At 48.1% G+C, this 69,666-nt stretch overlaps 4 protein-coding genes and 1 long non-coding RNA gene across 10 annotated transcripts in view; 2 read left to right on the top strand and 3 right to left on the bottom strand.

Annotated features, from left to right (window-relative positions):
• LOC112981187 (lethal(3)malignant brain tumor-like protein 4) overlaps positions 1-26,869 on the bottom strand; it is a 49,806-nt gene extending 22,937 nt beyond the window's left edge. The window contains exons 1-12 of one of the 5 annotated variants that reach the window (XM_064524947.1): positions 26,740-26,833; positions 14,769-14,922; positions 11,825-11,933; positions 11,090-11,261; positions 9,739-9,796; positions 8,492-8,580; positions 7,156-7,260; positions 6,364-6,499; positions 5,779-5,870; positions 4,651-4,802; positions 3,183-3,259; positions 1,634-1,719 (exon numbers count right to left, since the gene is read on the bottom strand). In XM_064524947.1, the coding sequence (XP_064381017.1) occupies positions 1,634-1,719; positions 3,183-3,259; positions 4,651-4,802; positions 5,779-5,870; positions 6,364-6,499; positions 7,156-7,260; positions 8,492-8,580; positions 9,739-9,796; positions 11,090-11,261; positions 11,825-11,933; positions 14,769-14,901 (1,209 nt within the window). In that variant the 5' untranslated portion in view covers positions 14,902-14,922; positions 26,740-26,833. Of the gene's footprint in view, positions 1-1,633; positions 1,720-3,182; positions 3,260-4,650; positions 4,803-5,778; positions 5,871-6,363; positions 6,500-7,155; positions 7,261-8,491; positions 8,581-9,738; positions 9,797-11,089; positions 11,262-11,824; positions 11,934-14,768; positions 14,923-25,404; positions 26,529-26,555; positions 26,640-26,739 lie in introns of those variants that run through there. The other 4 variants (XM_026096654.2, XM_026096650.2, XM_026096653.2 and 1 more) reach the window with 4 other exon arrangements.
• Positions 26,663-28,836, top strand: LOC135330678 (uncharacterized). The gene is made up of 2 exons (XR_010392661.1): positions 26,663-27,018; positions 28,403-28,836. It is a non-coding gene; the product is annotated as an uncharacterized LOC135330678 (long non-coding RNA).
• Positions 28,837-36,224: 7,388 nt separating this feature from the next.
• SRSF4 (serine and arginine rich splicing factor 4) lies at positions 36,225-49,817 on the bottom strand. The gene is made up of 6 exons (XM_064524945.1): positions 49,614-49,817; positions 42,262-42,404; positions 41,281-41,393; positions 39,292-39,506; positions 37,856-37,939; positions 36,225-37,682 (listed from the first exon to the last, which is right to left on the bottom strand). Exons 1-6 carry the CDS (start codon positions 49,718-49,720, stop codon positions 36,881-36,883), a joined length of 1,464 nt encoding a protein of 487 aa, XP_064381015.1. The 5' UTR covers positions 49,721-49,817; the 3' UTR covers positions 36,225-36,880.
• A 3,241-nt stretch (positions 49,818-53,058) lies between these two features.
• Positions 53,059-55,887, top strand: LOC112981200 (putative transmembrane protein 244). The gene is made up of 6 exons (XM_026096676.2): positions 53,059-53,094; positions 54,049-54,134; positions 54,644-54,717; positions 54,880-55,005; positions 55,566-55,610; positions 55,796-55,887. Exons 1-6 carry the CDS (start codon positions 53,059-53,061, stop codon positions 55,885-55,887), a joined length of 459 nt encoding a protein of 152 aa, XP_025952461.2.
• On the bottom strand, positions 55,230-69,445 carry MECR (mitochondrial trans-2-enoyl-CoA reductase). Of its 2 annotated transcripts, XM_064524943.1 has the most exons (10): positions 69,225-69,443; positions 63,999-64,096; positions 63,626-63,757; positions 61,146-61,289; positions 60,848-60,950; positions 60,172-60,274; positions 59,224-59,297; positions 58,617-58,677; positions 57,844-57,916; positions 55,230-57,132 (listed from the first exon to the last, which is right to left on the bottom strand). In XM_064524943.1, exons 1-10 carry the CDS (start codon positions 69,347-69,349, stop codon positions 56,969-56,971), a joined length of 1,077 nt encoding a protein of 358 aa, XP_064381013.1. In that variant the 5' UTR covers positions 69,350-69,443; the 3' UTR covers positions 55,230-56,968. The 2 variants fall into 2 exon arrangements, with proteins under 2 accessions (XP_064381013.1, XP_064381014.1); XM_064524944.1 differs by lacking the exon at positions 59,224-59,297 and having other exon boundaries at positions 69,225-69,445.
• Between the last annotated feature and the right edge of the window lie 221 nt (positions 69,446-69,666).

The raw sequence follows: 69,666 nt of genomic DNA, 5'->3' as shown, positions 1-69,666 counted from the left end.
AAGGATGGTCTTGCACCATCTAGGAGTTTGGCAGAAACACTCTAGCATCTGGTAGTATGCTTATTGCTGTGGAGGGCACAATGGGCTTCTTCTTAGAAGAATTTCAATCTATATAAGCCCTTGATAGGAAATTTTCACTCTATGTATTCCAGCCTCACCAACCAGAGGAAGAGGGATCTGCACAATTTGCAAGGTGAAAGTATTTTAGAAGAGTTTCTTGAAGAGAGAATTTCCGGCAGTAACACACATCAGTTCCTGATCGACCCCAGGCAGAAGTGGACCAGATCACCCTACCCATGATACCAGAAGAGAAACAGGTGGGCACAGATCCTTTCTTAAGCTCCTCAAGGAAACCACAGCTGGTTTTGACTTCCTTTGGGATCACCAGAAGGCAGACAGACACTGACAAGGTCCATCTCTCAAAGAGGAGGATCTGAGTGTCAGCTACTAAATGCGAGGCCGGGAAAGACCATACAGAACCAGTGGGTACCATGGAGACAGTGGGACCCAGCAGCTACAGCATAGCAGATATGCAGGATGTGAGAAAGAAAAGATGTTTTGTTGTCTCCCCATTTATTTCAGTGCAGACTTTGCCTATAGCTTATCTGGCAACTAGAGTTACATCCCCCAAGTTACAATAGGGAGATTTTCCCTTCCCCAGAGTTAGGCAGCTCCAGTGACGTGTTCTCCCTTGCTCAGCAAACTGCAGAAAGAAGGTATTGCATCAAGACCCCATCCCTTTCCATTTCTCTGAAGCGCCTCCAGTCCCCACTCCTGTTGCCCACATTCCCCTGTGCTGCCCCATGCCTGCAAACTACTTGCTGAGCAAGACGCAGCACATGTGTCACCTAGCCAAGCTCAGCTGATACCTCCCCACTTGCAGTGCTGCCTTTCCCTCTCTACCATCTCTCGCTCATGCATCGATATTCAGAAGATCTATAAGGAAACATTATCTTTGAGCTCTCTAATTCCCACCAATTACAGACATATTTGACGAGCAGGTTATCTAGGGGAGAGGGGAGACATCTGATGGAGGAATTAAAAATATCCTGTTCTCCCCCAAATACCCCCCCACACACCTCCTCTTCCCAGTCCCTGCAAAATGTCCCCAGTTCCAGGCCAGTGACATCCTCTTCTGATCCCAGTGAAGAGAGACTCTGGAAAGTCTGCTCAACCAGCATGAGCCCCGCTCAGCTGTCACCTGGGAGGTCCCCTTCACCCACCCAGTTGGACCACGAGCAGAAGACCAGCTCTTTCTCCTCTCCATGCCTTCTCTGAAGTGCGGCACTGCCTTTCATGCATTCCTCCAAAAGCTACGATTATCTGTATGTATTGGAGGTTTTTCCCTTAACTCTGTTAATGGAGGAACTGAAGTCATTTAGTCAAAGATACTTTTAAAGACAGCTTTTCACCACATTTTTTTTTTAAAGTCTCATAGTCTGCTCTTGTGTTTTCTTTTAGCAGCAGAGGGGGATGATCTTTAACTCAGGCTCAAAGCAAAAAAACCACAATTTTACCCATTTGGCACAGACATGGTGAACCACCGTCACATAACAGATCTAGCAAGAAAGGGTAAATAGCAGCACGGTTTTCTCTCCTTTCCTGACTTAAGAAAAATCAGAGATTCACCAACCAGTTTGAATGCTCTTGCTGGGGCTGCCTGAGAATTAGTTTCTTCTAAATACTTCTCCCATGAGAAGGCTTTGGAATCCTTGTATCCTGGAGGAGGGTGGGAAAAAAAAAGGAAGATTAACATTTAAAAAAAATCTGCAGTTATTTGTTACAAACAACAGAGATGAAGCTATGTAGCACATGGCTATTACGTTAATTTAGCCCTTATAAAGGATGACACTGGAAAGTGGTCTGTTTATTCATACACACCACTTAGAGCACACACAACAGCACTGCAGATTTCCACAGCTTCCACACAGGGCTTTAACCCTGACAGAAAAAACTTGAACAGTTTATTTCTGTACAACTTAATCAATTCTTATTCTCTAGAGAAAGCTGCCAATTAAAAGCTAGTCAGAGGATTCTGTGATGTGGAATGGCACCACCAAATTAATTTCTTTTTTTATTAACTTTTCTGTGTGAGTGGCTGTCAGATTGTAGAAACTTCTCATCACCTCCTACCTACTCACCCATAGCTGGGTAAAATTAGCAGCTTGGAGATAAAAGATTCCATCACCATTACCATAATTTCAGGGATCTACATAGGTTTGCTACTGTAACAACCACGCAACGTTTCTCTCTAGCAGTAACTTCTAAGCTACGTTTAAGAAACATTTCTACTTCATTTTCCTTGTTATTTCAGTATTTTTGTAGCTTCAGTGTTCTCTTTTGGCAGGAGGGGCCACCACAAAATGCACAGGACAGTTTGCAAATTGCTCTGCATATGAATCTCTCAGCGGAGAAACCAGAATTGGCCGTAGATCCTGCTAGGGGCACAGGCAATTCTGGTGTTAGCAGAGGAGCTGCTCACCACAGCCTTGTTGCATGCTGCAGGAGAGGGAACAGATGGGGTGCTGCTGAGGAGTAAGAGTTTATAACCCCTTTAGCATCTGCAGCAAAGCCACAAAGGCTAATCTTTCCTTCTTGACGGAGCCTGTACTGCCACCCACTCTACTAAGTTTGATAATCGGTAATTACAGAACTTCTTGCTCCAGAGCTGTCAATCTAGCAAACAGCAGACTTTTTTTTATTTTTTTTAAGGTGAATGAGAGCTCTCAAGGCCTGAAAACAACATTGATTTTCCTGTAGGCTCTGTACTTTCTCATTTGCCACTATTCCTTTTCATTTACTGAATGCCAGTGCAGCAGCAAAACGATGTGGCTTCAGTTAATCCTTCATTTCCAAAAATTCCATCTTACCATCGACAAAATTGTGATACCAATTCCTTTTTCTTCCAGCTCACCTTAGAGGAAACATTGCAAATACTTCAAAACTCTCTTTCCCTTCTGAAATCAAATTCAATTGCAAGTTACCAAACCTCATTCCACTGCTTGAAAGAGCTATAAAACAAAATAAGCTACTGCAGCAACAAGTACGAACAATAACATTGTTCAGTCAGCAGAGAAAAAGAGAACTGAATGGAACCTGTAACTTGCAAATACATAATTATGGAAGATGGAGCTTGCAGGTTTTTTGACTGAGGCAAGAAATAAGTCTCACTTTCAACATACCAGGTGGTGTTGTCAGTGGGGTTCCAGTTTCTTGGCAATAACCAACAGGACGAATACATGGGCTGCTAGCTTCGCACCTGAATCAAAGAGAAAAAATTGGCACCAGCCGATTTCAAAGCAAGAAGAAACACAGAAATTCAAATGCTGCCTGATATGCCTTTGCTGGGGTAACAGATGCTTTCAGTGGGTGTGATCACAGTGTAAGAGACAAGCATTACCTTCTTAGAACTGATAAAGTTAAATTTTCAAGGCATTCAAGCTGCCCTGAGAGATAGGCAAATACAAAGAAGCCTTAGAATATGTTTGGTGCTTAAAAAAGTGAAAGCTGCATGTTTTTTAATAAAACATGGACCATACAGACCACCATTCAGCCTGGACACAGACTGTCAAAGTTGAAACAAAAAATGAACAAAAACACTCGCCCCTAACAGAAACACTATTAATTTGGCATAAGGGGCTATGACTTTTAAGGCCTTAGCTTAGAAATGCACGTTAGCCATTAATTATAGTTGAAAACTAGTGGTGTGTGCCTTGGCTCCTAACTTTATTGCATGTTTTGATCTTCTGAGTCCCTGAAGAAGATGGGCCAATGTGAAATAGCTCCTTTAGTCACATCTGCTCCGAGGAAGGGACCAGAGCAGTCTTTCAGACCTTGGAAAAGCCTGCGTGGTGTCAGCCAAACTATACTTTGAAGCTTTGTCTGCTTGTATTTTGTATTGCAGTTTTAAAATTCAAAGCAAAACATGGCACGGAAACAAAGCTTCACAGACTAAAACAGTAAAGGAAGAAGATCTAAAGTCCTGTAAATTCACACACTGGTATTACAAAGCTCTGGGTGACACATCTAAGGCAAAAAAAGAAAAGACCATTCTGAAGAAAAGAGCAATACAGGGCACCCCCTTTTGGTTTTTATAGACAACATCAAAGAAAGTGTCTCATTTCATGTGGGTTGGAAAACATGGACCGTAGATAGAAAACATTTCCTTTATTAATACTCCACCTGGCCCCAGAATGAGGGCAGGAGACCAAGATTCTCAGGTGTGAAACACAACTGAAGAGCAGGTCAGGACTTAAAAGCCTAAATGTTGGCAACCACTTTTACTTCAAAGGCACCTTTTCTAAACTTCACTGTAATAAATGGAAAGATTTTTACTGACTCCAGTACTGCCTGCTTCCAAATACAAGTCTGCAGAGAGACATGCCACCACCTGCTGCTACTTCTGGAGGAGAGGACGATACCACTTCCAGGTGTCTGTCACTACCGAGCGGAGCCTACCCTTCCTTCAGCTCTGCCAGAGCAACGGATAATGTGAACACTCCTTAATCTTTTATCTATCTACATTTGAGAGCTGATTCAAGATCCCAACTTTAGTGACTACGTTTAAAATATTAGCTAATACCATTAGTGAAAAGGTGAAATAAACCACAGTCTATTTGCAGATACATTTTAAAAACACATTTCCTTTACCAGTAGTCATAATTCTCGTCCCAGTTATCAAAATGAATCAGCAGGCGGTTATCCCACATGTCAGTGATGGTTGCGACGCACATCAGCAACGGATTCTTCTTGTCCACTGCCTCTAGTTTCATTCCCAGACGAAAACCAGATGGCATGACAGGCTAAGGAACAGGACACCAGGAAAGGGAACATCAGCCGCACTGTAGATCAGGCCATTTAAATTACTGTTATAAATGCATTTGTTGCAGGTTTTAACTCTGACATGCACAGACCAAAACACACTCTAGTTAGCAGCCTGACAGTGCATCTGGCAAGAGAGCTGCAGACAAGATCTCTGTGTTCTGACAATAATTGTGACCATTTCTAAAAAAAGCCTGAACAACAGGATCTCCAGGTACACAACAACACTACAGACTCCAAGGCTGAGATGCACACAGTCTTCTGGTGATGAGGATAAGCGTGAGCATTTCAGATCCTGCCTTATTAGTGCAAAAGTTAAAGATCCTTCACGGTAAAAAGGTAAATCAGTCGGAAGCAGAGCTACATGATCAGACCATGATCCTACCCGAAGTCAATGCTCTGTCTACCTGCAGCGTCAATGCACTATGTTGTGGATTTTGTGTCATGCGAGTGACATAAAATGGGAATGAGTGCTATACAAGAACTGAGGCCAACAGCTGAAGAAAAACAGTGCTGGGTGAAGGATGAAAACTGTTCAAGCTCTGTAACCTGATGATGGATCCCATGGTGCACATGAGCATGCTGCTGGAAAGCAGAAATTATTCTGAAAATTATTAAAATAGAGGAAAGTAACACAAATATTTTGACTGTGGGGACAGAGCAAAACAGATTGTTGTAATATATTTAACAAATGGCAGTGTAAATCTTTTCCTCCAGTATTAAAGAGAAGGGGAAACAAATTCTCTGTCTGGAAAGCCAGTGACTGGAGGAAGGAAGAAAAATAGCAGTAGTTTCCCATCTTACAAATAAATCACAGCAGGAAATAGCTTGCATCTGATTGCACACTGTGGTTGTACCTCTGGCATAAATGTATTAGAAAACCATGTAAATATTCTGGTCAAAACTAGCTTCGCATCAGACCTATTTGAAAACATTGTATTCAATACCACCACTTACTGTGCTGAGGGTCTTGAAAAGGCTTTTTGGAGCTGCTTGAGCTTTGCAATTCTTCAAATAGGAAGTCCAATTAAATTCTCCTTCCTTGAAACCTAGAAAGAGAGGTAAAAGATTGTTTTACGCAGGCCTGTTACAATCAGATTGGTTTCTCAGAAATGGAAATTACCTGGGAAGAATCTGAACTTTGCATGATAATCGCCCTTGTCTCCAAGGGTTATGCACTTCCATTAAAACATTTCTTTCTTTTTCACTGCAATGCCTAATCATTAATCTAAAACTGCACAAGCTTCTAGGAAATGGAAAGCAGGAAAGAAGGAAAAGTTGTGGACCCCAAAGAGATTTCCTGCTTTATACACTTGTCCAATAAACAGCTTCTAATTCAATTAACAACATCAATCTTTAGGAATATCCAGAGGAAGGTGTTCTGCTCTTCTGTGATTCACCATCTTAATCACACCTCTCCCCTCTAAAAGACTTGGATTGAGTTCGACAACAAAATCAAATCAAAAATGAAACATGGATAGCCAGGACAAATAGTTCTTAGCAGAATTTACCTTTTCTTGTATATCACTATTGTTTGCATACCTTTAGGAGGGAGCAGCTTATGACTCGTTTTTTCACACCAGCCGACAGGATGGATGTCTGAGGAATCAGCATTGACCCAGAAGTCATAGCACTCCTGATAGCCATCGAAATGCAATCTCATTCTATACCCTTGTACCTATAAGCAGGGGAGCTCTTATTATCATAGAGATTCATAAAGAAGTTAAATAAAAATATTAATGAAACCCTCCTTCCACATCTGGATTTATAAATAGAAGTAAATTTAAGATCTGATTTATTTTTTAAAAGCCTAATTCTATTTTTCCTCATTTACATCTCCTAGTTTCCATGCTCCTCTTTCCTCTTTTCAAACAGTAGAAAAGAAAATTGGCCAGTGTAACTTCCTTGGCCTCATATTCCACATTCCTGCGCTGAAACATGTGGAGTACAAACACAGCGGAGAACATTTATGTCTATACCAAATCAATGCAGATTTCACGGAACTGAATAAGCTTAACAGCATTTCAACTTGCTTTATATTTACTAAGTCTTAGAGCCTAATTTCATCATTCTTCTTCATATTCATTCACTGCATGGAATAAATAGATGCATTTTTTCTGAATTACAATTGCAAAAAATTTGACAGTAGGTTTTCAGGTATAGATGCTTACCTACATAACTATTCCTTTAATGTCACCTTGAACTTCTCCTAATCGTTTAATTTATTAGAATGTTATTCTCTTCGTGTTTCTAACTTTTTATTGGACAAAAAAAACCCCAACAAGCATGAATCTAAATGAGATCTTTGGAATCAGAGACAGGAAGAACAACTACCTCTGCCACAGTAAGGACACAAAATTGAGATGGGTGTTCAGGATCCAGCCCTTCTAATTTCATTCCGACTTTAAATCCATTTCGGCCTTGTGGGAACGATTGATACTGTGAGACAAGGGGAAAAAAGGGGGGAAGATGGGAGGAAAAATTTGTTTTTAATTCCTGAAGACAGTCTTTTGCAGAGCAGCCATCAAGTATTCTTAAGGCTTTAGATTTTCAGTTCACAAAAGAAAAACCTATCACTAAATGACCACTACTTCAATAGACAAACACAGGTAGAGATCAATAAAGGCACAATCACCATATTTCAGATTTACTTGATATAACTTTCTAAACACTCTACAAAAAAAGGCTAACATGAGTCTGTTGCAATTAACTATGAACAAATCTTTTAGCAGATGTAGCAATGAGTTCAATCTGAACACAAAAAAAGTCCCCTTCACAGCCCAGCACAGGAGGGCTGGCAAAAACAGTCAGGAAAGATAAAATCATTTTGCCTGTATCAGCATGAGGTCAACAGTCCGGACCTTCCCAAAGGGCACGTTCCCTGTAAGGTCTCATCCTCAACCGGGAAAAAGGCCAAGGCCTGTTTACTCGGGAGTAAAAGTCCATTCACAGAATGCAATTCCTGAATGCAATTTTTTTTTCTCCATTTATTCACAATCTTAATCCACATTAAACATTTGAAGCATAAGACAGGCTTAAGGAGAAACGGCTTATGGTGGTACACTGTAATTACTCATTTTTGATTGTCATCTCCATCTGTAACGTGTCAAGAGCCCTTGGCTTCAAAAAATTCACTGGGAGATGAACTTTTACTTTGGGCTGATGCAGTGAGTGAAGTGCTGAAGCATCTTCACCAAACCTAAATTCGTTCTCTCTCAGCTTAAAATGTATTAGATCATGAATGAATGCGACTTCCACCCTCCCTTGTAACAACTGCTTCTCGGTGAGATTGTCCATAACAATCCAGCATTCAAAGAGCGAACTGACTGCCAGTTTTCGACACAGCAAGGCTGGAAGGGGCATTGTACAACCATAAATCAAGTACAGGACGTACAAGAGACATTAAAATGTTCCCCTCTAATGTTACTTAGTGATTGCCTTACAGCTGATTTATTCAGAGCTACCCAAAGCAGACTGAAACAGTCCTTGTTTATTTGCAAGTGACGTTTGATTGGCTTTTTTGTGGGGCTTTTACTGCCTGCTTACACCAAAACAACTAGTAAATATAACTGCTGGTCCGATGGCAGTCTCCAGTTCTATTCTGTGAAGTTAGTAATTCTGTGACGTGGCCCGAGAAAAACATAGGGAAAGAGTTCAAAAAGCTGCCAACCTCTCTGAAGAGTTTTGGGGGAGCAGCTGGCATCCGTTCCTCTTCTAAGTAGGAAACCCAGTTCCACACCTTCTTCTTCGCAGGAACAACTAAGCAATCAAAAACAGAAAGAAGAATGAACGTTTCTCTCGGGCACCTCCTGTTCTGCCCTCTCTTCTCTTTTGCCTCCCATTTCCTCAAGTCATTTATAACAACACCCAACAACACTGCTCTCTTCGATCAGGTAGAAGGATATTTATAGAGCAAGCAGCAAGAGCAGTAGAGGACCTCAGAGTTCACCTTGCAGGCCACACACACGCCACGGCTGTTATTCCCTTGTACCCCCAAAGCAGGCAGTGGTAACCGGCTTTTGAGGAAAAATATGAATTCCAGCAGTAGGACAATTGTGTTCCTTTTGCATTAAAAAAAAAAAAAATTATTACATCATAGGTCAAGCGAATTGCAGCGCCCAGACTGGTGGCAAGCTGCCAAGGGAGCGCTGCCACTGCAAAGTTTGGACATGATAAAGGAATTCTGGAAAACAATGCCTTCTCCTAATATTTCAGGAGCAAGGGGTTAGATACGAACTAAAAGACAGCACAGAGAGGCATACAATTGCAGCTGAAAGAAACCTAAAACAAAACAAATGAAAAACCAAGTGAATTTTTGGTCAGTTCACAAGATTACGTATATATTTATAACCTGCTCATACCATGATGTATCTACTAGAAAGGCAGCTACCAGTACAGAGGTGAAGACAACAACTTCCCAGATGTTTGGATTCACTCTAGCAGGACTACACTCATACACACACTAAATTATATTTTAAATGCCTGTTAAAAATCTCTCCCCAATTTACATAAACCAACTCCCTGAAGATATATAGTAAATCTAACTCAAAGTCTATAAGCAATCACATGTTGCTTACAGCTTATCTTCTATTTAGAATTTGTAGTCTGTGGCTTTGAAGCTCTCTAAAGTCAATGGACAAGAGATTCGTATTGGCTCCAGGGAGCTTTGGACCAGGCTGTCTCCTTCGAGATCCTCTGTGCCGTGCCCGTCACGCGGGCAAGCCTAGCATATTCCAGCTAGCATATTTCAGAAGACTGACTATGATAAGAGGGTTATGTACCTAATAAGCAATAAACTATTCTGAATGTGAAATGAGCTCCACTGTCCTTTCCTCTTCTGTTTACTATTGTTCATTTTATAATAGCTAGTAAAAAATCTATAAACATTAAAGAAAAGAGACCATGAGCTTAGCTCACCTTGTTTTATTGGTTTAGTGTTTCTGCGGCCTTTCTTATTATTTGATTTATTCTTCTCCTAGACACAGATACGTTAAAAAAAAGTTTAGCAATATTGTTGTTTCCTCTCTCTTTGATCATCTCACAATGCAGGTACAATAAGGACGTAACATGTAACTAACAGAAATATTAGCTAGCATTATTTCTTTCTAAGCAACCCTGCAAGAGCTTTAGTAGAGTATGTTACATATATAACTTTCACCCTGCAGTATCCCACAGTGCTTTACAAGTTTTTCTATAGAAGTTATTAAAGTTCATTTAAACTGGGCCACTGAAGAGCAGCACAGGACCAGAATCTCCATTACGATACACAGGATTTGCTCTCTGCACCGCAGGATTTATGGCTGGCATAAGCAACCTTACTGCAATGCTCCATTTTCTCTTCAGATTTCCTTATGTTCTTCTATGCCAGAGAACTGATATAGAGAAAAATTATTTACGAAGCCCTGAAGGAAGCAGAAGCTTCAGGTAACTGCTGTCATAGAAGAACACCCCAGAGAATTTTGTCTCCCTATGTCACACATCGTGTCAGATTGCTATTCACATTTCTTCTATGTGGTTTTTGTACTCATGTTAATTCACCCAGGGCTGTCATTTCTCAAAGCAGGCCAAGAAGGGCAAAATCTGAAATGCAAAGCTGCCTGCCAAAACATGCCCCAAGAGAGACAGTGGGGCAGTTTCAGATGAGCAGCAGAAGGGGGAGGAGATGGAAGGGAAGCGTGTCTGAAGTCACATATACTTCAAAATACCTTACACCCATCACAAAGAAAAGCTGAGCAGCAAAATGAGTTAAACTGCTCATGACATCAGAAATTTTGGCTTGCATAGTCAACAAGCAACCGTGCCAGCAGCTCTGAGCCCAGGTCAGGCCTGGGATGCTACGCACACAGTGGTGGAGCGCAGACTTGCAAGAAGAAGGGTCCTACAGGGACTAAGATGCCTGATTAAAGTTAAGAAAAGATCTAGTGTCCGGACTGAGGTACTTCTCTTCAGCTGTCATTAGACATAGTATTTTTGGGGACACGAACCTCACTGCATGTATTTTTATTACTGTGAAACATACTTGGTGCACAGGCCTGTAACTTGCATCTATACTAAGTTGTAGTCTGAATTCTGACTTTGACTCCATGTGAGCTATTCACCCATGTCTCCTCCTTACTGATGTGAATCAGGATCAGACCCAGACCCTTCCCTCATGGGCACAGAACAACCTCTATTGGCTCTGTTTTCTTTGCACAGTGAAATTTCAGCCACAGAATTGATTTTGCTCTTTATACTTCTCTTTAAAGAAAATGCATGCAACCTCATTTACCTCATCCTCATCTGCATTTTCCTGCTCCTCCTCAGACTCCAGAAGCAGTCTTCTCTTCCTTCGGAGACGTTTGACAGGTCTGCCAGCCTCATTCCCCTGACAGCCAATGCTGACATTAAGATTTCTACTATTTCCCCTGTTTCTGCAACCATCTGGAATGTCTCTGGTATCACTAAACACCCAAAATTGAGAACAAAATCAAATTAAAAGCCCAACAATACTCTTGCAGTTTCCCCAGTATCTCTGTACCTCTTTGGCAGAATGAGGATGGTTGGGCTGAGAACCTACCAAGTGAATCCCATTTGCAGGATTTTTCCATTTATTTGTTTATTTATTTTAAAGCACCCCAAAGTACCTGTATAGCTCTCACTACCACAGCAGCTCAAGCAGGTTTTTAGTGTTGCTTTTTTACAACTTTACGGAAAGTAAGACATCATCCTTATCTGTAGAGACGGGGTACGGATGCACCACGCACGCAAACGGAGTTTATGCAGACTGGGAAGAGAAGTTAGGATTGAGCTCACAGAGAGGATGCTCTCCTCGGTCTGGCATGGGAAGCAACGAGAGCAGAAGGAAGGTCATCAGCAGAGCTTTGCAGGCGGCTCTGCTTCTGCCGTGCCATTTTAACACTTACTCTGCAGTTTTCGTTACTGTCACAGCAAAACTTGTCTCGAACACTACATTCTCCTTGAACATTTTTAAATACAGAATAAGAAGAATCTGGGGTTTACTTACCTGCCCCTGTACTGCTGAGAGCATGTTTGAGCACCAAACCTTCCATTCTCAAAGCCATCCATTTGCCTACGGGCTTGGAAATCAGAACGGGGCACGATGTCTCTAGGCACTGCAGAAGTAAAGAGAAAGAGAAGTATTAAATTTAAATATTAAAGCTTTGTACTTTTTAAACACATTCATGCAAGGAGTTCTGACAAAGCCCTTTACAATCTCACTACTCCATTGTGAGGCAAGTAATTATCTGTGCTTTAGCATATAAAAACATGTACCATCCCATTAAAGAAAACCACATACAGCTGTATTATTTTAATTTCAGAGAAATTTGCCCTCTGCAAAAGTGTTAAAGAAGGATATAATCTCAAGGCTGTAACCAGGATACGATTAGAAACCTTTTTATGTTTTTGTTATTCCTAGTAACCCTCTAACTTGAAAGACAAATATCAAACAAGTCCACCTTTTTTGCATACTTATAAAACAAAGTTGGTTAAGTTTTAAAACTTCAGCCTTTTCATACACTTTGGACTTTTATATGCAGCCTCTAAAAACATCGATATTAATAGGAAAATAAAAGCAATTATCCTTATGTCTAGCAAGAGAAACATCTGAATGAAAACACAGTAATGCAAGGAATAACCCCAATGTACCACTTAGGTTTACTTTCTGCAATGATTTGAGTTCTTCCTAACACAAATTAAACTCTCTATGTTAAATATTTTAACAAAACACAACTGCAGTGATCCACATTATCAGGAAACTGCACTAGTTCGATGCATGTTTCATTCAAGTAATCTCATGCACAAATTATGCATGTGGGCTCCTATGCAAACAACATCATTCCTATTCTGGATTTAGTGGCACAGTTTGTGTGCACTGGTTTGATCAACCCAGTTTTGAATGCACCCTTTAACAGTTTTAAAAATCAGAGTCCAAATGATTGAGATATCAGTTAGCTTGCTTTTTGTTTAAAACTATTTTCCCAGTCTTCTTACCAGTATTTGTACTTCCTCTGTTAACATGACCAAAAATTTTCATCTAGATTTGATTGTTCCCAGCAGCCCAATGTGGATGTCAGATGGTCCTGGCTGGAACTGGGCTGACAAACTGCTCACAAGTAGAGTGCCTGCATGCCTGGTTATGCTACAACTCAAAACCTCTCCATATGCCACTGGGGACCAATGATTCCGGTCAGGGAGAAGACAAAACAGGGAAAACTTGGAAGACCAATGATGCCTGAAGAGCTTTGCTCAATTAGAAGTCACGCTGATATATGGAACAAACTTGGATTAAAAGGATGAGGAAAAACTCGCTGTGCTGTGGTGACCATGTAAGAACCAACTCTTTGCCTGATGGATTGATATTTCCTCAACTCTCTCACACGAGGAGGACAGTGGTCCTCAGTGTGAGTATGAGCCAACGCCTAGAAGCGTAAGTGAATCTGTAGAGCTTACAGTGAAACCTGAGATGAGAAAAGCCAGCAGGGAGACAGGTACAAAGCTTTCCTACCAGACACAGAACTTTCCTTCAAAATCCTGGGGAAAGCCAACTGGCAGATGCTTGTCCAGGCAAGCAGCAAGAGAAGAGAGGTTGTTCTCTTCCCAAACCAGAAATTCCCTCTGCGGGTGTGTATGATTTGAGTGATACAGCCCTGCCTAGCGATCCAGTATTGCTAACAGAAACCTTATAAAAAGAGTTAATGTCCTTTCAGTTACTGTACCAGGATGCATTGGTGGTGTCCAGCAGAACAAGACACTGAAGATGGGCTCCAGCTGTGGTCTTGTGGTGCACCTGTGTGCCAAGCTAATTCTTATGCCTCATCACATCCCAGTACAAGATCCATTTCCTTACAGGCAAGGCAAGAAGGCAGGCAAACATGTCAAGGGCTCCCTACGCCACATCCACAAGCTGCCAAGTTTAACCCAGACCAGAACATCTTTAAAATATGATCTGATACTGGATGGCCAACCATACTCTTGAGATGAGAGCTCTGAATTGTCACTCCCTACCTACCACTGGTCTCCATCGGCACTCTCTGGAAGACACCTGGGCACGTCCACAAGACGGCTCTCGCGAAACAGTGAGTAATTCAAAGGAATCAAGTGATTTACCAAAGTAAATGTGGCTGCCCACCTTAACCAACTGAATGCTCAGAGTGGCCTGCAAAGAAAAAACCCAAAGAGGCTGGGACATAAATAATCTGTCTCAAGCTTCTGTTTCCCACAGAAGCAGGGCAAGAGTGCAGATCTGCAAAGGACTGTCCAAGATATTCCTTGATCATTATGTTGATGTGCATGTCCAGTAACATGCTTGTATTACCCTGTTAAAACTCAGTTTTCCCTAGTTTAGTTAGCCTTGGAAACCTCAAAACTCTTGTGGCTAACATTGTACCTCTTGGCATGAGTTAGGTTAGAGGCAACTTTCAAGCAGGTTCTTGCAGAAATAACTAGCAACGCCACTGAGGATTCATCCTGAACCAGGAATCCCAGCACTATGCCATCCATTCATGTTCCACACACATAAGGAAAATAAATGTGACAAATAAATCATCCATCTTAAGGAGAAACGGCAATGTCATTGCTGATGCACTACTCCAGAAAGAACAGGCTCCAACTTCCCCATGTCACCAGCTAAGGAGACCCCCCGTATGCAAGTTAAAACACTCAGCGTGAGAGGGGTGCTTGACTAAACCCAAACATCTAACTCAGAGAGTTTATATTATTGCACTTACCTTCCGCAAAGCAGAGCACAACGCCTGAGCCAGGTACTGTTATGACTCTGTGATAATTATGGTCTCCCTAAATACTTCTAAAATATTTGAAATGGACAGTGACTCACCACAGAGCCTGTGCCAGGGAGCACTGTGCTACTGAAAGAAACATTTTGCTTAGACCTGCCTCTGGACGCTTTTTCAGAAACCGTATATTCTGTTCTGCAGCAAAGAGCTCACCTTTCGGACCAGTGCCAGAGGCAGCGGGAGCGTCGACAGCAGCAGGAGCGAGGCTGGCTAGGCTGGCATTTGCTGCTAAGGCCGAAAGAGTTTTTATGGCTTCTGCTTCGGCTTCGGTAATGATCTCTAGCATCCCAAACTCATTTACACAGAACTGCAGGCAATAGAAAAAAAGCAGGCAAATAAGCAGCAGTAAACTGGCTAGAAAGGGGGGGAGGGAAGAGGATTCCTTGAGGAACAAGTAGGTATGGGACAAAGAAATGGCTGCACACACAAAAGCATAAAAAACCCCACATCCCCCAAAACAGCCCTCCTTCAAAATGCAAGAAATGGACCTAAAAAACCCAATGATGCATTTTGTTGTCAAAGAAGGAAAGTGATGTTTATTCTGCCTGCTTCAGATGCGTTCCCCTTATATATCCCAGGCCTCTGGCTATGCAGAGACACAGCAGAACATGCACCCTCGCAACAGAGGCTTGGTTAAATTGCTTTTCTGAGGGTCATCCACACTCACCCACCAAAACGCGATTACATTGATTATAGCTATCAGATACAGCAACTTCCCTAGAGACTTAGGGCAAGGAGGAAACACCCAGCTGGTGACACAAAAGCCATGTTCCAGTAACTGTAGTTTTTTGGAAACTTTGCCCATTAAGTCCTCCCTGGTGCTGGCCAAGCTTTAAAGACCTGCAAGCGCAGCGACAGTTCGAAGCGCACAAATGCCGCAAGCACCTGCAGCTGGGGTTTCAGAGGCCAAGCAGTTACCAACCTTTCCTCAATGCCCCTTGCCGGCCCCTTGGGAAGCGAACACCCCAGGAGGGGACAAGGGCAGAAGAACGTGGGAAGACGCAGAGGCAAAACTGCTGCAGAGCTGTAGACGCCGAGCAATAACTAGCCTCACTTCTGCTCCCTGCGCAGTATCACTTACAGTTCGGTGAACACCGCAGCGGGGGCCCTGGCCCAAGGACAGATGAGAGACTCTCAAGTCCAAACCTACAGCCCAGAACAACCTAGAAATACACCTAAAGTCACGGTGAAGGTGCTGCAGGCAGCACAGGCCCAGCACGGCCAGCAGTCATGGTGTCCAAGAGAAGCAGCAGCTCTCAATCCTGACACCCCAAGTTTTGACTTGTTGCCGACCCTCTGCCTTGCACACAGGTAGGAAACCATCTGCCAGCTTATGGGCTGACCCTGCCCTACCCGAGGCAGGATCATGCACGGAGATTTTGTTAGCACGCAGCTCCTCTGCCCTGACGCAGCGCTTGCTAACCGGTCCTGCAAACGCACCATCTACCCTACTACAGCCCAAGGGTAAACTTGGATGCTGAGCAAGAAAACCCCTCTAGACACACAGGGAAGCAGTCGCACTGTGGGGTAATTACAGAAAACCAAATGATATGTGGCAACTTTCAGCTTAAATTCTTGCATTGCGAAGGAACACTTCACTGGTCCCAATAAAATAGTATTAAAGTCTGCCAAATAGCATCAATGTGCATCTCTTAGCAGTGCCCACGTGCACCAAAAAACACCATTCCGATGAGCAAACAGCTCTAAAGAGTCGTTGCTTCCTTGATCTTCTTTACCGGCTGCAATATAGAGCTACCGACCCCGGAATGAAAGAGAGAAGTCAACGGCGGCTCGCATTTGCAAGCTCCGCTCCAAAGCTTTTATTCACAGCAGTTTGTTAGTTTGAGATCTTTTCTCAGCTGCACGCTCTTTGCTCAAACCTGGTAAACTCAATTTAAAAGCATCTGCTGCACCTCTGAGACAGGGCTCGTTGCCGCTCTTCTGCACACTGCCTGCTCTCAGCATTGGCTCCATACCAAAGTCTTACCCCAAATGTTCTCCCCCCTCCCCTCTCTTTTTGAGCTGAAGCCTGTACTTAAAGCTTCAAAGATGCTGGACTTCTGTCCAAAAAGCTTGCTTCTTCCTTTGGAGCTCAAAAGTAACAGAGCATCATTTTTATTTCAGCAAGAACAGAAATAACGCATTTGAAAGAGATGCTAATTCTAGGTGGGACCAAGCTGTGTGTAGGAGACGGACTAGTTTAGAGAAGAAACCTATAGCTTTCCCAAAAAAAGCAGCATAGTGGGCTGGGATCTCCGGGGCTCCTCGCGCTCAGAGACGGGGACTGCTCTGCGCCAGGGACGCGAGGCCAGCACAGCTAGCTGTTATCTTCCACCTAAACATTTTACCACACTCACTAACTGCAGTATTCAATGCTCTTAATACTTGATAATCTAATATAAAATAATATAGCATTATTTGGTGTCTTTCAGTCTAATAACACGGTGCTTTGTTGACCCTACTGTTACGAGGAATCGATAGACGTGACGCTGTGTCTGTAAAGGACCAGTGCTGCTGTTTAAGAAGAAACCTGTGGTGAATCACTGCCCAGCTTCTTTTAGGAAGCAAAGTGTAACGGCTTCAAGCATAGGTACAGGGCAAAAGTCAGGCCGATACAAAATATTCATCCAGGTGATCTCCCAGAAAGTCAGTGGACCCAATTCTGAGCCAGTTTTATGAGTGTAAACCACTGATTTCCAAATACTCCAAGCATACAAGTTACCCATGTTCTCCTGATGTTTATGGACAAGCATTTTCCCCATAGACTAAGCCAGGTCTGACAGCCCCCAGAGCAGACTTTTTTTTTTACACAGAGGGGAAGAGAAGAGGGGAGAAGGGGGAAAGACTCAGTGTTTTCAGGAAATGGGGGGGGGGTCCCTGATTTTGAGTGCCTGATGTGATACCAACAATCTGATTTTTCAGTGCTCTCACGTCCCTTCAGCTCCGATTTATTTCGCTTGAAATTGATTTTTCCCCCCTCCCTTAAAGATTCAGGACTTGCAGAGTCTCGAGGACAATGTTACGTATTCACTCTCAACCATCAATCAAACCAAAACAGCAGTGGAAGGGAATCTGGGAAACGGTCAACCGATGCTCCCCCCCACCACAGCAGACCCCACTTGTTGCCATCAGATCTTGGCTCCCATTTACATACGAGCCGTCTTCAAGTCCCCGTCGTGAATACGTGAGCTAGATACAAACAGCCCTCAAAAGCTGCAAAAATAACCGCTAACGTGGAAAGAACCTGAAGGCCCAACCCTGCAAACATTCACTCACGAGAAAACGTGTTTCTCATGCTGGGCTGAACTTAATGGGATTTCCAGCCTGAGAAAGCTGTATTGACACGACTGAGAATTAGGAAGATCAGGCCCTAAATGTCTATACGGTGGAAAAGAATTTTTTTTAAAGAGTAACCGCCCACCTTCAGGGGTTCTAAATCAGTTGAGGAAAAAATAAGGTGGGGGGGGGGGAGAAGAACATCACCAGGCTTTCAGAAACGTTACTAAAGTGTCACCACTTCCTTGGGAACTCCAACCCGGGTGTTTAAATCAAGTTTTTTCCATACAACTAGAGAGTATTTGCAGACGTAGGGTGGCAGTGTGCTGTCAGAGGCACGGTGGCCACTCGTGCAGCGCCTTCCTCGGTTTCTTACTTTTATGTTGCTACCAGGCAAGGTACCAATGCCGTCGCTCCACTCCAAGGCACTCATTATATCGAAGCCTGCCGTCGGAGCGGGGGCGGTGCTCTCCGAGACGCTCTCTTCCATCTTTCTGCCTAGACTTTAGGCTCTTTATTTAATTTTAAGAAAGAAAACTAGGGTTTGAAGACAAAAACAAACAGAGGCACAGGATAAAATGTTGCTTACATTTCATGAAGGCTTTTTAGAGCGATATTTGTTTCAGAAGATGGGAAAAAACGTCAAACTTGCATTTTGCCCAAGACACTTAATAAAACGTTAAGAGTGTTAAGCATATATGCAGTTTGAGCACAAAAAGGTAAATAAGATGCAACAGTTGCTTGGTCCGCATGATGTTAATGCCCATTTGAGTTCACAGTGAAGATCCTGGGCTCTCTGTATTCAACAGGATCTTTGCTCTGGATCTCACTAGTATCAATTGATAATTACAAGATCACAGTACACAGGGGCATGCACAGACTTAAATACAGTATCCAAGTTGTTCAAACTTGTTACAGTGAAGAGCAGCAGCAGGTAACAACTGTTGCCAGACCCCTCCATGCTGCTACAATGCTTAGGCGCTATGCTTGAAATGCTATAAAGCTCTTAAAACACTTAAGCTCGACCCACTGCTGCCTTGTCACAGCAAATGAACTAATGGCCTCCATTAGAGCCATCGACTAAGAGCCACGCTGCTATAGGGACCCCTGGTACCCAATTACTCAACTATTATTGCGGTAGACACCAAACAACTGCTGATCATAAATTAACTGTATGTTATTGTCCTTTAAATGTAACCGGAATATTTTCAGCTTACAAATGTAGCTGCTTGCTAAAAAAAGAAATAAAAAAAATCATAACCTTCCCTTGAACTGGCAGCTCTATTAATTTTTCCAGGGCAAGCAAACACTCAATTTTGAAAAAGCACAGTCCAATCGACAATTAAGTCTAATTGCGTTCCTTTGGAAAAGGGTCAAATCTGCTCAAGGATGAGGGTCTTCTCACCCGCTTGGTCACCCAAGTTGGACGTAGTCACTCTGAGCTCTACTCAATGGCAAGAGCTGGCATCATCCAAGATGATTTTACCTGACCTGCCTCTCTCAGGTTGTCTTCTTTGACATCAGAAAGCACGTTCCCGTGACATAGCCACAGGTAGGTTTTCAACTGCTGGGTGCTTGGAGTAGGGCAGGGGAAACCTCACTGCCAAGTCTTTGACATGTTGAATCATCCACAGGTTGAGAGTGCAAGTTAACTGCAGTCAAAGGCAAAACCACAGATCTGTGGTAGGACAAGTCATGGTGTCCGAGTGCCCCTGCAGCTCCAATTCGAGCATCACAAGCTCATTATGGTTATCTTAATTAGCTCAGTAGCAAGACAGGACTCCACAGACTGTACCAGCAAGTATCTTGGGGTATCACAGCCTCGTCCCTGCAGGAAGCACTCTTGCTTCTCTTTTTTTTCCCTCCCCAAGTGTAAAAATCCATCTACTTACAATCCCGTGCGACTGTGAAGATCAGCCACGCACGGACAAGTCCGAATAAGGTCGAAAACGGGAATCGGCTAACCGGAGCAGCGGTCAAGCTGCGGGCGCCAGCTCAGCTCCCGCTGAACTAACAGCGATTCCAGAGATCGGAAGCCGGTGTCCATAGTTACGTACGCAACGGAGACCCACGGCGACCGCGACATCACAACTGCGGCCACCCGTCCATGGGGTTATTCTTTGAATTGGACTCAACAAGCCCTACGCAAAGCGAGAAAGGCTCACCATACGGGAACGTATTTATAGTCTGTGTTTTAATGCCAGCTCCCAAATTTATAGCCTCTGTTTTGACGCCAGTTCCCACAAAAATAAGCAAATATCACTTCTGAGCTGTTATTTTTTGAATTTAGGCTTTAAAAATAAAGAAGCTCGAGCATCAAGCCTACTCGCAGAGCTCCCTCTGGCTAAAGGGGTTTTGAAGATATTCGGACAGGACTCTGAAGTAGTTAAGCTAAGAATTTATTTGAAACTGGACCAGAAAAACTGTCAAAAAGCCTAACAAAATAATATTATACTAACCAGAGAAGACCCAATAAAATAGAGAGCCTTTTTTGTCTCTGTTTTACAAATCTATTACAAACCCTAGAAAAATGTAATAAAGAAATTACTTCTTTTATAATGCTCCCTATCAGTACAATCTACAATAAAACCAAGATAGCCCAATAAAGGGAAGCAAACTATGCTATTAAAAAGACAGCAAAACCTAACCTGAAACCTTTTGGAAAGCTGAAGTCAGGCCCAAATGTTTCCCATTTGTCCCCATTTGTGATTGCTCTTCATCTTTAACGTTTTAAGACTCAGAAGCATCAGTGTAAAAGAAGATATAGCAAAACTAAGATGAGACATTGGGCCCCCAAGTTGCAGATTCTGATTTGTAAAATGATAAGTGACTAACATGTTTGCAGCGATAACGGTTCATAATTAATCCGCTACCACCCAGACCTCTGTGCATTATCTCTAGAAACAGGGGATAGTCCATAGAAAGAAGAAATCAGAAATACTCAGGTTTTGACCTTGTTGCAGCCACTGAACCACCATGTAGCCTTGGAAAACTATTTCACAATTACTGTAGGAAACCTAGTTTGGCTTTTAACATCCATTTTGCCTTAGCTGAAAAAAGGCAAAACTCGTGCAAGCAAACAAAAGCATTAAGGCTAAATGGGTTGATTAAGGTTCACTATATTTTTCTATATGCTAATCAGACCTAATGGGAAGAAAATCATTTCAACAGAAATTCCATTTTGCATGCTACTAACTTGATTTCCAGCGACATGAGGATTTCAGGGTCTTTATACCAGTGTAAAAGTCGAGAAATGCAATGGCAAAATAAACCCCAAAATTTTAAATTGAGCAACAACAACGTGAAGTTATCAGCCCTTCTGGCTAAGCCTCTATGTAAGAGGAGACAAAACCCCATTCAAAAAAAACTGGCATTGAGAAAACCACCTGACTCTGCGCTGTTCTGGGAATAGCTGATGTATAAATCTCCTTTCTTCCCCAAAACAGAATGGGAAACTAGGAAAGCTGGTCACTTCATTTAGTGTAATACACATGCACGAAGAAAAAGCTGGAATTCAAAGCTGCATCTATCCTCAAGCTTCATGTGAGACTTGGTTCAGGTATCTAACAAACACGTTAAACAAAACACCTGTAATCCAGATCTCTCATAGGGCACAACTAATCTGGTCTCAAACTGCTTGGAAAATTCACCAGTTCAAACATACTCAAAAAATCATTTGCCTGTCCTTCACTGTGATCATGACTAATGATATTTTACTTACCCATCGCAAACAATTCTCACCTCAGGCAAGTAATGTTATGCAAGTCTGAACTAATCCCACGACCAAGAAAACCCGCCTCACCTCCAGGAACCTCAGGAGTCTAGTCCGAGACCGAAGCGAAAGTTCACGGCCTGCAATGGAACTGAACCAATGTTTCAAGAGAAACTGCATTTCCCACTATTTTTTGGTTCTCAGGAAAGGAGAGAAAAATTATCACTAGAAAAGAACAGCAACGTTACTGTAGAAGACTAGGGGAAAAGGATGGTCTAGGAGAGGAGAGAGAAGCCCTGGGCTTACAGCACAAGGCAAGAACTGAGAAGAAACACAGGTGTTTTGTCTTAGCTCTGCCATGGGAACTCTAAAGATAAATTGCTTTGGTTTTCCCGAGTTTGCAGTGTTCATTTGTACAACATGGACCTTCCAAGGTCACTGTAACTACTCATTAATGTATGGAGGATGCTCATATGCTATGGCACTGGGAGATGGATAAACAGGTACCAAGGCTATGCGATTTTAATCAATTTATAAGACCAGACAGCAATACTGTGAGCTCACTCTATACCTAAAAGTCGATCCTAGTGCTAAGTCCAAACCAGCACAGCAGCTGTCTCTTGGTTTCTTGAAACAGTTGCATCAAGAATACACACGCACATGTGTTCAAGCTTTGGTTAAGCTTCCTCCATGTACAATCATACTCACTTTGCTACCTTTAAGTTCATGTGACAACTGGAAGCAAGCAGGAAAGCAGTCTTTTCCCTGTTCTTTCTGTTGCTGCAGCTGAAGGAGGCATTCAGTCTATGCTGAAGACTATTTCAGTCTATTGCCAACAGAAAGGGAGGGAAACAAAAGAAGGCACAAAACATACTTTCACATCCACAGAATTCATGCTTTCTCTTCATTTATTGAAAGTGAGGAAAAAAATGAAGTTAACACTGTGCTTTTGATGGCTTTCATTAAAATCATTCACTGTTGAGCCTCATTTCCCTAGCTCCTCATCTCCTCTCCGCTTCATTCCCGTGCCCTAATTTAAGGGCTCCGGCAATATTTTATTGCTCTTGGAAAAGCCGGCAGTCCTGGAGAAGGAAGTCACCCACTCAGCCACAGCCACAGCACAGTGCAGACTTCATACCTGCTCTGCCCGGAGGCCTAGAGAGGTGTCTGTGACCATGTCACTACTAACCCCGCTCTTTACTGAACCAGTCTTGGTTGTGATTCCCTCAAATAACAACATCTCCTAATGAATTGCACTCAATGCCACAAAGAAAATATACACCTGAATATGTGTCACATTCATAAGAACTTCTGAAAAAAAGACCCCAAATATTCCTTATTGAGAGGCGACAACTTCAGACATTTCCAAATCTGACCTTTTTTCTGCAACGGCAGATGCAAGGTACAACTACTTCCTATCACCCTTAATCAGAAATGTTTTCACTCAAAAGTTAATGACCTGTAAGCAAGCTGTAAGATTTGTGATTTAAAATAAAGTCAATTTGGTGACATAAAAATTGCAGTGCTGGGGGGAAAAGCAATTCTTTAAATGGACAACTAAAAATTTAGTCACATCACTTAAGTTTAACTAAGATACAAAGAAGGAGTTTTGCAATGAAACATGCTCTTAAAGTAGTTAATGAAAACAACTAAGAGGACCATGCCACTACCCATAACGCTTTGTAGTTCTTAAACATTTTTGATGTCTGAAACTATTGCACATAGACTCCCAAGCAGAAATCTTCAAGGGATGCCAAAGCTCTGTGCTAGTTTTCATTTGCTTCTGTTCTGAAGCTGCTTTATCACATTACACTTTTCTGAATATTCACCTCATGCTTCTTTTGGGGAATACGTAATTAAGGTTGGTTAGCTAAACTCCAAATGATTGATGTTAAGGAGATTACTATCAACCTCCAGAACTATCACTAACTACTCCAAAACAGTTCTTAAATGTACTATACAGACATCAACAGCAATTGCTCCAGACTGAATAATTCATGTTTAGCTCAAGTATTTCAAAAGAAAAAAAAAGTGCAGAGAATTGACATAATAAAAGTGCAGAGAATTGACATAATAATCTTAAAAAAAAGTACAAACAAGTGGAGGCTTGTCATTCACATGCATTTGATGTTGAAGTCAATAGGCAGCACCAGCCAGAGTGCCCATACTCCACGTACATTGTGCAACAAAAATTGCAAAACAATTTTTTTCTGGTAGTTGTTTTCTAAATGGCTTTGTACTAGTATGCAATAGAAGTGCTATTTGCAGATATAGCATTACTGAAGAATGAAAGAATTAAACTAAAACCTGGCACAGATGGCCATGTAAAAATATCCCAAACTTCCTTCAAATAGCTGTATGTATGGAAAAAAAATAGGACCAACACCAACAAAAAAAACGGAAACAATTAAGCATCCCATGACTTCCTTGTGCTAAATACGACAGAGCGTAAGCACTTTGTTTTGTTTAAAAGCTAAAGCATAAATAGTATTATCAAGTCCTATATGCTTCATGAGTACAGCTTCTACCTCTCTTTGCTTTGATATACCTTGCTTTTATTCCATTTACCCCGATTCAATCAAAAACAGATAGAAAACATGCAAGACGAGCCACAAGATGCTAAACCTAAAAACAAAGCATGCATTCTAAGGAGGTAAAGTATTTTGCTGATAAATTGAACTCTCCTCCAGAAAGGAATCTGCCAAATTTAGAAACTAAACTTTGAAAGAGAAGGAATTCAACTTGAATGACAAATCTAACCATCCTGATGGCGGCACAGCTTCTGCAATAATGAACACGCAGTCTGGACGGAAGATACAAGAGATCTGCCAATAACGTAGCCATTGCGTCCTTTCGACTCAAAAGGATGCTCAACACAGGGATTTACCAGTCTCTCCCCATCAAACCATTTCCAGTGTCTTTCTGCAAGAAGAGAGAAGCGTATCTGCAATATCGCTCACCCACAGAGCAGTCAGTGCTACTAATTAGGAAAGACTGAGTTTGGTATGATTTCTCTTTGCTTCTACTGCTAATTGATCCCAAGCATCAAAGTTTTGTTTCTGGTAGCCATCGTTCACTGGCGAGTACATGTTTGGCCATTTTTCACCCAGTCTCCGATCTGATTCTTCAGCCCCCAACGCTACCTTCTTCTATCTCCTCAGGACAGCAGCCAACACGAAGACACATTGCTGGAGGGTCTAAAATAAATGCTGTTATGCTTCGGTTTGGTTTTGACCCAATTTAACTAAGTTTTCCGGTTAGTCAAATGTCGCAATTCTAGTAAGGGAACTTAGGCCCCCCCCGAAACCCTTTCCATCACCTCCTGCGCAGGGGCTAGGCACGGTCTCACGCGGGAGAGCGGACACGAACGTGCTCAGGATGCCCTACGTGGAGCCACCGTCTTCATCACCACCCTGCGTAAATGTGCTTTTATTACTCGTCTCCTGGGGTCAGGCCTGCTGTCTGCTGCGCTGTCCATGTCTCCAAAAACACCACTGCTCACGTGGAAGAGGACAAGGGGATTACACTAAGGATTTAGCCCCAAATTCATTTGTTAGTCCCATCATACCTAAAGCGTTTAGACTTAAAGCTCCGCACGAAGACAGAAGAGAGGCGCGAAGGAGAGCTAGCCCTTCTCCTCCTGCAGAAGAAACAACTTTTCAAGCCAAGCACTGGGAGTAAAATTGTAGACACTGTTGTAAATAAATCCTAGATGCTAACTTTAAGTAATCTGCCCAAAGACCAACTCCCCTACCATCACCCTAAAATCCCAGGAAATAAAGAAGCGGCGTTAAAACGTACCGATGAGCAGGGCCTGACAAACAGCGTGGTTGAGGTAAAGGAGATGCAGCCGTAGGTCAGGAGAAGCCGGTCGGTCAGGGATCGGCTCATCCCACTGCGGCTCACTTGTGACGGCCACGAGAACGGCGCGACAAGTTGCTCCATGCAACCGGCCTGGTGTTTGTCCTGGGCTTCCCTCAGGCGACTCAAACGCGGAGCTCGGTTTGCGCGTCCACGCTCAGGATGAATCACGAGCTATTCCACACGCATTCAGGCTTAACGGGATTACACGCAGAGCAACGTACAGCCAATTTTAGGCCAAAACTGGATCGCAGAGGACAAGCGTATCCTCTGCTTTAACTGCATCGGTAATTATTTTATAAGACTACAATCCAGCAAGTCACCTTGGGGACTATATACTAACTATTATTACTATTATTACTAATTATTATTACGTATCTTACAATGCCAACTAGAAATGCTCACTGAGATCACCGAGAAGACTGTCCCACCCTAAAAAAGAAGGTATAATCGAGCTAAAACAAGGAAAAGCGAAGGAGCGAGAGAGTGACGCTCAGGAGAGCTTACAAATACCTCACGTAAGAGGAGTTTGCAGCATCGAGCACCGTTTTTTTCTCCTTTATACTTCTGCCACGCTATATAAAGACACGTACCCGAGACGCCTTATGCAGTGTGGCACAAGAGATCAGAGCTCTTTATCCCTTAATCCCAACTACAGACCAATGTAAGGGTTTTTTTTTCCTTTAAACTTATCCAGGCAGTATTTGAATAAATCACAGTAAATGTTTTCGCATTAAAAAAGCCTAATCCAATTCCTTCCAGCGCCAAACGTCAACATAAACCGCCCTAATCCCATTCTCGGGAGCACCAAACATCGAGGCTGTCCCGCGCTGATCCTTCTCCGGGCGCGGATCGGTATTCCCGAAGTCCCAAGTTTCCCCGGCACCGGCCTCCTCCCCGCCGCGCAACCTCGCCGTTATCAGCTCCGGTTTTCCCTCCGCACAATTTGCTCCGGGAGAGCCCGGGGCGCGGCCGAGCCGCCGCCGCGCAACTTTCCACACCCCCGCGGAGTTTCCGCGGCGGCTCTGCCCCGCTCCGCTGGAAACAACCCGGGTTTTAAACAAAATCACCCGCTTTTTCCACAAAATCACCCGCTTTTCGCGCCGGCAGCCGCCAGGGCCGAGCCCCGCGCGGCGCCGGCCGCGGCTCCCGGGGCCTGGGCGGCCGCCGCTGCCCCCGCCTGGGCCCGGCGCGGCCGCCGCTCCGCCCCGCAGCCCCCCACAAGATGGCGGCGCGCGGCCCCCCGCCCCGCGCTGCTCCGCCGCCGCCACTCACCGCCGCCGCCGCCCCGGCGCTTCTCTCCGCAACTCCGGCAACACTTTGCTCCCCCAGCGGCCCCGCGGGCGGCCAGGGCGCATGCGCGGCCGCCCCGCTCCGGCCCCGGCCCCGCTCGCGGCCTCGGCGGCGGCTCGGCGGGGGGCAGGGCGGGGCCGCGCCGCGCCGGGCCCGGGGGAGGCCGGGCAGGGCCGCGCCGGGGAGCCGAGGCCTCGGCGGTGGGAGGGGGCTGGGGAGCTGGGGCCTGGGCGCGGCCTGGGGAACTGGGGAGAGGATGAGGTACTGGGATGGGGAACTGGGGTGGGGAACGGAGGGGAACTGGGGTGAGGATGGGGTAATGGGGTGGGGAACTGGGGAGAGGATGAGGTACTGGGATGGGGAACTGGGGTGGGGCTGGGGAGCTGGGGTGGGGATGGGGTAATGGGGTGGGGAACTGGGGTGGGGAACAGAGGGGAACTGGGGTGGGGCTGGGGAGCTGGGGTGGGGATGGGGTAATGGGGTGGGGAACTGGGGTGGGGAACAGAGGGGAACTGGGGTGGGGCTGGGGAACTGGGGTGAGGATGGGGTAATGGGGTGGGGATGGGGTACTGGGGTGGGGAACTGGGGTGAGGATGGGGTAATGGGGTGGGGAACTGGGGAGAGAATGAGGTACTGGGATGGGAAACTGGGGTGGGGATGGGGAACTGGGGTGGGGAACTGGGGAGAGGATGAGGCACTGGGGTGGGGAACTGGGGTGGGGCTGGGGAACTGGGGTGGGGAACTGGGGAGAGGGTGAGGTACTGGGGTGGGGATGGGGTACTGGGGTGGGGAACTGGGGTGAGGATGGGGTAATGGGGTGGGGAACTGGGGAGAGAATGAGGTACTGGGATGGGAAACTGGGGTGGGGATGGGGAACTGGGGTGGGGAACTGGGGAGAGGATGAGGCACTGGGGTGGGGAACTGGGGTGGGGCTGGGGAACTGGGGTGGGGAACTGGGGAGAGGGTGAGGTACTGGGGTGGGGATGGGGTACTGGGGTGGGGAACTGGGGTGAGGATGGGGTAATGGGGTGGGGAACTGGGGAGAGAATGAGGTACTGGGATGGGAAACTGGGGTGGGGATGGGGAACTGGGGTGGGGAACTGGGCACTGGGCTGGGGCGGGATGGGTACTGGGCCTGGGCACTGGGCTGGGGTAGGGCTGGAGTACTGGGATGGGATGGGGCACTGGGTCTGGGCACTGGGATGGGGATGTGGTACTGGGGGGCCTGAGCACTGGGATACGGTGCTGGGGGGCTGGGGCACGGGGATGGACTGGCACCCACAATTGATGGTGCCTCGGTCTGGGGCGCTGGGCCCCATAGCGGGGGTGCAGGCGGCGGCAGGGCTGGCACCAGGCCGGGCACGGGTTGCGGTGCCGAGGACGCGGCCAGGAGGAGCGTGACCGGGTGGAGAGGGGTCGCGGGACAGAGGGGACCCGCAGCATCCCTGAGGGGCAGGAGGTGGGCAGCGGGCATCCGGGAGGGACCGGGATCAGCGGTACCCAAAGGTAGTGAGAAGGAGTCACAGAAAACGGGCAAAATCCAGCCCTTCTGCAGGAACGGGATCTGGGGGAGAAGGGATACGGGCACGGGGGGCTGCGCGGCTGAGGAGGGCATCAGAGAGGGAGGAATGAGTCTTTCTTTTAGAGGATTCCCCCTCTTTCGGCCACTTGAGAAGAGGAAAGAGCAGGCAGGTGCTGCGGACTGATTTATCTGCAAGGAAAGGCGGCCGGGAGCAGCCCTCGCCCACCCTTTCTGCTCAGCTAAACGCTTCTCCTTCGGAGTTAAAGTGTGTCGTAGGGTGAACAAAGTTGGGGATTTACTTAGAATATTAAGGCATGTTAATGTCTGAAATGGAGATTTAGAGAACAGAGATTTAAGTAGATATTACCGCCAGGATCCAACAGATTGTGACCGAGACAGACTGCTGTATTTTGCCAATTCCCCCATTGATTATTAATGTAAAATATTTTACCCTGTTCTCTGCATCTGTTAAACTTGTTTTTCTTCTTATCTGCAAATGTTATTTTCATTTGTATTTGAATTTTGAAACAATAAAAGAAGTGGTGGTATTTTTTTAATGACATTTCTTTTTCTTTGGTAAGGCAGAAAAAAGCATGAGCAGGCCTCAAGCTGTGACAGCTTAAATGGAATGAGATTTCAGAAAAAATAATGAGATTTGAAATGGCTCATTTGAAACACACATCACAATATTCTTCATCCCTAGAGTGAGGCACATAAAAAAGACCTGTCTTTAAAATTAGCCAGAAAACAAATACATTTCTCACCTCATCTGCATCAGCAATTGGTGTCTAAAACCGTAATTCTGCAAACGCTCCTGGCCAGCGTTTAAGCACGGGCACGGCCCAGATTTATAGGGACATTTAGGAATCTAAATCTCATTAAAGCCACGAGGGCTAACGATGCTGCAGTCCGGAAACCAGAGGTAGGCACTGAAATACCTTTGGGAAGCCGGATTGCAAGTGGTGGGCTGCTTCGGAGCTTGGGTGAAGCCATGGCTTGGAGCTTTAAATTACCTTAAAGAGAAAGACATCGAGCTTGAAATTATTCTCATATTGTCTTTAAATGAGTCCATTGATTTACACTTATCATCAGTCAGGAACAGTTAGTTAAAACACATGTTCTTGGAGACCAGGAACACGTTAGGGCCTTTATAATTCTTTCGTCCAGCATCTAGCCCAACCCATGGCTGACTGTAGATGTTATTTTAACATCGATACATAGGAGTAACAACAGACCCTTGATCCTTACCAGTTTGTCAGTATTAATGTAATAATACGATAAATAATAATAATTTTAAATGTAATATAGCTTTTGGTCAAGATGAAGTAACTCAAGAGTTTACAAATAACTGTGATTCATGTTTATTCAGACTCTTATGTTTGTTTAATTCCAGTAAGGACAGTTTTGGTTGAGAGGTCCCCACCTCCAGAGAACAGACCTTGTGGAAAGCAGCTCTGGAGAAGTTGAGACCCTGATGGACAAAAGTTCTTCCGAGTATAATAGTGACAAGAGAGGGAAGTTGCTCTTCTAGGAAATGCACCCTGGTCCACGTGGCGTGGGCATGGTGGTGATGCTCAGCAGATGGACCAGGACCAGCAGCCTTCAGGATTGCCAGCTTGGTCCTGTTCAGCAGCACCAGCTTCGCTGTTCCCCCCACCAAACCCATCCCGAAACAATTTCAGATCTCCTCTCACTTCCATCTCACCGATCGGACTGGTCATTTTAAGACAGAAGCTGCCTCCTGCCTGCGATACCGATTTGTGCTTCCCACACTCAGAGGTGTCTCTTAGTTTGCCCTTCCTGGCAAGACAGGTCTCCCAGCCCTGATGCAGGGTGTGGGGCTCTTCTTCAGCGCATCCGCGTAGACATCTGCATCCCAAAGCCGGCTGCTCTCTTGGTCTGGATTGTTTTTTAATTCCTCAAGAAGACACATTACTTCGGGAGCTGATATTCCACTGATTCTTCCTCCCAGCCGGGCCCAATTTATTACCGTTATTGCACTACGTTTGTTATTGCCGCTCCGTGGGTCCCTGCAATCGCACGAGGCTGTTGTGCAGCACCGGGATTGCAGCAGGGGAGGCTCCAGGCTGAGAAACGCCGAGTGCCGGCAGCAGCAAGCCGAGGGGTTAATGCAGAAGCTACGTTTTCATGCAGCGTTAGGGGGGACACAGTGACATCCAGACAACACAATTGCAAGTTAAATTACACCATAAAGACCAGGCTAAGGTGCCTGGCCGTCATTAACCCATTGCATGGGTGCAGAGGTGAGCGGTCTTCACGTGCCGGCATGGAGGGAGCCCTCGTTGCTCCGGTGGCAAAGAGCCGCCGAGCGCGGTGCCCCGGGTGAAATCACCGCCGGGCTTCGGCTCGCAGGCACGGCACTGCAGCCCGGTTATGGGGAAGAGCCTGCCCTCAAACCTGCCCGAGAAAAGACCTCTGAGGCCGCTCCTTACAACACCGCGATCTCAACTTTCGAGATTTACCTTCTTCCCATGAATCCGGCTGTTTCTATGCCTGGAACCTGCACGTTTCACATCACACCGTCAGGGGACCGCGGGGAGTTCATCTCGTCCCTGTCCCTCTAAGCGACCCCAGATTCGGCTGCAAAAAGAGAAGGTGAGGTGAAAATGCCGACGTTCTCGGTTTTCCTGCTTTCCAGATATGCTTCAAATAGTTTCCCTTTTCTCTTGGACAAAACACGGAGCAAGAGCAGAATTAGGAAAGAAAAAAAGAGAGCAAGAGAGACCCCCCACACGGTCTATTCCAGCGCTGTCCTAGATGCCGCCTCCCAAGGCTGCCAAATTCAGGTGAGAACTTAGCATAAAGCACCCAAAATGACCGGCAAAGCAGCTCCTCTCCCCTCAATTACAGCAGCCCGTTTTCCTCCCGCAGAGGCCAGCTCGGCATGAACCGTGGCTGGGGGAAAAAACTCCGGCTTTAAAACAGCTCTGCCGTTTTGCCGTTTTTAAAACACTAATTTTGGGAGCGGTGGGACCGCTGCTGCTCGTCTGCCGCTGCAGGCTGGACGGCGGCTTCCCCCGCGCCGGCAGCTGAGCCCTTGCGGCAGGACTCACGGCTGGAAACACCAACGGGTCCATGTTGCGTTTGCAACCAAGCGCTTCGGTGTCCGGCCGGGTCCGATCCTGGAGGTCTGGGACGAGGGTCCTGGTCGGTGCAAGGCGCTGGCCAGGGCCTGGGACGGAGCCGAGAGCACGGGGTGCAGGTGGCTGCGGCGCTGCTGAGCCCAGCACGTATTACATGCTGCGGGGGTTTTCTTAGCATGAAAACCAGCACTGAGTTACCTGATAAATCATTGCAGGAGGCGAATCAGTTAGCGCTGGATTTTTTTCATCCCTCTGCGTTTCAGAACTACTCCGAGCTCTCGGGGAAATATTTACTTTCACGCTCCATCAGAGTGGCACTTCCAAGCCTTTCTAGCCTGGCAGGCGCGTACACTCCCGGCAATGTCCTTAAACAGGGATTGTGAGCCCGAGAGATAAGGCAGCTTCTCAAGAGCTTTCCTCATTAGTTAAATGCTCATCGCACACCGTGCGCAGCCTGGGGCTTTGGGGACCACGACGGGCGCGTGCCAGCCCCAGGCTCGAGGGCAGCAGCCGGTCACATGAGCTGGCTTCACATTGGGTGAGGGCTTCCGCAACCCGAAAAAGCTCTTCTCGGTGGGAAGGGGGCAAACGTGCAGGGTGGGATGCTGGCGAGCACCACGGTGCTGTGCTCTCCGGGAGCTTTGCTGCTCTGTGGTCCCCAGGAGACAGCCCTGGTGCAGCACCAGGCTGTGTGGTCCAGCTGCCCAGGAGCCCCCCATGCAAGGTCTCCTCTCCTGGGGGCTTCAGGTTCCAGCACAGGCTTCACGTCCACACAAAGCTTTGGGTCCTGGAGCAGAAATGGTGCTTCTGTGCCGTTTGACCTCAGTCCTGTGAGTCCTGGCCCAAGCCCACGCGGCTCCTGGCGGCTTCAGGTTCCAGCACAGGCTTCACGTCCACACAAAGCTTTGGGTCCTGGAGCAGAAATGGTGCTTCTGTGCCGTTTGACCTCAGTCCTGTGAGTCCTGGCCCAAGCCCACGCGGCTCCTGGCCGGGTGCAGCTGAAGCATCAGCTTTATCCAACCTGCATTGGCCTCCCAGGAGAGGAAGCCTCGGAGCAGAGGAGCAGCTAAGCATGGTGGAGCAGCAGCCTTGGCCGCCCACCTGCAGTGACCGCGGGAGGCTGGACAGGGGCAGCAGCTCCCTTTCGAAGGGGAACCATGTCCTGCTGGCTGCTTCCCCTCCGGCTCCACCATCTCTCCTGGCCCCTCTGCCTCCCTGGGGAGCAGGGGGAGATGGTGGAGGGTGGTTACAGCAGCTTCGTCCCGGCCAACAGCTGCCTGACACCAGCCCTGCTCCAGACTCATCCATGGAGGGGTCTCTCGCACAGAGGCAGGAGACAGAAAATAATGGCTTTTTTTTTGGTTTTCTTCTTTTTCTTAAGACACAAACTTCTGCAGCTTCCATAAACAGTGGAAAACAACCCCTTTTACATGTTAAATCCCACTGTAGAGGTGGTGTTGCTAAAGCCTTCCCTTACTGCGAGCCTTTGCGGAGGAGGAAGAAAGCAGCCACCTCACATGCACAGAGGGAACGGGGAGCAGGAGGGTTTGAAGCTGCTCCATCTGCTCCATTAGGCAGCTCAGGGCATCTCAAAGCGCTGTGGCCTCCCCGGCCACGTCCCGTGGTGCTGTGCTTGGCCCTGCTCGTGGTCATTGGTAGCAACCACAGCGTGAAGGTTTCATTTTCACCTTTCCTTCGGTGGAGCTGATCAAACATGCTCTTCAGGGAGATGCTCTCCCCCTCGGATCAGCCTTGCTGCCCTTCCTTCTCTCCTTGCCAGCTCCACCACGTCCTTTCCAGGCTGGTGCCAGCAGGGTCACACGACTCATACAACCGTCGCGTGTTTGTGGCAGCGCAATCACACATCTGGTTTAGCTTGTGACTTCATGTGAGCAGCCGGAGAGATGGCAACCTCAAACCATCCCGGAACCATCTAATCAGGCTGAAAAACCAGCCTACCCCAGGGATCTAGGCGATGCTGCTGTCCATGTCCCTCCACCACCGCCTCTGCACATGGCCCTCAGGCCCTGGGTGCATTTATGGGCTTTGCAGAAGACCTTCTCCCTGACAGGTGGCCAAACGCTTCTCGAAATCCAGAAGACTGCTTCCAAATAGCTCCGAGCTGCATCTTTAGACACTCGAGTGATTTAAGAGCTGCCTCCATAAGGACAAGCCAAAGGGCCCTGCAGACACAAAGGCATGCAGGGACTTGGGGGCAAACAGGCACAGCTCCAGGTCACCCAGCTCTCTAGCACCTCTTTAATAAGAGCTGCCTTTTTTAAGCTGTTCACAGTTTGCCTATGACTATCTGTCATCTGGTTTGAAAGCAGAAGGAGCTAAAGCAGGGAACTCACAGCAGCAAATTACATCCAACCCTACGGCACGTACAGAAACTCTTAAATGCGCTCTTAACGCAGAGTGGGCACGGGCTCTGTACCTTCAGCATTACCCTCGGTGCTCACATGTGTAACCTTAAAGGGCTCTTTTGCATTTCCTAGCGTAGAGAACAATTCTTACCAGATATAATGAAGATCTACATCATAGCTGCAAGTTTTCCATGTACCTCCATCTTCAAACACACGTCTTGAGGTATTTGAGGAAGAAATGTTTCTCCCAAAGTGCTAAGCATCTTCACTAGAAACATATGCACTTCATCAGGAGCAGCCTTGGCCATGAGGCAGCCCTAGCCAGAGTCACTTTTCAAAGTCTTGGCCTAGACTTTGTTATTTGTGATTTTGTTAAAGATATTTTTAAGCTAATTATCTCCTATTAGCAAACATCTTCTGTAGCCTGGCTTGTTTCTGTGCAGAGATTAAGCAGAAGGGATTGGAGATCTTATGATGAGCTGTTAAAGCACTAAGTACAGAGCCGAAAAAGCCTTTTCTTTACTTCTAAAGAAATTAAATATCACTTCCCCAGAGCTTTCTCATGTTGCTGTAGTAATGTAATATTTGATAAAGCCTGAGAAACTCTACAAGCCCTGACCCCACTTAAACTCTATGGAAGTATTTTGTGTTGAAAAAATATTATCATTTAGCACCCTTTCATCTTTTTAATAGGGTGATAAAAATTTCAAATGATCAAATTATACAAAACTACTTACTACTATGAAGTTAGCACCTAGCTGTAAAAAACACCATCATAAGCGCTGTTAGTGATTTGAAAATAGCAACAGGAAAGTATTTGATAAAGCAATACCCAACACCTTTCTTTCCGGACTAAAATAAGAATTAAACAAAGGCAAGGTATATATTGCTGTGAGGTGAAAGAGGGGACTGAGAAGGTCACAAGACCTTTGGTCTAAGCCAAACCCCTGGTGAAACATAGGCACTTGCAGAAGATTCAGCTTCAGCAACTTCATGATGATCCAAGTGTGAAATTGGGATATTATTCAGGAACATTAGGAAAGCTTTCTAGAGGCTGCCCTCCTTTCCCCCAAGTCTAGAGGGACTGTGGTGATATGTCAGGAGAACAGCCTGTCCATCATTCCCAGTGTTTCAAAGTCCACCGCTCCTCAGAAGCACATCCTGCACATTTTTTTCCCCTCTTTTTTAAAGCCCAGCATTACACAAGCCCCAGCATGAGGGAAGAACAGGTGTTAGCTGGGAAGACTGCTGCAGCCATTTGAAACAGTGACAGCTCTATGCGACAGCCAGGGACAGCTCAGCTCAGCTGCAAGGGGGAGATGCTGCAGTGGTGACGTCCCCACTCCAGCCCAGCGACCCAAACAACCCCATAAAACCCTCACAAGCACCCCACATCTCTCTCTCAAGCACAGATGCTTTTTTAGGGGGAAGAACTCCAGGAAAACATGCTGAGAGAAGACATGGTGAAGCTCTAACCTCAACTCCAGGTTGCTCCATGTGTAACTAAGCAAGACAGACTCAGCTATTCTGGGAAATTAGGTGCTGGAGAGTTTCAGTTAGATCATAGAGGCTCTTTTGGCCACTGCTAATTCAGCGCTGACAAAATTTCTATTCAGCAGGCCCACTGCAGGAAAACACCGTGTACTAACTGACCTTCCAATAAATGATCAGAAGTCTCCAAGCTGCAACTCTCCCCTCATTTTGGGGGGCAATAAGGCAGAAGGGCTGAAACTCCAGCTGCTGTGCCGTGCCCAGAACACAGGGTACTTTGCATCATGAAAGTCCATCATGTGCTCATCTCACCTGGTTCAGACTCGCGTCTTTTCATTTATAAAGTCATGGATCACAATCGAAAGCCCACTCACAGTCCAGGATCACAAAAAACAAAACAACATAATCAAAGAACAACTAGAAGTAAACAGCTGGAACAGCTTCATGCTCTCCTGCTGAATGTGTTAAGACTAGGAAAACAACTGTAAAAGTATCATGTTTTCCTCCTCAGTTTCTGAAAGCCCCATAAGAAGAGCCAACTGTGCAAAAGAAGAAATAGCCAAACAGATGATCTATGAAATAAAGCAAAAAGTAGAAGAGATGCTTTCTACGTCAACCTCGCTTACCTTCAGTGTTAGCTGCATCAGGAAACCTCATATTACGGAAGCTGAAGCTCAGTACATTTAATTTATACAGACAATGGGAAACAGGCTTCTCATCTTCATTACTGTTTCTGGTTCATTCTCCTTTATTCTTTTCCCTATTGCAGGGTTAGAACTCCAAACAACGCAGGAAATGTTTCTAGAAAAACACTTTTTTTTTTTTTTTAACTGGATTGTATTTGTGTCATGATTACATTTAAGATCAAGTCATTTTCTAAATGAAGAACTCATTCCTTGTGACTAACTGTTCTTTATATTCAAGTTTACAGCAGTAAATATGAAAGTGACAGTCACAACACAACTTCATGTAACCACCACCAAATGTCGTCAAGCAAAAATAGTCTTTATTCAAATTTCATGGAAACAGGTATCACTGTACTTTGCAAGACGGGGAAAAATAAAATAAAAAAATTTAATATAAAACAAGGATATTGTCACAATACCAGAATATGGAACTCTACTTCTTTATCCCTATGGATTACTGCAAGTATCTATTTCTTTTTTTCCTTTTGACAGTGCTATTCACAACTCTGTAAGTCCAAAAATATGAAACAAAAGTAGTATGAAACTTAAGACTTTGCACTTCCACTAAATGGCATAACATCAAAGGGCATCAATTCAAGGGCAAAGATTGTTGAAGCCATCATACCTACCTATCAGTCATCATTCCAATCTTATAAACCCAAAATGCAGTGCTCACTCTCTGTACTGCTGTTCTTGGAAAACAGGACAATTTCAGTGCTCTAGGAAGAATTATATTTAAAGAGAACCTTTCTATAAGACAGCAAATGGGCTGAATGGCCTTGCGCCAGAGAGCATTACAGGGAGCGAGCACTGCAGTTAACAGCGGTAGACACACCATCAGGGTTGTTAAAAATATACAGCATTGACATGTGTTCTACTTCAATCACTTGTGCTACAACTACCAAACATGTACAAAAGACTTTTCAGATAGTTCCAAGGGTGGTTGCAGCAAGGTTAGGATTTGGAGCGAGACCTTGACCGTGATCGGGAGTGTGATCTGGAGGCAGACCTAGATCTAGACTTAGACCGGGACCTAGGTTTTGAAACTGATTTTGACCTGGAACGAGAATCTGATTTGATATTTGGTTTTGACTTGGAATTTGATCTAGATCTGGAGCGAGACACCCGATGCACATCTGTATCCTCACCCTCACCTTTTGCCTCCTTTTTGTCAGACTCTGATGATTTTAGATGCTCCTTTTCTTTGGAGACTGACCTGGACCGCTCGTGACTGTCCTTCCTTTTCTTCTTGCTACTTGGTTTGCTGTCTCGCTTGCTGCGCCTCTTGCTTTTCTCACTCTTGCTTCGGCTGCGGCTCCTGCTTCTACTTCTGCTGTCATCCCTACTTCTCTTCCTACTTTTCCTTTTGTCTTTACTGTGGCTCCTGCTCCTACTCTCATCCCTGCTCTTGCTCCTGCTTCTAGCCTTGCTAATGCTCTTCTCCCTGTCTTTGCTTCTACTCTTCTCCTTGCTCCTACTCCTCCTTATGCTCTCCCTCTCCTCTCCCCTGTCTTTACTCCCACTTCTGCTCCTGCTCTTACTCTTTTCCTTGCTGCAGCTCCTGCTCTTTGCTTTCTCATCACTGTTATGGAGAGTGCCCTCAGATTTGTCTTTACTTTTGTTCCGTGATTTTTCTGCACTCCTGCTGCGGCTCCTACTTTTATCCTCTTTACTTGGAGTCCTGCTTTTCTCTTTTTGGCCTCTGCTACGGCTCTTGCTTCGACTACGGCTCTTGCTTCTGGAACGGGACACAGACCTGAAAGCACAAAAATGAAAGAACAATTGCACTTCAGTGCAGCTCAGGTTTGACTATCACTTAAATACTGTACGTGAGGTAGGGAAAAGAAACACAGTTTTCCTATTGCAAATCTAGGATGATGCCTCCCATTTTAGTGAGTAGTCCCCATTGCTTCCACCACAAAGACATACCTGGATCTTGATCTACTCTTGGAGCGACTGCTACTGGCACTGCGGCTCCTGCTCTTATGAGAATGTCTGCTTCGAGAGCGAGACCTGAAACAACAGCTCCACGTTAGGATGCGCCTACGCACAGCTTGCGATCTCCTGGTCCCACATGAATAAGGAGTTATAGCATCAAAGCATCTTTCAAGCAGCAGAATTGTAGAGTACTTTACACAATACGGTTACAGATTTACAGTACCCTTCTCCACAGTGCTCATCCCCTGCTGCTAAGTCTGGAAGCGAGCAGGGCTGCCAATCTGAAATAATACACAACCTTATTATTTAAGATAAGGAAGTGAGAATCACTTTCCAAACAAAGTCAAAGTTTTGAATACAGTGAACTGTTCAGATAAAGCACTGTCAGAACAAGGTTCTCTGCTTTTTAACTAAGGAAAGCGGTTGGCTGATGCCCAGAGATGCTGGGTCTAACAGAGCTTCCACTTTCAGCCCCTCAGAAGAGCAACCTGTCTGCCCATGACCTTCCAAGAAACTTCAGTTTTACTTGCAAGTTAAAGGACACTATTTTCTTACCTGGCTCTAACTGGGAGAGATGCAATTAGGCTGTCAGCCCCATAAAATCTTCCCACCCTGTTAACTTTTGAGCACATAGGCCATTTTCAATGATATTTCACAATGGTCTCAAACATATGAGGTCTTCAGAACTTTTGAGAAAAACCTGGAACTCCCAGAAAGGAGGGACAACACACCATTGTTCCCCTAGCTAACAGCTAGGATAAGTCCACTTCACCTGGCATCTTATACTGGGGGGGGACCTCCACAACACTTATGGCTATGAACCAGCAACAGAGCTGTTCTCTCCTAACCAGCACACTGCTCAGGGGCAGGGAGGAAGAGGAGTAGTAGAAGCTTGCCTGAATTTTCTTAAGACAAAAAGAGTACTATCCAGGAGTGGATGGGGAAAATACTTGTGTGTTATTGGGTGCTGAAGCAGTTTTCTTTGTCCTGCCAAGAAGGCTGCAAATCTCTAAGAAGCAGAGAATGGGTGGGGTCTCCAAGCTGAGAAATAACTGTTAGTCCCGGTGCTTACAGCACAACACCATGTTCAGATTTGAACTGTTACAAGTACCTTCGGTTTCCTTTTGGATGCACAGCTCCACCTACCATGCAGTACTCTGCTGCAAAATAGCAAGGACTATGGACTTGATAGAGCTGGGGAAGAACAGTAGCACACTGTGATGTTCAGCCACCAGATGCGCACGTTCACTAAGGACAACAACTCCGAGAGGAGGCTTTGTTTTCCTTGGTTACTTGTAGGTAACTAATAAATTCTCAAAAGCTAAATTAATTGAGAACTCAGAACACTTCCGAGGCATTTTGGAATCTGCTATATATTCATGTTACTGCAGTTAGATTTAATTTCAGCTACATATGAAGAGACATACCTTGAATGGCTTCGGCTTCTGGAATAAGAGCGGCGCCGTCTTGATCCAGGTCTGTCTTCCACTAATCTAATCTTTCTGCCATTTACTTCTGTCCCGTCCAGCTTTTCAAGGGCTCTTTTCATGTCAGAATAGGATTTGAACTCAATCACACCTTCATTTTTCCTTCCTTTGTGTGCATCTGCATATGTCACTTCCCCTGCCTGACGCATATAATCCTAGAGGAAGAGGACAGAATAACCATTGCCTCAAATCCAGAGTCAGGCTTTCAAGCTGATTCTGCTCATTTCTGCAATGATGCCCACTTAGCCTTTTCTATGTACACTGATGTCAGCCAGGGTTTTAACCAAACAGCATTCGCAGAACTAAAGCCAAGGCTTCTGAGCAAGCCAAATAACATACTATAATTTCACAGAGATGCTGTGTGATTAGAGCTAAGGCTGCGTTGATGGTTTTGATCTAAACCATAATTTAAGGTCTCACATCTGAAGTCTAACATCAAATATGCTCTGGGCTGTGATAAGTTTCAACTGACAGAAGTGATTAAAGAAAAAGTGCTTGATCTCTAAATCACCTGCTCAAAGGTAACTTAGGAAAGGTGAAAACCTAAAAGATCTAATATGAAAAAAGGCCTCAAACAAGCAACAGGAGCACAGGCTTCCCTTTGCCCTACACCTAGGTGATACACCTCATGTTCTGCTGGAAGAAATCCCACAGCAATAAAAGCTAAGTTCAGTTTCCCACTTCATGCTACCTGGCTGCTCCGTTTCATTTACTAAACATCTGTTTATCAGGAGCTGACATTCTGCCCTGCTTCAAGCAAGCTGTCAGATAGGGCTATCTTTCAGCTGCTGCGGACTTTGGCTGCACAGAAATTTGGTTGTCTATTTTTGACCCACCTACTCCCATCTTACGTACACTCAAATTAAAGCTGTTCAAAGAAAGCAACGCATCCAGTAGAGGATTAATCATGCCATGCTCTACTTACAATTTTTAATACCAGAAGCAAAGACAAGCTACTGATGGTGTGAAGCATTAACAAAAGACATTTGAAGAATCTCAGTACGTACCTGAACTAGAGTTATATATTCAATTACAGACCAGTGTCTAATACGTCAAAGTTTGTTTAGAACAAATTTTACACATCCTTAAAAGACAGCCATAAAAGAAAGCGTTCCTGTAAGAACAAGTGTTTTTAACCATTTCTGCTATTTTTGATAAGAAAACACTACCTTTTACAACTACTATTGGAACTCTGCTCCCTGTCCTGCCCCCTCCAACCCATGATGCAGATATATATGAATCAACATTTCACCTACACATGTATTCACATGTACTGCCATCTACGCAGCGTGCTAGCCAGTGCTTCCACTGCTGAGAATCACTTTCCATCCCTTCAGACTTCAAAGTTTTAGCTTTTAGCAGAGGTTTTGCACAATTCTTTGTAGTCTGGAAGCACCCTTTTCCTGAAGCTCTCTTTAGAACAGTTTCTCAGTGTGGAAATTCTTAACAGAAATTGTGCAAGACTGATGCTATCTTTCCAAATAGCTCTAGCACCTTAGAAGTTGACAAGTAAAATCCAAAGTGACAAGGACAAACTTCTGTGACTCTAGTGAGTCCTGCCACTGGCCTGATTAAAATCTGATTTGACAGGGCTTAAAGATAAGACTGGAAATGTCTGTACATGATGTTGGTTTATGCTGAGCAAAAAAATGAATTCTCCTACTGTCCAATCACATGCAAATCTGTGCAGATGCAACTCCTAAGGTAGTCTATAACATTAATGACTGCATATATGCAAACATACTTCAATATTGACTTAATGTATTACTTTAAAAAACCTCCTCATATGCATATGAGCACACAGACTTATTTTAACAAATTGGAGTGAGGAATACAGGTCTATACAAGTTTTTCTTGCTGAAACTGAAGCTAACTTGTTTACCCTTTGTGCTCTTTAATAGAGAGAGGGTAAAGAAAGGGCCCCCATACCTTAAGATCCTGCCAACTGCAGCGGCTTGACAAATTTTCCACAATCAATCTGTATTCTGTACGGGTAGGAGGACCGTACTTATCTCTTCCGCTTCTTCTATAACCATATCCACCTTTAGGAGGTGACAAGCAGACAGCAGTACTTCAGCTAGGGAAATGGAGAGCTCACTCTACACCCCGGCCAAAAACTGTTCTGCCCCACGTTAAAACTTCACCCACCCTCTAGTCTAAATTAGATCCCCACTGTATAAAATGTTAAAAAGATGCAAAGCATTTAAAAGAGTCATTACTGCAATACCAACACATAATTAAAACAATGCACATCATTATAATTACAGTTAAAATTAACATGCAATTACATTTAAGTTATTTTAAAAAAATCTGAAAGAAGAAACCAAATCATTTAAGCCAGTTTACTAGTGTTACTTACATTGCTTAAAGGTTTTCTGAATATCTGATATGAATAAAGAGTTTCAGGCACCTATTTCAGATTAATCTCATCTGTCTCTAACCCTTGGGATCCTCACCACCCAGGTCTAATAGGAAAAGGTTGCGGTCGTCACATGGCTTCCTTTTTTGGTCAGCCAAGGGCCACAAAGGTCAAAGAGCCACTCATGGAAAGGTAACCCAAGGTCAGCAAATGGAACAGGCAGTCATCTTAGCCTCAAAGGACTCTTTTAATTAAAACATTGAGGTCTTTGTTAAATCTATGTTAAACAATCACATTACAAATAAACCATTAAAATAGTTAAATAAAATGATAATAGTAAAAATGGTACAAGAAATCATGTTTATTAATTTATCAATTAAAATAGTTTAATACAACAAACAAGTTAATATTCAGACCAACAGTTACATTTACAGTTACAGAACACTATTCACAACTTCATATCATTTCCTTTTAAAGTTATTTTAAAAAAAAATGAGTAAAAATATTTTATTTAAAACAAACCACTGATACAAATGCATTTTGGTGCTTACTGCGTCCAGAACCGTAACTGCTGTCGCGACGTGGGCCTCTGGCATGCTCAACGATCACTCTCTCCCCACAGAGATCTTTACCGTTTAGCTCATAAACAGCATCATCTGCATCGCGCAGATCATCAAACTCAACAAAGCCATACCTAGAGAGAGAGATGGAGAAGACAACTGCTCAGAGAGAGCTGACCCTGAGGTATCTATATTCAAAACAACCCACATCCCAGAGCAGGTTTCTGCGGCTCTCCAAGGAGGAACCCCTCTGCGCCGTCCTTCAGGTGAACATCACTGGTGACCTCCTGAAGGCCGGCTAAGGGTTCGACCCCACTCAACACCATCCCCTACTCACTAACCTGCTACATAGGGCGCTGCACCGCTTTACTTAGCAAGTCTGCTTGACTGCAGTTAGGCTGAAGTAGCATTTGACAGATACTACAGGATATATGCCCACTGGATTAGGATTTATCCTGATTTTTGAAAAGCCCTACTTTCCATTCCCAGTTGTGTTAGACTACTTACGTTAGGAAGCCACCTTAGCTCCTGTACTTTAAATGGAATATGCACATGCAAGTGACCTGCACGCCCTGCTTGGAAGGTCTCACAGAAAAGAAAATACTCAGGTGGATGAGGAAAAGGGCTTTTGTTTTAACCAGAGACTCATTCTTGACTGCAGACAGCACTGATGATTTAGATGACAAAAGCAGCTACATTCAACAGGACAGATCTTACACCTGTTAAGATATCCACAGCTTCCCACACACTGCTGAGAGAGCTTTATGTCCACTAGACTCCTAAAACCTCAGCATTTCAGAGAACGTGGCAAGCCCAAACCTTCATTCACTGGACATAAGAAAATCCAGCAGGCATAACCAGCAACAAGTTCCCAAGATGAATGAATAGTCCCCAAGGCCAAGAGGTCTTGCCTGGCAGCACAGGGCGCAGGTCTAAATAAGATCAGATGAAGCCTTTGCCTGCATTTTAAAACTAAGTTGCACTAGCCTTGCCTCAAGACTTAGGAAATATAAGCAGATAAAGAGCAAGATGAAAGACAAATTCAAAAAACATAAAGCTTATTTAACACTCAAATGGATGTTTTGGAATCGGTTTCTTATTACCAAATGAAGATAAGGCAGAGACATACACAAGCTTGCAGACCACTGCTTGCCTGAAAAGTTAAAGCCAGCATTTCTCATTCAATCCTCAGAGGGGTCACAGACATCAGAGGAGGGGTCAGGCTGCTGCAAGTACCTAATCTCTGCTGACTGGAGAGCTCAAAAGACTGAACATAGGTTTTTAAATAATGTCTTACAACTGGTGCTCAGGGACGAACTGGCGACTTGCCTACAGCTGCTGAGCAAATCTACAGCGGCACTGAAACAAAACTCAAGTCTGCCAGTTTCTAAACTGCCAGAGTGAAATACCTGTTTTAAAAATAAAATTGTGTATATGCCCATTATCCAAGTGGGCCAGTGAAAAGGAGGACAGAGAACATCAAAGCGCTGTTAATTGGAGTTCAGACTGAGTTTATCTGTAGCTGAAATCCATTCGTCCTTCACTTACCTGCCAAGACCCAAATTCAGGCTTCAGAGTCTTCCATGCAATAACTGATGGTATCGCAGCCCTGTACAGTTTTGGGAGTCTCTGTTCACCTGGCTGCAACATCTCTGGTTGCTGCAGAGCAAACAGTCCTGAACTCAGGTCTTCACAAGCAAGTAGAGGAGGAACAATTTTGCGAGTATTGGTGTTTCAGGTGATCCATAAAAGCAAATCCATTATACAAGAATGCTGACGTCTGCTTTTAGGTCACTGCATTTTTAAGCATTTTCACTAACTCAGCAACTACTTGCTATGTAATTTATTAACTAAGAACGTATCCAAACACTACAAATAAGGTAGCTGCTTTCTCATGCAAGTGCTGTAGTTTCATGAAAGAAACAAGCGTGACTAATAACAGCTGAAACAATCACAGTCATTATAAAACTGCTCCATAGGAATGTTTTTCCTCCTCCCTTCACTCCCAAAAACAGAGCAAGCTTTCTCTTACATTTAAACGGGATCTCACCGTGGAGGTAATTACTTACAAGGTGAAATGTCTGGTATTGCACCAGCCACCCACTGGCAAGACGATGAAGTGTAATACAGACGAAGAGACGCAGCTAGTGTAACAGAGGAGTATCTAAATTTGATCAGAGCACAGTTAAACTCACTGTCTGTATTATGCACCGGAGAAAACAGGGCACCTGCAGAAGCACATCACTGACCAAGCGTACTACCCCAGAGCAGTCTCGAAGCAAAACACCTACAAATTTATGCATCTGGCCTCCGATACGAGTTTTCCATGAAACTCTCTCAAGGGGCCCTAGACAGACCGGATTTAGTCTGACTAAACCTTGATGGATGGTGTTAGCTGTGTCTTCTTCTCTCCACTTGCTTCAAAAGGGAATACTTAACATTTATCCTACACTGTTAATCCCTCTCATTTGGGAATACACGGAACACAAGTAGTCCTAGAATAAGATATTGCTCTGATGGAAAAGGAAAAAGGAAAAGTTACAACAAGAAACTTCAGGTGCTCGTTAGAACACACCCAAGCTTATACAAACCTTGAAAGAAGAGTATGTGCTTTTAAATACTTAAAGAAAAACCCTACACAGCCCAGAAATGAATGCAATATTGACCCACCTATTAAATACATTTAATATCACATCATCTACAAACATGAATCAAGACTGCTTAGAAGCATAGTTTGACACCACAGAAAGCCACAGTTGCTGACATAGCCTTAACTACAGCAATCTGAACCTGCTGTTATGATGGCAGTGCAAGTAAATCTTTTAAATGTCTACTACTTCATACATGGCATAAAACTACTTACTAAAAATGTCAATGCAATTTACTGAGATAATGTGAAGCTACACCATCTTCTGTTCATGTATCAAAAAAGTAAAAAACCACACAAGAGTATATGCCCTTATTCTAAGCAATTCTAGTAGACCAAACCTCCTGAAAGGTGTTTTTCTTTTTAAATCAGAAATGAAGGGGAAAATGTAACTTCCTAAAATTGCATGATGTCACAAATAAAAAGAGGAAAAAGTAACTTCTCTCCTTTTAGCTGCCCCCACATACAAAGGTTTCTGAGGCTGCAGGATTCTTCCTCACTGGCTCTGCGTGCTCCTCTCTGCGCTGGTGTGCCGAGAGTCAGCGCAGTCCTTCTCTGTGCCATTTGTGAGGTGCCAAAGTTTTACCAGTACTTGCGAATGGCTGGTGCTGGGGAACTGGTGGAGCCCTAAAGCATGATGCCCAAGTGCACTCAAAACCATTGTAACTTCACCAACATGCACTAAAAATCCATGAAATACAGAGGAGCGGTGGCAGTCCACAGCCTGGCTGAGCCTGGCCAGTGCCTTAACTGTCATTTCACCTGTTCTTAGAATAAGAGATCTACCTAAAGTATTGTCCCACTTTCTTCTCAAGAAAGTGGGAGCTTGACAGCTTTCTTAGTTGTTTTACAGAACTGCTTCACACAGCAAGACGCTATGAAAATGAACTCAGCTCTCCGCACCTCCTCCTCCCTCCAGCACCTTGGGAAGGAGGAGATCAGGTGGCAGCACCCACCAACACAAGCAGCCACCGAAGAGCAAACACGTGCAGACTCGATCGCTGGCTTCAGCCTCATGTGGAACAGGACACGCAATGCTTCCAGCCCTAGAAGTGCTCAAAAGGCAAATAGTGACCTCCCTGTGAGGCATTCGGTCCAAGGAAAGCCGCCCCTCGAGCTGTGCTTGTCTGTGCGGTGATCGGAAAGGTGAGCTTATCCAGGGAAAGCATCTTCAGGCCACTTGAAACTTAACGCTCATTTAAACAAGTTACTGAAGTTACCACTTTGGAATATATTTAAAAGTTGGTCCCTTTTTTGGTAGTAATATTTAAGTTTCCATAGTGACAACAAACATTTGAGAGTCTCTTTGGTCTTCTAGCAAAACTGAATGCTCTATTTAAGGCAAAACAGATGAAAATTTCACCTTGTTCACTGTAATACTAGTAAAGCAAGAAAATCCACTGGAATTACAAAAAAAATCATTGGAAAGTCACCTTACTATCTAGGTATACTGGGTACCACTACATTATAACTCCAATTTGATTTTCAAAGACACTTAATAGCAATTGCTCTTGGTGAAGTTAATGGGCAGTAAATACCTGCAGGTATGGGGGGAAATCAAACCACTTCCCCTTAAGCAACAAGCACAGATTTTGAACCTAACTAGAGGAAAGAATTGAAGATTGAGGAACAAAGATCAAAACTAAAAGCTTCAATCTGATGGAGGAGGTCCATCCCTCCAGCTCGCAAAGGTTTTATGAAGATGAAGCCACAAATTCTTGAAAGCCGGTTAGAGTGATGGAGGGCAGGTAAGTACATAGGTAAAAATATTTTAAGCTTTTGAGACTGCAAATTGGTTTCACCATAAATAAAAGCTTCCAGCTCTTAGAATTATTACTCTCAGCTTTTAGTATGTTTTTAGAAGATAAAAAAAGTAGGCTGAAAAGTCCAATTCTCTGGTCACCTAATACATATATTACTGCCACACGTGGCTCCAGCTGGCAATACAGTTTTGAGCAGGAACAAGCAAAATTTGAAAGCTAAGAGCACGCAATTAGAAGTTGCAATTGAAATGGAGAACTGAACAAAAACTGGATTTTTATTTTCCCATCCTTTTCTCAGGTAAACATTGCTTTAAGACTTGGTTGCTGGTAATTATAATCACAGCTTGCAATTCAGAGACCCAAGCTAGGCTCTTAGGACTCTGACGTAGCACATTCCACTTTCATTCTCCTGCTCAAGCTTTTCAGCTTAACTTCACCAATGGCTAAAATACTGAATGGCTAATCTCCTTCAGGCTGAACATTTAAGATAACCCACACTTTCTAGAAGAAACTGAAAGAATCTCTTAAGTCACACACTGTGCAGTAATTTTTAATCATTTGCTAAGCACTGCTAAAAATAAGTTGTGGAGAAAGGATCAGAGACCAAACAAAGCAAACTGTAAAGCACCCCGACAAAAGCGCAGTGCAAGATTATCCCAAGTAGAGACACAAAATCTGATAGTTTAAGTAGATTTTTGTCAAACTGGAACTTTAAATACAAATGAACAATAGCTTATTGAAAGCATTTCAGAATATACAACTCAGAAGGCACTAAATTTTTGAGTTAATCCAAGAAATACACATTAAGCTCCATCTAGCCCACAGCTGAGGCAACTCACTATAAAAGCAGCAAACAGCAAGGTGAATGACAACTCAATCCCATAACTCTAAATTTCCTGTGTTCCTGTGGTTATCCATGACTTCTGAGCTCTGTCTCCCCCAAGTGAAGTTACATTTTGTTTCAGAGCCGAAGTCATTTCCACTTCAGGTCCAGAGCACCTGGATTTTAGATACAGGTGGGCTGCATCCTCCTTCTCTGCTCCAGTACATCCCAGGTGCAATTCATACTTAAGCTCCTAGAAGTCTGATGCTCCAAATTTCGGCCAGTCTCAAGCACACAAGCGACCTCCTGCATCCACAACACACGCCCACGAACGACTTCTAAACACTGAGCTTGGAGTGTAGGTCTGGTCAATAATAGATAATTTTCAATAAAGCAGGAAAACAAGTCCATTAACTGCATTGGTCATGTCACTCGGCAGATCTACAGCTGCTGATAAAGTTTGTTTTTTAAACAACTGTCTGAGGTATTTCTTTTTCATTTGGCATTTTTATAGCACAAGTATAAGAAAAACTAACTGCACAGAACACCCTCATGGGCTCAGACCAGAACTGGAAAACAGAACCCTCAATATTTCTGTTATAGGCAATCTTCAATCCTACCTGAAGCTCTGTTGGTTAAAACACTGACACATGCACACCTGTTTGTTTTAAGAATGGCTTTTATTCACCTTATAAACTTGATATACATCAACCTACCAGTAAAAACAGCATTAAAACAAAACGAGCCTTTTTCTACACTAAAGGACTAACTTTTGTAAGAGATTCCTCTTCTCCACTTCAAAAGCAAAAATAGTAATTGGCTGTCCTGGCTAGTGATAAAATCCATATTCCACTCAGTCTCCCTAAAGCAAGACTTCAAGTTGGGTTTCTTGTAAAGTAAAAATGCCAACACTCGTTAGGCTGGTGGTTTGAGTGTTGGAAAATCACAATTTGTTTTCTCTTGAAAATCCATACTTGAATGTCTTGGGCAAGTCCTGGTGGAGCAGGATCCAAAACATCTAGGCACAGCAAGCCATCAGTCACTAGAACGGCACACATTATAAGCACACGTTATATTAAAACTTCAGCAGGATTTTGGGGGAAGTTCACCCACACCAGTTGCTATGGATGGATCCCATCCCACATGCCCCACTCCCGGCTACAGACACCCTTGAGGGCTGCTGCTTTCCAAGCTCAACACTAATGAGCACCTGCCAACAGAGCTAGGCAGGTGCCTGGGCACAGCCCTCCACGAGGACAATGGCACCTGCAGATGACCCTGCAAGCGTGGGTCTCAGCACCTGCGGCCGTGGGGCTGGGGGGATGCTGGGGAAGGGGCTCTACCCCCAGATACGGCCAGGCTCACCCTTGGGTGCTCACCCCCGGGGGCACAGCGAGGAGGGGCTGGGTGCGAGGCAGGAGAGCAGGGGAACCACCACAGGAGACAGCATCTCCCTCAAAGATCAGGTGGGGACCCAGCTTCCTCCATTTACCACCTCAAACGCCGCCACAGAGCGAGGGGACCTGACTCCCCACCACCCCAGGGGACCCCAGCGCCCTGCCCCCAGCGAGGTGGGGACCCAGGCATCCTGCCCCTCCCCCCACCAACCCCACGGGGACCCCGGCGTCCTGCCCTACCCCAACATTCCCATGGAGACCTAGATGTTCTCCCCCCGCCCCCATCGCCTAGGGGACCCAGGCGTCCTGCCCCCGGCCGAACACCGAAGCAGGGGCCCAGGCGTCCTGCCTCCTCCCCCCAAACACTGCCATGGAGACCTAGGCGTTTTGTCCCCCTCGGGGGACCCAGGCGTCCTGAGTCCCCCCACCCCCCAGACCCCAAAGGGACCCAGGCGTCCTGACCCCCTCCATCCCCCCCAAGGGGGACCCGGGCGTCCTGACCCCCTCCATCCCCCCCAAAGGGGACCCAGGCGTCCTGTCCCCGCCCCCCCTCCAAGGGGACCCAGGCGTCCTGCCCCCTCCCCCCCCCAAAGGGGACCCAGGCGTCCTGCCCCCCGCCCGCTCCCGTCAGCAGCCGGCGCCTGCGCAGCGGGGCCGGGCCGCGCTGGGCCGGCGGGCGGGCGGGGGGCGGCGGCGGGCCGGGCCGCGCTCACCCGTTCTTGAGGTCCACCTCGAGGATCTTGCCGTAGCCCTTGAAGAAGCGCTCCACGTCGCGCTCGCGCGCCTGGTAGCTGAGGCGGCCGATGTAGACCCGCGGCATGGCGCCCGGCGGCGGGCGCGCGGGGGCGGGGCTGCGCCGGCCGGGCGCGCGCGCCGGGGCAGGGGCGGGGCGCCGGGCGCGACGTCACGGCGCCGCGCGGGGAGAGGCGGGAGAGAAGCGAGGCGGGGACGGGGCACGGCACATCACGGCGAAGCCCCGCCCACGTCCCCGCCTCCCTGCCCGGCCTCGCGCTTCTTAAAGCGGCCGCGCCCTAGTGGGCCCCCCCGCATGCGGGGCCCTGAGGGGGTCCCCGTGTGCCGTGGCAGGGGACTGATGGGGTCCCCCCTTCCCCACACGTAAAGCGCTGATGAGCGTCTCAGATGTGCCGGGGTACTTATGGGGTGCAGGGGGCTTGTGGGGTCCCCCTTCCCCATATGGGGGCACTGATGGGAGCATTGCAAGGTATTAATGGGGGTCCCCTGCCCCTATGGGGGCACTCATGGGAGTCTCCCATATACAGGATATTAATGGGGGGTCCCCTCCCCATATGGGGGCATTACAAGGTATTAATGGGGGTCCCCTGCCCCTATGGGGGCACTCATGGGAGTCTCCCATATATGGGATATTAATGGGGGTCCCCCTCCCCATATGGGGGCACTCATGGGGTCCCCTTCCACATATACAGGGTATGAATGGGGATCCCCCCTTCCCAAAGGCAGGGCAATTAGGCGGCTCCCCTTCCCCATATGGGGGACTTATGGGCCTCCCTTTGCATATGCACGGCACTGTGGGGGTCCCCCATAGAGCAGGGCACTTATGGGATCCCCCTTCCCCCTATGCAGGGTATTAATGGGGTCCCCTTTCCCCTATGGGGGGGACTTATAGGCCCCCCTCCCCAAATGCAGGGTGCTGATGGGGGTCCCACACGTGCCGGGGTGCTTATGGGGTCCCCCCAGATAGCAGGGGACTTGTGGAGTCCCCCTTCTCCATGGGGAAGGCACATGGGGTAACATTCCTTCTGGGAACTGCTTAAATTTCTGTAGGTGAATCACGTGGGATTCAGGCCGGAGCTCCATTTGGCTCCAGTGGGCTTCCCGCCCCTTGCTAAATCACGCCAAAAAACGGGCAATATTTCAACTTCTACATCACTCTAAAAACAAACAAACCCAAACTGCACACATTCAAAGCAAGCAGCGGGATTAGCAAACGTACTTTTGTCTCTTGAGAAGCGCAGTTAGGTTTAATTATTCCTCCCCTGGCGCCCCGGGTGGGAGGGACCGTTCCGGAACGTTCCGCGACGGGCCGCGGCTTCTCCAGCGCCTTGCGCTTCCTGGCCGGGTAAAATAAATGAGGGGGATAAACGCCGAGCGTTAATTTTTTCTGGTTTATGTCAAGCCAAGTGCTGTTCTTGAAGGTCCCCGACTCCTTTTCTCCTCATGTTTTTCCGCCGTTTGTCCACGTGGGCTCCCGGGTCGGGTGCGACATCGGCCCCGCGGGCCGGAGAAGCGCGTGCTTCCCAGGAGGTGCCGGTGGCGTGAGCACACGCTCGGTCTGCAAGACGAGACATCGACATTTTACCGTTTTACTCTTAGAATGACCCGAAATACTCAGGATAAGTCTGAAAAAGTTTACCAGAAATTTTATTTAGCGAAGACTATCTTTTAAATAAAGTAAATAGTGAACGAACTTACTGCTTCTGCTTACTGCTTCAAGATTTAGAACCAGTAGAGCTAAACTTCTGGATTTTCTTCATCCTTTCAAAAAAAAGCAAATAAGCTTTCCAGCCTTTTCGACTTTTAATCATTTTCTTTGTTTCAAAGCGGAATTTATGGGATGAGACTCATTAGCTAATCCAAGAAAAAAGAAAAAACTCAAGGAAAAATCTCTCTGTGTTTTGGCAGGCTGTTTTTATGTGCTTAAAACGGCTTTAATACAGTCTAGCAAGTTTAGCTCCTAACCCAGGCTGCTAATTTTAGTTTGAAAGTGGTTTATTTTTCAAAAGAAAATGCATGTAGTTTAAAGACTCCATTCTAAGCCTTAAAAATGACTCTGAGCAGTCGCTGACTTCTCTTCCCCCACTCTGCAAACTGGCAAAGGCAAGGAAACGAAAGCACTTTTCACATCCCAAACCCAATTTAGCATTGACTTTCCTCCGTGTTACAACCCGAGCCGGGGACCACGTGCTGGCATACAGCGGGGTGCTGAATACATCTGTAAATTCAGAATCCTCTTAGCATAAATCCAGACACGAATCTGCATATGACGTGTCAGCTTGCGACGCTCAAGCTGGAAGAGCAGAACAAGACAGCCCAAGACTTGCCTGTGTCACCGTAATGACAGTGATTTTACATATCGGTGTTGTCTATTGCTAATCCCCCTCTAGAGAGGTAAATGTGCTTCTTGCAGCTCTTGCAGAAATCTGCCTATCCATCTGCAAAATGCAGGTGGAACAGAGTGGCCTTTTACCAGTGATGCTCCAAAACTCCCCACGGGAAAGCAGAAAAAAAGCAAAAAAAGTATTTCCTTGACTCAGGAATTGCGGGATGCGCTGTTGAAGGACGGGGTGGAATCACCCGGAGAAAGGGGAGGAATTTCCTTGAGAAAGGAGTCGGATAACGCGACTTGGGAAAACTTGGATCAGACCGGGGAGGGTGGAGGCTGCGTTGCGGCTCTGACATCTCCCCTTACAGAAAACAGGAAAAAAAGTTATTAGCAGCTGTGCGGAGGAGGTCACCCTCTGCAAAGGACTCCTAAGGGGACATTGGGTGTTGGGCCAGTGGCTGAGGACTGGGGGCTTTTAGGTAGAAGAGCATATATATGCATATTTTTTTTCCCTAAGGAGGAAACCAGGCTCTAGCAGGCAACAGCCTGGTGGGAAACAGCTCTCCGTTTTCCGCTGGCAGGACGGACTCGGTGGGGAACCACGGGTCTCATGGCTCTGCTTGTGTCCTGGCTGCTTGCACACCTGGGAAAGGGCTGCTAACTTGCACGGCTTTCTAGTAATCACCAGACCGAGCCGCTCTTTAGGGTCGTGAGAGAACTTCCATGCTCTTGTTTCTGCCTTTCTCAGGCACCGGCCAGACTGACCGGGGGTGTCTTAATGAGAGGTGGCTCCTGTCGAAGTAGGGAAAAACCCCCTTTGTGCACTTGCACAAATCCCAGCTCTGTGCAAAGGCAGGTTCGTTCCTAGTAGCAAATTTTGGTGCAAGAAACCCGGCATAGTGGAAATTTCTCGGTTGGAGAAGCCAAGCAGCGTGTGGACGCGCCGGTGGCGGGCGCGGAAGCTGCTTTCCGCTGTGCTGGCACTTGCCGCTCGCTGCTCCAGCCGGCGTCACGGCCTCAAATCCCGGTGCGCGGCGCAGGCTCGGGTCGCCCGTGGGCGGCAGCCCGGCTCGCTCATGACCCGCTGGGGCAGCCCGGGGACGAGCGTCAAGGTAAAGGGCGATGGGATTTTGCTGCATCCGAGACAGCCCGGAGCGGCGAGTTTTGTGGGTCAGCGCCGGCCCGCGGGCCTGAGCCGGTCGCGGGGGGAAAGGCGGCTGGGGGAAGGAAACGCAGGGCAGCGGAGGTGTCGCCGGGGCTGGCGCGGGGGGAGGCAGCACCAGCGGCTCGTTTTGCCCGTCGTGGCAGCTAATTCTGCCCGGCCATCTGGCGAGGCTGCGGGGAGCATCGCTGCTGCGGGGATAATCCGCCCCCGGCTGCTCCCTCTCGCCCTCTTAAAGGAAAAGGGCGCTGCGGACGGTGCCGGGCAAATGGCACGTCTCGTCTCGGCCGGGCGACGGCCGTTCCCGGCTCTGGGAGCGAGGACAACCCATGTCCCTGGCTGCAAACCGGCTGGCGTCAGGGCTCCTATGGGCTGCAAGGCAGTCAGCATCCTCGAGCCATGTTCACGGCCCCACGCGCCATGCCAGGAGGATTAAAAATGTATTTTTGTGTTGATAACAACCTGCTCTTGGTCACGATGCCCTTTGCAGTGGCAGACGTGCCCCCCTCCACAGCTCGGTCCTATTACTCACCGCTGCTGTCGCTTGCAAACTTTTGCATTTTATTTTCCAACTCGGACTGATTTAGACATTGAAGTGAACAAATGAAGACGATAATCTCCCTGCAATCCTGCAAAGGAGTGTCCTGCTGGCTCCCCAAAGCTGATTTAGCCCTAAGCCAACCCTGATACTGACTGCTTAGCCAGCAAGTTTCTCCAATTGAAGCTCTCAACCTGCTTGAAACCTTGGGCAGCAATCAGGGCTGCTCAAACAATGTTTACACTGAAGTGTGAATTACTCTTTGCTAAGCCTTAAATGCACCAGAGCGTATTAGATCCTTAAACCTTCACACTTTAACTCTCCTACGGGCCCGTTTCTGAAAAGTGAAACCTGCTCCGGTTGCAGATCCTCCTCCTGCACCTGCTGCTCTGCCTGGGCATCTTCTACACCCTCTACTATGTGACGGGCAGCATCTGCCACGGGGCTCTCAGGTGAGGCGGAGGGGGGCAGCGAGACCCCAGCTGGCCTGAGACGCCTGCACGACAGCAGGTTTAAAACAAATTGTTTTAGGTCTGTGGGATTTTTACATCTACAGGGTTTTTAATCTGGGGTGCATAAGCTCTTCCTTAGGAAAGGGGGCTGAGTAGGAGTCCTCGGTGGCATGGGGGGCTGCAGGGGTATCCAAAGGGATCGTGTCTGGGGTGGGAAACCTTGTTTTAGAAGTCTCTAAATGTCTCACTTGACTGTAAAAGACACAGTATTTGGTTTTAAGAGAGGAGGGTAGCTGGAGCCTGCGCTTGCCCAGAGCTGTTGGATGAATCGGGCTGGTACGGGGCAGCCATGGTGCTGAGGCCGGTTGGCTGACATGGACATGTGGTGGCATTTGCACCTGGCCTGGTGGAGGGACATAGGGATGGCGGGTCTGGCTGTCCCATAACCACCTGGCCCGGGGGGTTATCCTTGGCCGCTTCCCCACAAGCGCTCCTTTCCCTCCCCGCAGGCTCGACACTTTTGATGGCCTCATCCCCTTTGAGTTCAGGACCGAACCGTCCCTCTCCAACCCCAAATATCTGGGTGAGCTGAGGGTCAGGGGGGCGGCTGGGGAATGAAGCCACAGGAGGGGACGTGGTGCATGGGGACGGGAAGGCACTTGCTGCTGCAAAGCACACCCATAGCATTTCAAGGGGGGAAAAACTAGCCTCGGAGCAGGCTCACAGGGCTCCTCTCGCCTCGCAGGGGGGCTGCTGGCCATGGAGCTGACATACTTCACCAGCAGCATCCTCTTCGCCGCGCTGCTGAAGCGCTGGGTCTGGGACTACGCCGTGACCGTCACGCTGCTCCACGTGCTGCTGACCTGCCTCGGTGAGTGCACAGCCAGGGCAAAAGTCTGGGGAGACAGATGCCGCTTTTTGCGCCCCGCTGGTGCTAGCAGCACCAGTCGAAGCCCAGTGACACTAATGGGAGTCTTTGCATGGCCGCAGGCGAGTTTGAGATCTGTACTGGGTTTTCCTTCTTAACCATGCTTGCTGGGGAGTGGCACTTACAGTCTGCCTAGGCAAGCTGCACTGCAGCACGTCACACTTTGCTCTGATCACAGAAAAATTTATTGGCAGCATCTTAAAAAAAAAAGCTAAACATTGATTTCAAAGAGATTTTTCTGCAAATTTCACAATCATCAGTAACAGCAGCAAAAATTAATTCAAGTCAAGGTACTGCAGAAAGCCACCCCCCTCCTACACGCATTTGAGACTCCAAACAAGGGCAACACAGGGGGCTGGTCTCCTGCCAAGGCCTTGGACCCAGCACCCGGGGCCAAGGCACCAGTGAAATTCAGCTGTGAACCAGGAGGTGAGTCCCGTCCCTGGCTCAAACGTGGGGCCGTGAGTCCGGGTGCTCCCTGAGACGTCTGCTCTGTCTTGCAGTGATGGGACAGTTCCCGCTGGTGTGGCAGTGGTGGCTGGCGCTCGGTAAGCCTTCATTTCTGCCTGTTTTTCTGCCATTTTCCAGGCCTTTTTCTCTGGGCAAAGCCCTTCAGACCTGAGCCTGCCCAGGGTAGCGTGTCTGCCGACCTGGCTCTCGGCCCCCTGGTAATGCCATGAGGGTCACGGATGGCAAATGCTTGCTCAGCCTTACATGCGCCTTCCTCTTCCAGGGAGCGGGCTCATCCTCATGGTTTGCACTGGACACCTGCTGACCTGCTCCATTTGTCCCCGCTCCGGCTCATCCATCTCGGAGAGTGACTGACGCCAGTGGCGGAGAGAGCTGCCCGTCCCATCGCGCCGCAGCCCGTCCTCCCCGGAGAAGGCGCGATGCTTTCAGACGATCGCACGTCCCCCTGGCATCCGCCCGGCTCAGCGGTTCAACCTCGAGGCTTGCAAAGACGGAGCTGCTGCTCCCGACGGAGGAAAGGCGCCTGGAGGAGCACGCAGTTCACGCATGCAAGCCGAGAGGGGCTGCGTTAGCAGAGCTGCCTGCTGGCACCGGGTGACCTGTAACCCTCAGCCAGCGCTTTAAAGTTCTCGTTCACATCCGACCCTCTGTCTCGATGCGTTTAATCCGCGATGACGACTTGATCAAAGCAATATGCAGGCATGTATTGCGGCCACCTCAACACCATCCTGCTCATGCCAGTGGTACCCGTCCCTATGGTAGGTCCCAACCAGCAGCTGGTGCCCAGGAAGAGTCTCACATTGCTCTGCCCGGGCAACCACTGCCTCCCCGGAGCGAGCGTGGAGCCAGGCACTGCTTGGGGCTGTGGCACAGCTGAGTCCCTGCAAAGCGACCTGAGAACAGCCTGAATCACCTGGCGGTGACGGCCATACAAACAGCAGAACGCAGGTTAGAGCTAGTAAATGAGGCAAAAGGCAGCGATCAGCCATCCCGGGTGGCAGAGCAAACCCAGCGCTCTCCCCATCACGCAAACACGCCCGACTGGGAACTTCTGCTCCTTGTATCCTTGGCTGCCTGATCGCCTGCCGTCATCCCTGTCTGCAGTTCCTGCAACAGCTGCCTCAACACCCTGAGCTTTCCAGTGCAATGAAACTAAGCTAAGCTAAAGCAAGGTTGGAATCTCTCTCCAAAAGCAATTATAACCTGCTCTCGTAGTGCCATTTTTGCAAAGTTGCAGAGGCTTTTAAAACTTTAAGTGGGCAAAAAGTGGATGGATCTAGAGGGTTTTTTTCCCCCTTAGTACCTTCCCCTGCAGACAACATAGCAAAGGAAGTGTTTGCAAGGCAGCTGGGATCCAGCTGCAGGGTCCAGTGTGATGGGAAGCAGCTGCACTTCAGCCTGCTGCTGCACCCGAGCCCTCCCTTGGCTCGGGGAGTCACAGGACGAGTATCTGTTTAGATGATGTGAACGGCTTCATGGAGGCCTCCAGGGCTGTCCTGTAGTCCTCGAGCGGGACCTCCGTGCACGCTGGAGCGGTGAGCTGCCCTTTCCGAATGAGCTCGCACAAGCTCTGTACCATGCTCTTCAGGCTGTCCTTGTCTGCAAAGGAAGGAGGCAGCTCTTACCCTGCCGTAACCCCCGCTTGCAATAAGCCAGAGCCACCAAGCAATTCCCGGGCAAAACACCTGCCAAAACCAACACCGGGGTGGGTCCTAGTGGCACGAGCCCTGCAGCCAGCGCAGCCCTGGGGCGCAAAGCGCGGGCACCGTGCTCCCAGCTCAGGCACTTGGGTTAGGACAAGTGCCCCGGTACGTTAGCACCAGCCCTGCTCGCTCACTTGCTCGGCAGCAGCCGGCACCCACAGGGCAGCGCAGGGCAGCGATTGCAAATGGGTGTCGCCTTCAGCAGGAACATCCCCAGTCCCTGTACAACCTGCACCGTCCCAGAGCAAGGCTCCTTCCCACCAGCCCCCAGTGAAGTCAACAGGCAGTTACACTTGTCTCCATTCGCTCCAGCGAGGCTTGGCAGGACTTTGCAGCTGTTTTACCCAAGCCAAGCGTGACAAGGCAAGGGGAGCAGCAGGAGGTACTGAAGAACACCCGGAGGCATCTTTTTTCCAGACTAGTGCTGCAGCCTCCCTGGCTGCACTTCAGCAGCTCTGAGCACTATCAAACTCACGACTGAAGTAAGAGCAGACAGGGAGGGTATCCCAGCATAAGAGTGACAGGCCAGCCATGAACATGGTGACCTGCCACTTCAGTGACATCCTTCAGCATCTGTCTACACCTGCGATGGTGACCGCCAGCTTACTGTGCATTTGGTCTTTCTTCCACTGGGTCATCCAGAATCCACGAAGCTTCACATCCTTGAAGATGAATGCGCTCTGCGGAAACAGGGAGACGCTCACCAATATGCATTTCTGTTCCACACATGCCAGAAGGTGAGATCTCCCCCCAGAATATTTCTAAGCTCTTGCAAGTTTGACAGCAGTTGGAAGGTGGCAATGAGGATCTTCACTCTTCTGTTAAAGCTTTAATTTGTGACAAATTCACTTTAGCAAGTTCACATTAATGAAACACCTCGCATTATCCCAGGGTTTCCACTGCAGTTGGAGCATAGAGGGATACAGAGATGCGACTCTGATATGCAAGATCAGCTTGTTTCAGGGAGCACTTGTTACTCAGGGTCTGCTGGGCAACTTCCCAGGCTGGGAGTTCACACCAGCCAGTTCCTTCATACATAATGCGAGAGACCTGTGCCAGAGGTGTGAGCCAGCTCATCTTGCAACAGACCCAGTCAGTTAAAAAAAGAAAGTTTGGAGGCTCTAAATTTGAAAATCAAACAACAGATGGTGGCAGAAAAACCCTCCTACTGAAGGAAGGAGGACAAGAGCTGAGCTTGCCTGTCCTTCCAGCAAGGGCAGTGGTGCTGAGCAGGAGCTGAGAGGATGACGGGCAAGAAGCAGCTACAGAGGTGTGAACACCTCGGAGCACCTGGGCATCAGCAGCGTGGCAAAGCGGATGTGCTCGTAGCAAGAAGACAATTCAATACCGCAGCAAGTCAAGAACATCTCAAATACTCACCACAGGGACCATCACAGGCTGCTTTGCCATTCCTCCGTAGGTGACCACGGTCCCTTTGGGCCTGGAAGAGGAATCGGATATTCGGATACCTGCGATCTCCAATACGGATCTTCAGCCTCACTTGTTCTCTCTCCCTCCCTCTGTTATACCCAAACCCATCGCTGTGCAGACGGGGCTATCCTCACACCAAAGGCTGCTCCAAATGTCCATTGAACTCCGCTTTCTACATTTTCCCTCTTCCCTGCGTGCAGCAGCAGCAGCCAAATTTTCTGTTATATAGACCAGCCAGCCCTCAAACCTGGCCAGGGCCAGAAGGACATTCGTAACTCAGATTTCAGAGGTCTTTTGCCTCATGCTGCTGGCAGAGAGGTTTGAGACAAGTGAGAGAAGGGGTGATGATGGGTTAACTTGCAGTTATTACTCCCCAAGACTTTTCCCCCTGCACTCCTCTTCCCTCACCAAAATCTCACTGGAGGACTGACATCCGCTAATAACACCCCAGTCCCCACCTGTGCTCAGAGCACTCTGGAGCAGGCCCGCCCTGGTGCTGCCCCAAAGCACGTGCAGAAGCCACCACCCAACAGCCAGGGCAAAGAGTCAAACTTACTGCAAGTGCCGCAGCATCTCAGTAGTGCTTTTCCCTCCGACGCAGTTCAGGGCAAGCCGAGGCTTCGGGATGCTCTGAAAGAGTCGTGGTTTCAGTGGCAGCAGGGGGGAGCAGCACAGAGAAAGTTTATTAAGAAGGTCCTCAAATTTTAGGGTTCTCTTCTCTTGAGCATGAGACCACAGCTCCTGAGGGAGCAACTGCCTTAACCCCAGTGGTTACTTGGAGGCAGCTGAGAATCGTAACCAGAGCCAAAAATCAACAGGCTGAGCCTCACGGCAGCAGCGAAAGCCCCCAGCCCTGCAGGGCTAAATCCCAATCCAGAGAAAGCTCGAGCGAAACCACTCCAAGAGGAGCAGGAAACCTCATGTCCCGGAGGATATTCCCAAGAGACATTTATTGCACCTCTGTTAAGACACGACATGCCCTGCAGTATATCAAGGTGCAGCACTTCACTGCTTCTACCTCCAGTCTGGTCCCCTCAGAGACTGTTCTGACTGAACTGTGAAAGCTGTTCCTGGTACAGCCAGCTAGATGCCGAACACACTGCTCAGCTTGGAGAGGGGATGAGAGGTAACAAGGTAACCAGAGCAACAGAGATGAATACGTCCTAGTTTATTGCCAGTAAGGTGACACTTTGTGAAAGGCACTTTGAGACCAGGCGTTTGACAGATTTAGTGCATATTTCTGATAGCAGATGGGCATATTTGGTTATACGAGAGGATGAATACGCACAGTAACTACTGACTTGAAAAAAGTGCACGAACGCTATTTGTTAACTTCATGTCTGTCCCTAATGATTTACAGCCTGAACGTGATGGTTGCCTGCCTGGAGATTAGGAAGAGCTTATTTCATATTTGTCCTTTCCAGCATCCTTGCACCTTTGCTCAAAGTACTGAGCTACAGGGACAGCCTTGGACTTTCTCTCTGGAGGGATCAACAGCGAGTACCTTAAATAAGTCTTTCATGTCTGGCTTTCTCAGCATCTCTTCTGTGATGACGTGGTCTGCACCGAGGGACATCAGTCTCTCCACCAGCTTTGGGAGATCAGGTCTGCGGAGGAGAAAGACAGAGGAGACCTGAGGAGCCAGAAAGGAAAGAGCAAAGAGCATCACCATCATCCTCTTCTTGCTCAGATGTAGACTGGGGAGGAGATGTGATAGAGCAGAGGCTGGGGACATCTTCCAGCCCCTCTCTGCCACAGGAGCCTGCCATAACCCCAGCTGCTGCTGACGGGGGTCTCCTCCTGTCTCACCAGTGTTGTCAGTTCCGCGGCAGCCCCGGCTATTCCCGTATGCGGCTTTCTGCTGGTCCTGCAGTATTTTACAGAGGCAGCTCCTTTCCCTCCTGTTATTAAGCAACTTGGACTGCAAGCGCAACAGGCCAAGACCAAATCCTGCCCCCAAACTTGCCAATCTCCCTCCAGCCCCCTTCGCCGGTAGGGCTACGTGTTCCCGACGGCCCCATCAGAGCGACCAGGATGAGAAGTTGGTGCAGGGGATGCAGGGCAGCTCTGCCTTCAAAGGGCGGCTGCGTTTCAGCCTTCTCCGCTCACCATCCTTTCCTGCCCCTTGGAAACCTCCTCCCTTCCCAGGAAGGGTCTCCAGCCCTCTGGGCCCTGCTCACCTGTCTCGGACCACGTTAATGGTCCTGATGCCGGAGGCTTTTGCGATCTGGATCACGGCCTGGCCCACGCCGCTGTTGGCACCGTTCTGGATGACGGAGTCGCCTGCAAAACGGCACAGAAACCGGCTCAGCTCGGCCTTTGAGCGCTCCTGCGGGACCAGCGGCTGCCCGCAAGCAAGCTGGAAGCCCAGCCAGCCCAACGCCATGCACGGCAAGCCATGCAGCCTTCACGAGACGGGACGCGGCAACACCACGTACTGCTGCCGAGAACCTGGGGTCTCTGCAGCCCCACACGTACCTGGCCTCAGGGTCTCGAAGTCGGCCAGCATCCTGTACGCTGTGCAGGGGTTGACGCTCAGGGTGGCGGCGCAGAGCAGGGGGATGTCACTGGGCACTTGCAGCAGGGTCTCTTCGGGGAACACTGCCTCCGTCCGCCACGTCCCTAGGGCGGAGGCAACGTTTCACCAAAACGGAGAAACCCACCAACAGCCGGTGCCCAAAGCAACGCACAGGCCGGAGGTAAGATTTCATTGCAACATCATGCACTTCTTGCTAAGAAAGATGCAAAAATGCCTTGGGAGCTCAGTCTCCACATGGGCTTTAAGGGCACTTCCGCAAATCCTGCACACGCTCAGCAGCCTCTGCTGGGCTTCTGCATCAGCAAGCAGAGACTGCGGGGCCGAGGCAAGCTCCCACAGCAGGTATCTGCACCCTGCTCCGTGCTGCTGGCGAAGCAGCTCTGCCTTTGCTTCCCGGGATTTGCTGCTCCAGGGGCCGTAGCATCCCACACACCAGCATTTTTGGTGTGAAATGTGCCCAGTGTCCCGGGGTAACAGAGGTTTCCCCCAGTCCGTACAAGCACTGAACGACTGGGATGCTGTTTACAGGGTTTCTGAGCAAAATGCTATCATACACCTCGCAGCACATGCTGCCTTTGCCTTGTCAGGACACCTGCGGGAGACAGGAGATGAATCCCCGGCTGCCCAGGGACAAGAGAGATTTAATACCAGAAAAGTCTAATCATTTCCTTGACATGTAATAGGACCGGGGCTCCTTGAGTGCAGAGAGTGTGCAGAGCTAATGGAAATACTCCACATCCTACAGATGAGCCCATATATTCAAAGCCAATTTACTTAGATTTAGTGACTCTACATTTATATCCGATTTAACCCCCCATCATCCATTTTTTATGTTTAAAAATATCACATGTGGATCTTAACTAGATAGCTTTCCTCCTCCCATTAAGTGAAAAAGACTTTTGAAAAGAAATAGGCAAGGAACAAGCTCTTACGCTAAGCCAGAACTGGCAGTTTTTCCTGGCCATTGGCATTTTGGAGTAGCACAGGAGACATTTGTTTAAAAATAAATTCCCATGTTTTCCCATCAAAGCACTATTAAGGAGGGAACTGTAATGAGTTATAACTATGACCTTGCGCAGGTTAAACGCTTCATCCCGTGTCTGCGAAGAAGCCATAAACAGATGTGACAAAACAGTTGTTGCCAGAGAACGGCAGATTGCTATAATGTTTTATAACGGTTCAGAAGGCCCATAATGGCTCTACACTACAGAAAGCCAAATTATTGCTGAATTAAAGTTTAGCACAAGCAACAGCCCCACCATCGCTCCTCTTGAAAGCGCGCTGGGTTCTCGCGTTACGGCGAGCGACGTCGAGGAGCGAGCACGTCCCACGTGAGCTCCTGCACCGGTGGCATCGATGCCGGGGAGCACCAGGGTGGCAGCAAGGCGCAGGGACGTACATGGTGCGAGTCACCGAGCTCTTTCTTTTTGCACCCTGCGTTTCCCCGGGGCCCTACCGTTCCTGCGGAGGAAGGGGGATCGCAGCAGCGAACGCCGGAGCAACTGCAGCCTGATTCACCGTGGCTGGGTATCAGCTACTGAGCTCACTTAAAAAAAATTGCGTTCAAAAACAAGTGGCAGAAAGAATAATGCTTAAAACTGAGTATAAACAGGTAAGAAATTAAGAGGCCTTTGTACAGCTCCATAGCTATCCGGATGCTTCTTGTCTGAGACAATATAACCCATTATATTTATGATTAGGCTAATACGGCACTAAATGGATTCCAACCGCTGCTTTCCTCGCCTGGAACAGTCTCTAATGGAGTTTTTTTTTTTTTTTCTTTTTAAGTCACATCTGATTATATGTAATTGCTGTAACTGGGAGGTGCACGTGATTATAGCCAAGCTAAGCAAATACAGCACTTCGGAGGGGAATGATTTTGCTCTAGGACAGCACTAGGGCAGATAAAGTCCTAAGTCTCTTGGGCCAAATCTGAAAGCACCAGTTCACAAGGGAGGGAAAGGGCTGCAGGAGCGTCAGGGAGATGCTGGGGACAGGAGCCTTGTGCTTTGCTCAGGGCATTAGTTTGCTCTCAGCCCCGCCATCACCTTCCAGCTTGGGCTCAAACAGCCGCCAGCGGTGTCAAGCACCCTGAGAAGCCCTGGGACGAGGTGCTACAGGAGAGGGCAGCACCCAGGAGGACCTTGCTGGTGTCCACGGATAACGCAGGGTCCCTGCCAAACGCTGCTCCTGCAGCGCGCTGGGGAGGTTGCTACTGCCCCAGGTCTCAGCAAGTATCTTCCTTGCCGAGACACGGGGTGAGCTGTGCCCTGTGCTGGCCACGTGCAGAGGTCTGCGGTGGATGAGGCCAACCAAGAGCCGTCAGGCAGCTTGTTGTCATCATCCCCCTCTGCACAGCCAACGGAGCTGCCGCTCTCGCACCATGGACCTGTCCCCAGGAGTTCGGGTAGGAGCTCACCGAGTCCAGTATCCGCTGGGACCACCCAGTCGCCAGGTTTCACGGATGTCACGCGACTGCCGACCTCCACCACTTGGCCAACGCCTTCGTTGCCCCCGACCGCCGGCAGCTCGGAGAGGATGGCGTACGTCCCTGCAAGGGAGCCAGACCGTGAGGAGCAGATCGCTTTGCGCCAAGCCTGCGGTGAATCACAAGCTTCTCCCCTTGGTGCGTTGAGGGCTAGTCCCAGCGTAGTCCCAGGAACAGGGCTCTGAACCCTTCGAGACCGTGCTGGGCACGTCACAGGTGGTCTAGCAGTCTGTGCCCATCGAGGGGAATGAAAACTAAGCTGTTTGGCAGCAAAAAGCCAGTGAAACTGCAGAAGCTGGGTTACCTTGGATCATATTGATGTCTGCCGGATTGATCGGGGCTGCTAACATCTTGACGTGAACATCAGACTCCCCCAGCTTGGCCACCTCTAGGTCTCTTAGTCTGAACAGGGACACACAAAGTAGAAATGCGTTAATATGTACTTAGCTGATGTCTTCTGCACGTGGTATAACCAGAAAAGAGATTCCCCTATTATCTTAGGTCTAAAACAGCACTATTTTCCCCACATCTTTGTTTTGCCATCACCTCAGCCTGGTCTCCTTTAGCAAAAAAAAAAAAAAACCCCACATCCAACCTAAGGCAACTTCATCCAGACTCCACCACTCCCCAAACACCATCCCCTCCTCTTGGGGACACGTCCTTGCCATGCCTTCTTCCCAGGGAGCCATGGACAGTTGTGCCAGGGGTTAGGAATGAACCCAAACTACTTGCACAGAAAAGAGCCCCTCCAAGGCAGAAGACCTCTCCAACCCCTTTGCCACAAGACTGTTTTAAATCAGATGGAAATGCTCTTACACTGGAAGAACAACGGGGTTACCAGAGTTGTTTAACTTAGCTTATCTCCCTCAGAAAGAAGTGATGGACTCCCACAAACCCTCCTTCTCCTGGAGCGCACGGCCGTGGGGAGAACTGCAAGGTAACACTAGGCAGCTGCTAAAACTTTTGGGACGCTTTGGACCTTGTGACCACATAACTGAGCACCCCTTAACTCATTGCAGGAAGCAAAGGAAAAAAGACAGGTTGCAGCAAGAGGTCGGACCGCTCCCGTATGGAGAAAAGTCCCTCCGGAGAGCAGGAGCCAGAACAAGCAGTTGCACCGTGACGGAGATCATGGCAAAGAGGAGCCCAGCGCTTGATTACTGTCTGCCCTATCTCCCGTTCAGGGCAAATCCATCGAGACTTGCCCATTTGCGAGATGAGGGCAATTTTAACTACATTTGAGCGAGCTCCTGGCTCGGCAAAGGAGGAGGTGCAGACCCTGTGCGGCTGCCAATTTTAAGAACAGTTTTTTGCTGCAATTACATCCTGCTAAGTACATGTCATTAGGAACAGTATACTCAATTCTTTTCACAGCTTGTCCTGTGCTGGCAAAGTGTTTCCCCGCTTCCCCCCTTGAAGCTGCGTGGCTGATTGCTAGACAAATTTGAGCTCTGAATTTAATAGCACGACGTACTTGTCAGGCTTTTAGCACGCTGGAATTTGCATCCTGTAATCAGGCTTTTAAAGACCCCCAAAACTGTAGCAAGAGCCTTATGGGGAGCTCAGCACGCCAGGGCACTGACCCTTTTTGCTGGAGACCAGCTTGCGATGCGGCAAGGATCAGAGCTGGACACAGCTCCCGGGCCGAGCAGGACACGAGCTTGTGCCCAGATACGTTACCGAATCCAGGTTTGGGTCAGGGCATCGGGCTCCAGCTTGTGCTTTTAGCAACAGCTGCCCGGAGAGCAGGCAGCTCCCTGCCCCTGTGCACAGCCTCTTCCGAGCCCCCGAGCTCAGAAATCCTCGGGCCACGGCAAGAGGCCAAATCCCGCCCGGCTGTAACTGCGGCGATAGCGTCGCAGCAGGGCTGCCAGCTCTGGGGTTTGACCACGCCGGGGCAGGAGGCAGCGGGAGCAGGGATTTTCAGGTGGCAGTGGGACTGGATCTTCATTTCCCGATGACATCGGGGCACCAGGACGCAGCGAGACACTCGTGGGGCAAGACCGTGACGCAAAGGCCGCCCGAGGACCGCGCTCACCGCAGCTCTGGGTGCTTGCAAGCAGGACGCAGCTCATGGGTACAACCAGGAGCCCCGACCTCCACTTTGCTCAAAACCAGGAGTTTTTGGCAAGGCAGCCTTCACCCACGAATTAAGAAGTCGCTTGCATATAACATCTTGGCAAAAGGCATCAGCAGCTACTGCTTAAACCACCCGCCAGAATTAGCGGAATAAAGTTGGTTTCTCGCAAAACTACTTCAAACGGAATTCAAAAAGCATCGCTAAGGTTTCTCCGGGAAAGTACGGTAACTCTACCCAGAGCCTGAAGATCTCCAAGGTTTAAAAGTCAATGTTACGGACAGATCGGCTCATTCAGAGGCGTTACTGGCTGCGCTGCTGGAGAGCGGCCGGAGTCCTGCACGGCACCACGCCGTCCTCCGCGGGGTTTCCCTGCCGATCCCCGCTCCGAATTTGCTTCCACTCTACACGTCTGAGTGATTCAAATCGCTGCTTCTCCTTAGCGCGGGGAGCTGCGGACCGGCAACGTTGCAGGAGGCTCTCGCTGGACCGCGGAGCGAGACTCTGGTTGCAGCCAGTGTTTTTGAGCCGTGACCCAGGCAGACCTGCGTCCCGCCCTCTCCTCCCATTAATTTATGGAGAAAAACAGCGTATATTGAGATTACAACTAATTCCATCCAGCACCTCTGCCTAGCATCAGCCCTGCGCCAGCACCGGGAACCTAATGGCGAGATTTCCATTGCAGCATCTGACATCGCGCCTCCGTTACTGGTGCCGATATTTCAGCACGAAAAAAGAGTTTCTAAGCTTAGAGGCCTCTTGAAAAATTGCTTTTACAATAGAAACACCGGCAGATTTTTGATCAGCGCTGCTATAATTGAACCCACCGAGCTGGCTAATGAAAGGTCCGGTGCCATCAAGCAAAGTAACGGTCAATAACCTTAATAAAAATCAGCAAATTGGGCAAGAACCTCTTTGTTTAATCTGCTCGGCACTGGTCGTGCCCCTTACGGCTCACAGCATCCTGTTTTAGCGTTAGGGGGAAGTGGGATCCCGAACGGCACTTTCGGAAAGCGGCAAGAGCTTCTGAGAAACGGCGTGAGACAAAGTCACAGGGCAGGATTTGCCTTGCACAAGCGGCAGGGCCGGGAGAACCAGCCCTCCGCTACGTGCTCCCTACCGCGGCGGCGGCTGAAGGCCCTCAGCGAGTCACAGCATCCGTCAGCGCTGATGAGCGCCGCTACACACGTACATGGCCGAAAGAAAAAGCCAACATCCATCCCAAAATACCCGGAGTTTGGCGTCTGGATGCATGCAGAGGATGCATCTGCACCTCCTTTACTTCTAAAGCATTACTTGGGGCAGTTAAACTGGGACAGCAAGTCCTCAGCGTTTCCTCCAGTGAAAAAGAGCAAAAAATCCACTAAAAGGTCATTTTCCCTTTGCAAAGCTTTTTTGCTGTTTTAGATGCAAAAAACCCAGCATCAGCACCAGACGCTCCCCTAAAAGAAATATTATTCTCACGGCAGTCTACGGGGCCGAACCGCCGCTTCCCTCCCGCGGGTAAAACCCGTTGCTCTGATTTCAGCAGGTTTTCCCCCACGATTTCAGCAATTTTGGGAAAATCCGCTCGGGCGGCGCTGGCTGACGCGGCCCTTGCATGACTGCGGCTTCTTGCATGACCACAGCTTCTCGCAGGATCCCCGGGACGAGGACCGCCATCTCTCCCCGGATGAGCGATGCCGAAGGAAGCGAGTCGCCCCCAGGTCCGTAACTCCGTTAGCGCATCTCTAGCCACTTCCCGCTAACGATAAAGCCGGGCTCCACCGATGCCGGGGCCTCAACCTCAGCATCAAACTCCGCTTTGGCAGCAGGCCGTAAAAAGCTCCACAGCAAAACACGGCTTAGGAAGCCACTTTTTTTTTTTTTTTTTTTTTAAAGCAAATCGAACGAGCTGCCAACACAAACTTATCACAGCCCAGGGATGAGCAGGCTAACGCAATGCGCACGGGATGTGAAACCCTAGAGAGGGTTTCTTCCCTCTTGTTTAAGTCTTTGGTATCGATAACATGTCACCCAAACTCCAGGCCCTTTCCTCGCCGCGGCCCCCTCTCCTCACGCGAGCACCCAAGAGCACTTTGGGCGTCTTCCTAACGGCTCCCAGCAGAGCTTTGCTAGGATAATCCAGACTTTGGGAAAACAATTGTAACTATGGATAAAAAAACTTTTTAAAGTCTTTTAAAGTCTGGCTCCCCTCTTGTCCCCTCCTACAGGGAGCTGCACAGCCCCTCCCTGCCTGGCTGCACCCCGGCTAGCCCAGCCCGGGTGCCCCCCAAAATGCACCCCCTAAAGAGCCTGTCAGCACCCTCAGGTGCCCCTTCCCATGCCAGCCAGGTCCCCCCCACTGCAACCCCTATTGCAAAGCACCCATCCTTGCCCCCATCCCACACTTTCACCCCCCATTGCAATGCACCCCCAGCCTTACCCCCACCCCTCACCAGCACCCCCTCATTGCAATAGACCCACCCGCATCCCCCCATTGCAGTGCACCCCCACCCCACACCAGCACCCCCCACTGCAATAATCCCGACCTTGCCGCCACCCCTCACCTGCATCCCCCATTGCAATAGACCCACCTGCACCCCCCCATTGCAACGTACCCCCCCCAACACCGGTACCCCCATTGCAATAGACCCATCTGCACCCCCCCCGTTGCAACCCCCCCCCAACACCAGTACCCCCATTGCAATAGACCCAGCCTTACCCCCACCTGCACCCCCACATTGCAACGCACCCCCCCACACACCTACCCCCCCCATTGCAATAGACCCACGTGCAATCCCCCCATTGCAACACCCCCACACCTGCCCCCCATTGCAATACTCCCAGCCTTACCCCCACCCCCAGCCCCACTGCAGAGCCACCTGCACCCCCTCCATTGCAATGCACCCCCCCCACCTGCACCCCCTCCATTGCAATGCACCCCCCCACCTGCACCCCCATTGCAATGCACCCCCCCACCTGCACCCCCTCCATTGCAATGCACCCCCCCACCTGCACCCCCCCATTGCAATGCACCCCCCACACCTGCACCCTCCATTGCAATGCACCCCCCCACCTGCACCCCCATTGCAATGCACCCCCCTCCCACCTGCACCCCCATTGCAATGCACCCACCCACACCTGCACCCCCATTGCAATGCACCCCCCACACCTGCACCCCCCCATTGCAATGCACCCCCCCCACCTGCACCCCCTCCATTGCAATGCACCCCCCCACCTGCACCCTCCATTGCAATGCACCCCCCCCACCTGCGCCCCCATTGCAATGCACCCCCCTCCCACCTGCACCCCCATTGCAATGCACCCCCCCACCCCACCTGCACCCCCATTGCAATGCACCCCCCCACCCCACCTGCACCCCCTCCATTGCAATGCACCCCCCCACCCCACCTGCACCCCCATTGCAATGCGCCCCACCGCAACACCCCCCGGCAGCGCCCCGGCCCTTACTGCAGCACGGCCGCCGGCTCCCCGTGCCGCCCGTAGAGCAGCCCCCGCGGCGGGGCCCGGGCCGCGGCCGAGCGCGCCCGCCCCGAGGGGAGCAGCCCCCGCGCCGCCGCCGCCGCCCGCTGCATCCCGACCCGGCGCCGCGAGACACGGACGGCACTGCCCGGCCCGGCCGGCCGCGCGCGACGTCACGGCGAAGCGACGTCACGGCGAAGCCCCGCCCCCGGGAAGCCCCGCCCCCCGCCGGGAAGCCCCGCCCCGCCCGGCCTTAAAGGGGCTCGGGCTGCAGCTCCGCGGCCGCCGCGCGTTGCAGAAACGGGGCCCGGCGGCGGGAGGGTGGCGCGGAGCCGTTGGTGCATTTGGGGGTTTTGGGGCGTTTAATTAAACATCCCGGCACGGGCATCGGCACAGGCCTTTCTCCCCTCTACGGTGTCTTTCGGCCCCG

This window comes from Dromaius novaehollandiae, chromosome 23 (assembly GCF_036370855.1).
Source record: "Dromaius novaehollandiae isolate bDroNov1 chromosome 23, bDroNov1.hap1, whole genome shotgun sequence".
Lineage (NCBI taxonomy): Eukaryota > Metazoa > Chordata > Aves > Casuariiformes > Dromaiidae > Dromaius > Dromaius novaehollandiae.
This window is presented reverse-complemented; position numbering and strand designations above follow the sequence as displayed.

Bases quoted from the DNA above. Each gene is read 5' to 3' on its own strand.
- SRSF4 (XM_064524945.1), bottom strand. From the start codon at position 49,720: ATGCCGCGGGTCTACATCGGCCGCCTCAGCTACCAGGCGCGCGAGCGC. The intron at 42,405-49,613 runs GTGAGCGCGGCC...CTCTCTCTCTAG, and splicing joins GAGGTGGACCTCAAGAACGG to GTATGGCTTTGTTGAGTTTG. The intron at 39,507-41,280 runs GTATGGGGGCCC...CTCTTCCTCTAG, and splicing joins GCAGTTGGCAGGATCTTAAG to GATTATATGCGTCAGGCAGG.
- LOC112981200 (XM_026096676.2), top strand. From the start codon at position 53,059: ATGACCCGCTGGGGCAGCCCGGGGACGAGCGTCAAG. The intron at 54,718-54,879 runs GTGAGCTGAGGG...CTCGCCTCGCAG, and splicing joins CTCCAACCCCAAATATCTGG to GGGGGCTGCTGGCCATGGAG. The intron at 55,006-55,565 runs GTGAGTGCACAG...TCTGTCTTGCAG, and splicing joins CGTGCTGCTGACCTGCCTCG to TGATGGGACAGTTCCCGCTG.
- MECR (XM_064524943.1), bottom strand. From the start codon at position 69,349: ATGCAGCGGGCGGCGGCGGCGGCGCGGGGGCTGCTCCCCTCGGGGCGG. The intron at 60,951-61,145 runs GTACGTGTGGGG...GCCGTTTTGCAG, and splicing joins CTTCGAGACCCTGAGGCCAG to GCGACTCCGTCATCCAGAAC. The intron at 57,133-57,843 runs GTAAGCTGGCGG...CTTCCTTTGCAG, and splicing joins GAAGAAAGACCAAATGCACA to ACAAGGACAGCCTGAAGAGC.